At 39.2% G+C, this 72089-nt stretch overlaps 1 protein-coding gene across 1 annotated transcript; it reads right to left on the minus strand.

Moving 5' to 3' along the window:
* Positions 1-3745: 3745 nt before the first annotated feature.
* On the minus strand, positions 3746-60357 carry CD2AP (CD2 associated protein). Its single transcript, XM_031066712.1, has 18 exons — positions 60333-60357; positions 58461-58621; positions 42702-42855; positions 39097-39197; positions 34986-35106; positions 32057-32241; positions 28593-28701; positions 25828-25919; positions 24172-24276; positions 21796-21832; positions 21370-21432; positions 17912-18071; positions 15956-16098; positions 9720-9835; positions 8822-8908; positions 8041-8225; positions 7251-7314; positions 3746-6080 (listed from the first exon to the last, which is right to left on the minus strand). Exons 1-18 carry the CDS (start codon positions 60355-60357, stop codon positions 6039-6041), a joined length of 1950 nt encoding a protein of 649 aa, XP_030922572.1. The 3' UTR covers positions 3746-6038.
* Positions 60358-72089: the final 11732 nt, after the last annotated feature.

A 72089-nucleotide genomic window follows, 5' to 3' on the forward strand; every position in this document is an offset into this window, starting at 1 on the left:
CTATTCCAGAGGTTTCTGCTCCAACCACGTACCAGGACACAGGTACATGAGCAGCTGAGGTGTCAATACCCTCTCATGTGAAAAGGACTTTCTAGTAAGGGGACACTTCCATACCCAGCTCAGGAGATTGTCACCAGCAATCCTCCTTCTCCAGTTCATTCCAAAGCCCTCCACAGAAGGAAAAGAGCAAGGAGAGACTGGATGGGCAGTGGTTACAAGAGAGCAAAGAGTCTGTTAAAACAGAAAAAAAAAAAAAAAAAAAAAAAAAAAAAAAAAAAAAAAAAAAAATAATCCCTGTTGGTTAATGTCCACAGCCTTATGTTCAAATTCCTTACTCTGACCCTTGTTGGTGTAAAATTGAAGTATCTTGTAAAACTCTATAGAACCATCTTCCTTTCCTCTACCCCAAGCATATTAATGCAGATTTTAACTACTGACAGGATGCACTGCACTGCAGTCTGGCCCCACATGGACACGGCAAACAGAGGGATCTGTCCAAGCAATGACAACTACGGGAGTTAAACCCCCCCACAATGCTGGACCCAAAGTCTCTGTCCAAAGAGTCCTTCATCACCTGCAGTCACCTCTCTCCCCTGTCCACTGCTCCAGAAAACAAACTACAGCTAAGTTTACAGGGAAAAGTGTCCTGCACAAAAAAAAAAATATAAGCACACTTTTTACAAAATTAAGATTTGTACTGACCTTGCAATCATTTGCTAGAGAAATATATTTTCCCGAACACTACAAACTTGCAACTTCAACACTTATCACAAGTATTAAACTCATTATTACAGAACCTAATCTATTGGTTTTAGGGCTTGAATGGCCACGTGGCTTGATTAAAACTCAATAAACCACCATAACATGATAACCTGCCATTGCTACCAAGCAAGTTAAGGCTGCAGCAGGAGGCTTAATATTCACATGGTCATCCAAGGATAAAAAGTAAAGCTCTTAATTCTTCAGTGTCAGTTGTATTTTTAAAGGAATCATAGTTGGAAAATGTAGCTCTAAGCAAAACAAGCTCTAAGAGGAGAGTAATCTTTATATGTAGCCATAAGAAAACTTCAAATTTTCTTAAAAGTAATAACTGATTAGAGACCAATTACAAAACTACAAGAAGAAAACCACCAGAGGTTAATTAAAATATCTAATATCACAGATGTAAAGACAACATAAAACTAAGGAAAGAAGTGCAAAGTAAAGACAGCCTTAGCAATTAAATGCATTTTAGATTATGAATGAACCAATTTCACAGACCACTGGTAGTTCTCCAGGAGCTCTGCAATAATGATGTTCTGTGGAAGTACTCACCGTTTTCAGAAGTCTGGGGAATACTGTGAGCAAAGTTAACCCAGCCAGAGATCCCCAAGGTCTCAGATGTGACTCTCTAACCACTCATCTGCTGCCATCCTGCCCCAGTCTCAGTCTCACTCAGCCCTGCCTGGGTGCCCCAACGCATTTGGAGTTTTCCCATGAAGAAATAATGCTGGGCAGCAGCTGCTGCTTTTCTTGCCTGACTGGAATAAGGCTGAGGAACCTGCAGATGAAGGTATTGCACTGCAAAATGACAAAACACCTTACAAACACACCCACAAATCTGCCAGATTGCCACCTCTGCCAGGAGTCCACAGGGATGAGTCACACCTGTGGGGTTGGTGCCCTTCCTCCGCCTGCAGGCAGCAGCTTCTGCTCTCCTGTATTTCATAGAATCATGGAATGGTTTGGGTTGGAAGAAACCATAAAAGCCATTCAGTTCCAGCCCCCTGCTATGGGCAGGGACACCTTCCACTGTCACAGGGTGCTTTAAGTCCCCTCCAATCTGTTCTTGAATGCTTCCAGGGTTGGGGCATCCACAGCTTCTCTGAACAACAATCTCTTAGACTTCAAAACATTAATGATCAAAATCGGGTCAAGTTAATGCATTATCCTTCGTAAATGCAAGAGCACACTACTGACAGCACCTTGTGAAGCTAAAAAGCTCAATGGGCAAATAATAACCTTTTTTTCTGGGCTATCCCATCATAAATGGTGACAGTTATCTGCGGAACCTTTTGCCATGGTCACTGCTGGCTCTCTAAATACCACCTCGGCTCCAAGAGCCAGATTTCCAATAGCCAGAAATGTACAGCAAGTAGTTTATCACTACAGAAGAGCAATTCCTAACACTCCTTCACACAGGGCTGACTTGGAAGAGTTCTGGTCACTAATTTTTGTTCCTACGTTCCTGCTCCTTTCAGGAGCTTATGGGGTTTCCTGTCATTTTGTCTGCTGTCACAACTCCAGCCAGTCCTCAGTCACAGCATGTCTCCAGTTTTAACCTAAAGACAGGTATTATTTACTGTTCTGCTTTGATACAGCCAGCCTCACATCAGGATCAAGTAGGAATTTAGCCAGGCACAATCAAGCACAGCCAACAGAACCCACCTGGGAAGGTGAAATTACTCGTACTTGATATAATACAGACAGAGATCAATTAGAAAAATAAAGTAAGAAAGGCTAAAAACCAAATCATGTCAAGGTATGGACAGGTTTCAGAAGGCTTCTTGCCTGTGTCTTGGAGCTGTGCTTCTACACACTCCCTGAACCTTTACTGTGAAGGCAAAACTGAATGGCCCTTGATTCTCAACACCTCCTCAACATCAAGAGTTCTGTGAAGGACACAAAGACCAGCATCCTGCAGCCCTCAGACACCCACACACTTCTCCCAGAAGGAAGCTGTGTCAATCTGGGCTCCCAGGGGGCTTGGAAAGAGATTGAAACCACGATTCCCAGCAAAGAGGCACTCCAAACCCTGACCCGAGCAGCATCAGTCTGATGCTTTACAAGCGGGTTGGGGTTGTTTGCATTCCTCAGGCACATGCAGGGAGGGGTTTGTCTTCTCAGCTCTTGCAAAATCCAATTACCCAAGATCTGCAACCAGCTGTGCTCATCACCTGCTTTCTCAGAGATCAGAAACATCTCAGGTAACTTTTAGAGCAGCCAAAAGGCAGCTGTGTGAACCTGGGTTTACCATTTCCTTTGGAAAGAGGTAAAAACAGACTTGTGCTATCTTAATGAATACAAGGTATTTATTTAAAAGTTCAACAGATACTTTGCTATACAATTCAAACCTTGCACTAATCCCAGGTTTCCATCAGAAATTCACTTCCATGAATATTAATGAAAAAAAAATCATCTTTGTGGAAAAAAATTAAGTAAGTACACCTGTAATTTTGCTTTTTTAAACTATACCTTCTGTACTACCAGAAGATTTTTAGAGAATCTTAAAATTAAATGAAAACCTGGCAGTTTAAAATGCCCTTCTGCTGTTTCATTCTTTATGTGCCTTTTCCCTCTTCCATATCCCTATTAAACATGCCATACCCTCAGTTTTCAGTTCTTCACTATATACTTAAGGGATTCAAACATGCATTTATCCATGTTACTGACTTGCAATAGGGATCTTAAATAAAGCCTCTGAAGATGCACAGTAAGGTCAGTTCAATGTGGGCCAGGAGGAAAAAATGGAGGGAATGAAGAGATCCTGAAAAGTTAAAAATTCCCAGTTACATTTGAAAAGGAAAACAGAGCTTTCCAACTGTGAGGATCCTAAACCACCCTGATAGTCAGGAGCCAGAGCATGCCAGTGAGATAATGGAAATCTGAAAACTTTAAAGGGGTCTATTATAAATACTTTGCTTCCACCCCCCACACTCCTCCTTGAAAAGAATTTAAGGGCATACAAAACAATCCTGGACAGAACTGAGCAGATGCCTGAAGAGGTTTTTATACTCATTTTATTTGCTGAGTTTGGAGAGCATGCATCATTTTACAGCACCGGTAGACAAGTCAGTGAAGCACACTGCTCTTAGGAACTTGTACTGTGGAATGTCTCAAAACCATTACCCTCTCCCCCTCCACTCCAGTATGTAACACTAGCTGAAGACAAGACAGACACACATCAGGGCAACTTCCTTATGGCTACAAATACTCATAGCAGCGACTTTTAAAGGAGGGTTTATTAAATCAAGTCATTGCACTTGGGTCATTTATTGCTATAGCGAACAAAGGCCATTAAATAACAAACACCTCTCATTTGTGGCTTTAGCTGATTGTCTTGTTCTGTTCATCCTCTGCAAGCTCACGCACAGGCACAATTTCTGCAGAGCAACCCCTTCCAAAATTTGTTTCATGCTCCAATCACAGTGAAGAGCTTGTATAACAAAACTAGGTCCTCCATTAGGCTCAATTCTTGTTTTTCATCACCTGCTCTACAGGCATGAATTCCAGGCAAGAGTTTAGTGTCTGATGACAGCACATGATTCCTCAATTCATTTGTGATGCACTTGGGCAATACAAGGTTAAAAGCATTAAGAGCAAATCAGCTTACTACCAATTGGACTAGCAAATATTACTCCATATCTGCATAGTGTATTGATCAGATTTCAATGAGATTTCATGAACTATTTGAATCAGTAGTGGACAAACATTCCCCAGTTAACTTTTCGACATTTGTATTTGATGACACAAACTGTAGAAGAATCCCATGGTGTGGGATTACTCTCAAGAAGTAATACTTCCATGTCACTTCATGAAGTGATACACTGAATAATTACTTTATTTATGACTACTCCCATGAAGAGAAGCTGAATTACTTTCTTTTATTGGTGAAGTTGCCAAACTATGAGGTATGTTTTTGATTTTTAAGTTATAGCAGACCTAAAGGAGATGAGCTGATTAACAGAACTAATGAATTTGACTGGCTTGCTAAAGCTGTATGTTTTTAAATTCTTTAATCACACAAACACAGCAATAAATACCATTGCCTCCCATCACTTTGCATATTGTTTGTGTATTGTTCTGGTGCAAGTTTTGAGCCCAGGGGTTAAAGATAATGGTAATCCACAAGATCTCAACTTCTTTTCCATAAAGTAAAGACACCATCTTGGACACCAGCACAATGATGTCAAAGCAATTGTTCCAATCACTTATTAAAATACAAAGATGTTACTAAGTTTAGAGGTACGCAATATACTGAGAAAGTTTATGGCATAAATATATAAATATTGAGAGCTTTTGAGAGTATCAAAGTTCCAAAGGGATTTATTTGGAGATCTATTATAAACAAAACCTGACGATTGTAAAAACAAATCAAGATGCATACTTGAACCACTAGAAAGACTGATGACTTCAGAAACACAGAAGTATAGATGCTGTGACTTAAGATTTACTCTTTCATGCTCTACACTGTAATATTTTAGGCACAACAGGTTGAGTTGAAACTGGACCCTCGCTTTGTTTCTGTATTCCTAGCATTTTGTGGTTTAACAGTTAATTTTGTCATGATTCCACAATTAAGTCTTAAATCCCTTTTTAATCCAATAGTGCAAGTGACAAACCGTTCTGCTGAACTACTGAAATTAGATCATTCAATCTTTCTACAATGCATAGGAGTTTCACCTGCTTCATTGCACTAACAAATTCCTATCTCATTATTCATACTATGCTGTTCATAAGTTGAGTATTCTCACTGCAGACAGGCACAACAGCATAACCCTGGGTAAGACTGCCAAAATTATACAAATATTATATATTCCCTTTTGCATGTAGGGGAAAAGTAGTGACTACAATTACAATACAGTCATTCCATCCCTTCCAACAGACTATTTTACAGATTAGTTGCAAAGACAGATCACCCTATTTGTAGTATAGATCTCTTTAAAAATTAAGCTACAGGTATTCAATAAAAATCTATTAAGAATTCCCTCTCCTTTCTATACAGATTCAGTAGTATTTTCAAGCAAACCAAAAAAATAAGGTCTGCAATTCCAGCACAGTAAGAAATAAGGCCTCTTTTATATTGGCAAAAAAATTACACCATTATTCTTTTTTGTTTTCTTATCTCTCTGAATATAAGACTATATTCCTTTTTTATTATATTTTTTCTTTAAGACTGTAGAACACCAGAGCATCCATTATAATGAAATAAGAGTCAGTTCTCCTTGTGTTCAGCTTTGAATTCCTGGCGAGTTAAAAACATTGAGTCCATAGCTGTCTCATGTAGACATCACTGCTTTCTTCAATTTTTCTATTTCAAGCTGAAAAAACAAACATTTTGAAAAGCAAGTCATTATTAAAGTAGCTATAAAATCTTCAGAGCTTCCACCAAAGTTATAACCTTTACATTTCAAAGACACTTAAGTATTACACCATAGAAGCACTTGACAGTACAGTATTTAAAGTTGACTTTGTACCACCATATAGCTAAAAGAACAGGAATTTAAAAGAATTAAAAATTTCACTACAGTTCCGGTATAATCTTTTTAAAATTAAAAAAAAAAAAATCTTATTGATAAATCCATTTATCTGGATGAACTCTCTCTGAAAAAAGAAGTCAAAGCTGAGTTATGCAATCACCTGACAGGTCCCCATGTAATGCTGCACCATCACCTAAGAGTAGCTTCCTAGAACAGCCTTTTATGCAGAACACTGCCTGGATTAATTTGTATTTCTTGACATGGACTTAGAGGACACCTGGAGTTACATCCTCTTCATCTCTACTGCATATTTAAGGCACCTTGATTGCTTTAGAGTCACATTAAAGAGAGACTCACCAAAAGTTTCTCTCATGTGTTTCAAGTAGCTTTGTAGCCAGCAAGACATACTATTTCACAAATAACATGCCCTTTTGTACCAGACTGAAATAATGTCCTACAATGAGCTCATCCTATTAACTACCTAATGGCATCATACTGCACTGCAGGTAGCGCTCTTCATCACTAAATTGAGGAGTGGCATTCATTCATCAGGAATTTTTTCAGATGCATTCTGTTCTTTTGGCAAATCATCCATACTTAATATTTAAACAATTCATCAAAAATTCAGAGAAGTTTACTTTTGTTTTTCTTTTGATTACTTAAATTAAATAGGTCTTTCAATCTTATAAATGCAAAGTATTAACTGTGTCTCCTGGAACTTGTCCAGTTGGACATATTTCTAGAAAAGAGCAGAACCCAACAGCATTAAACTGAACTGCCACCCCAACCCCCACACTGATTGTTACAAATAATATTCCAGAAAAAGAAAGCTGAACTTGGATCTTCTCTATGCATCCAAATGCCTCATGAGGCATTCATTCAATCGCAAAATAAAACAGCAACACAAAAAGAGACTGAACAGGTTTGTTAAGACTTTCCTGTGACATCAAATCCCAGAACAAAGCCTACACACCCTGAACTCCCCATGCCCTCCCAAAGTGGTAACATTACCTCCAGATTGCTTCGCAACAGCTTCTCTTCTTCCAAATCCTTCTTTAGTTTTTCCAGTTCTCTCCTAAAAGTAGTTAAGATGGGAACAGAAGTGAGAAGGGGGGAAAAGAAACTTCACATTACTGAGGACAGGATGCAGAGGTCTTGTTTAAATTTTACAAGTGGGATTCACAAAACAAGGCACATGCCCACCAGTGGATTGTTACTCACATTTGTTGGACCACAAGTTTCCACCATCACTCAACACTTCTTATCTACTGCTTTTCACCTCTCCCTAATTTTTTAATCCCAATTTTAAGGAAGCTACTTAAATGTTTGTGCTGTTAATTTAATATTTAAAGTTGAATTCAAGCTAAAATAACCTAAAATAACACAGCCACTTCTACACAGAGAATAAATTACTTAGAATACAAGTCATGTCAATACTGCAAGTACTTGTGCGCAGTGTTACACAAGGTCTGCACCATGTACTTATGTCATTACCACAAAAAAATTAAGTACTTTTCCTTACAAAGAAAGCACAAACTGTTTAAGAAATACTTTCAAAAACATGTAATGGATGCAGGAGTGCAAAGTAATGGATGCAGGAGTACAAATTCCAAAACTACTCTGACATCAAATTTGTACGTATTCAGGACATTTAGTAAGATTAATTTAAATAGAAAATACCTGAATTTATGTATTAATATGTTATTAGCATAGGATACCTTTCTTAATTTAAAGTTTGGCATTAATGACATTTATAAGATGTCTATATAACCCCTTGCAGATTGACAAAGGAAACATTTACCCATGCTCTTTCTTCAGGGCGTCTACTAAACCCATTAAATCATTAATCTGAGTCCTGAGTTCTTCCACAGAAATTTTTTCCTCATATGTTTCTCCTTTCAGTTGGAGGTCTCCAGGTAAAAAGTCGAGTATGACCGAGCTTGGTCTCTGAGATGAAGGTGGAATCAGTGGGCTGAATGCAGATGGCTAAAAAATAAATTGGCAGAAAGGTAAGAAGTGAAATCTTTATGAACTGAATGCTTACAGCACACAGGTTGTACCAGGATGGGAGCTAAATGTGCATAAGTTCCTTTAATTTTCTACCTAAAAGGTAAAAAAAAAAGTCCAGTTTGAATGGATTACTGGAGTATATGAGATAGTTACTTTATACAGCTCTTAATTAAGGATTTACCTGAGAGCCCTGTAGTCACTAAAAAAAAAGTACTTACACTTCAGTCCTCTTAAAAAAAAAAGTGATTTAATGGATTCCACTGGATCATTAAAAAACTTTTGTGCGATCTGCTGAGCTGCTGTTATTCTGTCTGTCAAGAGATTGAAGGCTGAGCAGATATGGAACTTATTTGGGAAATACCACCTGATACAGCAGTTCTCATCAGAACCCATGCACCTTGTAAGTATAAATGAACTTCAGTACTAAATTTTGTACTATGACTGAGCTCACTTGTACTCAACTACAAGCACTGGCATTCAGATGGTTTCATGAACCTGTACTGGAAATGCAAACAGGATGAACAGAACAACAAGCTGCCTGGTACTCCTCTGGCTCCTTGGTAGCATCATACCTTCTTTGTTTCAACTGGCTTTGGTTTGGCACTTTCCTCTTCTTTCTGCACCTTCAAAATTTTTTCTGGACCCACTTTTGGACTTGCCTGGTAAACCATTCAAAAGGAATGAAAAAGTTTTCAGATTTAAAAACAACAAAAATTAAAAGTAAATTTAAAAAAAAAAGAATTTCATGCATTTCTAAAAATGCAATAGTAAAGGGGAAAACCAGGTACCAAAAGTTAAATTGCTACACTATCAAACTTTTCTGTCCCTGACAGTCAGAACTTTCCTTCCCCACATTGAGCTGAACTTAAATCAAACACAGGAATCTTGGGCAGGATTTTCAAGCATATTTGCAATACTTAAGTCTATGACACTTTTGGGAGCCTGTAGGTGTTTCCACAAAACACAAATGGGCAGTAACTGTAGATGGTAACCGGCATAACTATGCAACATCCAGTGAGAAAAACTGATTTCAAGAACTCTGCACCACCTGCTTCTCATTATCTGCCAACCTCACATCAGCACTAAGATCACAATCCCCCTGTTACAGCAGCATTAAATTACAAATTTATACTGGCCAATTGTCAAAGTCACTACAGACAGTTTCAGAGGTGTGTGTATGTACAACACCTATTGCACCATCAGCGAGGCCAGAAGAGCTGAGCATTTCCTGCAGCAAAACCCATGGAACAGAAACACTCCTTCAGCTGCAACACAGTTTCAGTTGTTTCTCTTACATTCACTTCCCTGCTGGGAATGGATCTCCCTGCACACAAAACCTACAGGAACTGAACCCCTGCAGCATTTTGTCCTTTAGGTAAATGGCTCAAAAGACTGTTCCCCAGTGTAGTCCTGTTTCCTGGGAAGCCAGTTTTTAGTTCCCTACCAGGAGAACACCCCCAAAATACTCACAGGACTACTGCTATTGAAACGGGAAGGCAGCCTCCTACCAGGCATCTTGGGCCGGTTCGCAGTCGGGTGTGACAGATTATCTGAGGTAGCTATGACATCATCAAAGCTTAACAGATCTACAAAAAGAGGAAAACAGAGACCACCATCAAGACCAGAAAGTTTTGCTCAGTTCTTTTTATCACTTTTTTTTAACTTGAGACATAAAAAAAGAATTATCAGAATTCTTGGTGTTTTGAAGATTTTCAGCATATACAACACATGAGGTATCTGAAACAACTGCATGACTTTGACATATCTGGGAAACTGTATTTTCCCCCTTGAAAAAAAATAAGAGTTAATTCAACTAGGACTTAAATTCAAGTTAATTTGTGTGAACAGAAGAAATGCTCTAGCAATGTGGCAGGATCTGCAGAGAATATGCTTATTACTTTTTCTAAGAACTGCCATATTCAGCTGCTTGAGAGTGTATTTTCTTGTCACTGAACTTGCATGAAAAGCATGAAAATGCAAGTTTAGTGACTAAGACAAAAATAAAAACAAAATGGTAAATTACATACTAGTGTACTCCACACATTGGTGAAAGCTAACAAGACATTAACTGCACCTATGTCTGTGCAGGGTAGTTTTTTTCATATTCAGTATCTAAAGATAATACACAACTTCATAAAGACTTTAATAAAACACTTCAAAACTCCAATCTTGTACTTTATTCAATCACACAGATCCCTTTGCTCATTAGGCTCTTCATGCTCACACCTCTAGGAAAACTCTCAGATCAGCAGAAATGCTTCACATCCTCTGGGAACAGGTAACTTCAGGAAAAAAGTTGATAACAGGAAGAACTGACCACAACTAGTCTTAGTAATGTAAGTGTTTCACCTAAGTAACAACAGGACTTGGCCTTTTCTCCATAAAAATAAATATACTTACCTGGCAACAGATGTTCAGTGAGATTGAGTGGTGGTTTTTATTTAAGCATTGACATAAGATTACAGTTATTATATATCATTTACAGCCCAAATTCATCACTTATTCTATAGACTGTAACTAAAATGCCACACAGTATTTACTACAGGCATCATAAAAAACATTCAAGATTTTGGGTTTAATTTTTTTTCATGACCTCTGATTCTTACTTGACATTATGATTTAGCAAATAGAGCCTATGATATCTCTTTTCCTGCATTCCCATTAAAGATCAGATAAGAAAAAAGCCTTGGGTACACTGAGCCAGACCGTTCATACCCCTTCAGTGTCTAGATGTCTTAAAATCATCTGATTAACCCAAGTTTTACTCACACATTGTCAAAGCTATTTTATACCTGTATGTACTAAGTAGGTACTAAGTTTTCCACTGAATGTTTTAATTGATTTTAATCTGTTCTCTGCATTAATATCCTTGAAGGCCTTAGAACATTCAGCTCCTTCGGACAGCCCTGACCAGACCTACTTCATCACCCATTCCTAAATAGCATTGTTACCAATCAGTTTTGCTGCTTTTTACTTCTATTCAAGAGAATGTCAAGACAGTCTTTTGTAAACATGCAATCACACCTGCAGTTAAACAAGCAGGGGAGAAAAAAAAAAAGAAAGAAGAAACAGAAGAGTGATGAATGGCAAGCGGCTGACGGAAAAGAGGACGAGGGAGAAATAAATGAAAAGGGATTTCTGTTCCAGTCTGTGCCAATAAAATATTTCCTTTAATACACTGCAAGCAACTGTGACCATGGGGTCACTGCATGGTCTTTACTCAATTCTCAGTAATCCCAGAGCACAAAGCTGTCAGAATCACAGAGGGGTTTGGGCTGGAATGGAACTTAAGATCACCCCATCTGAGCCCCTGCCATGGGCAGGGACACCTTCCACTAGACCAGGCTGCCAAAGGGCAAATTAGGATTTATGTTAGTTAAGTATCATTAAAAAGGTAAGAAGAAAAACTTTTATGCCTTTTCCCCCTCATCTCACGAATTTCTGATTTTAAATGATCCTTCTTTCATCATTCCACAGAAATGACAAATCATTTTGCAAGAAATTTAAGTAAGAATTATAAACTTAGTTGCTATTATGATTGTAATGCCAGTCCTGTCTCCACGAACAGTAAACATCAGGCATAATAAAAATATTAAAAATATATTAAGAAAATTGTAAAGTTAAATAAAAAATCACAATATTTGACAAGGCTTGAAGACTGCTAGAGTCCTGAACAGTGTACTATTTAAATATAGATAGTAGATAGTGGGATGATACAAAAGCCAAGGACTTTTTCCGTATTTCTACCATCTTCTAAAGGAATTTGTTACACCTGAGAGAATTGTTCAACATTAAGATTTTGCCAGCAGATTCCAGTCAGAGGGAATTCTGACTCTACTTGAATTTTTGTTTTTACTTCTTCAATTTATTGCTTTGGTATAAGGAAGAAATTAAAACACAGGTTGGTGGATATTGGGGTTTGGGCTTTTTGGTGGTGGTGGTGGTAGGTTGATTGGTTTTACTGCGGGCTTAGAGGGTTTATTTGATTGTTTTTCTTTTTAAACAGCATTTTAAATTATTTTAGAGAAAATTTAACCAATAAAGCAGTAAACCAATAGAGATACTGATGAAATCCATTGAAAGTTCACAGTCTACACCCATGTCAATCAATAAAATGATTTATCAAATAGGATTCTTACAGACAGCCTGTCAACAATTGTTAAAGGAAATCCCATCATAGTGCCAAAAGAGCAATACCACACATCTGGTGATAATCTAGGTCAAAAAAAGGAGTTTCTGGCTGAGCAAGAGCACCTTTCTAAGAAGATTAACTAAGCCTAAAGTTACATAGCAAGGACTATTAGAAATATCTCTTCTACAAGCTTACCATGGATCCGCCACAGAGCTGTTAGGAGCTTTAACAGGCACAAATAATGAGAGGTTTTGTTAAGATTTGTGAATGTTTCAAGTGTATTCATAGCAGCTTGTCTTAAAAAGCCTTCATAAAAAGAAGCAAAGCTGAAGGGTGGCTGAAGAAATCATGGTTCCACCATCTCATGTGGCTGGGGTTTAATACCCATTATACAAGTGAAATGCATCCAATATTTTAGAAGAACTCACATTAATCTGTGGAGTAAAAAGATGCCATCCTTTCTCATATTACTCATCTTGCTGAGATTTCCCCCCCAAAAATTCAGGGCACAGCTATAAGCTATAAAATATTTAAGTGCCCAGAAGCTTCATGACTGTGTTCTTTGTGTGTACAGAATGATAAAGCCATTCAACCTACATACGCCAGACATGCTAAAGGTCCTGAACACATTTCACTACAAACAAACACAAAGTTTGGCGTATCAACAGCTCAACTATAAATTTTTTCTTACTTTTAGTCCCCACCAGTTCCTAAAGGAAAAGCCTACTTAAAGTAACTTCTTTAACAGCTAAGAAAAACAGGCATTCAAATAAACAAAAAAAAGTGCATTTTTTAATAGAAACCCCAAAATTTTAGTACCAATAATTGCAACTGAAAACCACGTTCACGATGTTAGGAAGAGGATGTGTATGAAATAAAGCATTTGGATTTCCTTAGAGATTGTTATCTTACCAAAATGGAGAAGGGTAGGGTAATTTCCTGACACGTAAGAAGGGAAACATGGCAAACAGGATAGGAAACAAAATCTGGAAAGAAAAGTCAAGGAGAGGAACGTCTAGAAAAAGATTCTGAACAAAAAAATTATTTTACAAAGCAGGAAGAAACATTTGTAGAAGAAACAGAATTGCTTTACATGTTCAGCATGCCAGCATTATAGCTTTAGTCTTTTACAGTACTTGATTCTAATCAAACAGAGAAACATTTATGCAATTTTTCAATTAAAACTTCAAGAGGAGTTATTTCAATGTGATCCATGTTTCTAAATGGTTCTGATTATTTGTCCTTATCTGACAGTTGGTGACAATTTTGGCATGGGGTGGGTTGGTTTTTTCATAACAGAATATTTACACCTTCTTACACTGAACTGAAAGTGGCTCAATCTAAACTTCACTTCATGGTCAAACTATGTTGCAAAAAACCAGGACCCATATTAAAAAAAAAAAAAAGTTCCTAAAAATTCATCAGTTCATCTACCCCATGATCATAATCTGAAGGCGGGGGGGAAGAAATAAAAAATAAAGACTCTGGTAAAGCAGTTGCCAGCCCCAGCCATCCATTTTCCCTCACTTTTTTTAATACCTATTCTAGTTATTGTAAGGTTAAACAGTCTTGGAAGTTATATAAGGACCCAACATCTTTTTTTTTTTTTTTTTTTTAACATAGACTTGGCTGCACAGGGTATTATGTCTTTAGCAGCACAGTATATAGAGAATTAGAGCATGAGATTCATTACATTTTACTGGCAGGAGTTTGGATCAGTCCCTTTTCACAAGAGCAGTAGGACTGATTTATGCAGATTGTTTTAAGCAATGTCAGTTTGACCAAACAGAGGATTTCTGAAACTTTCCTTCAACTGCAGCTCCTTGACCCTTCTCAGTGCTGCAGCCCCACATGAACTGCCTGAACCTCCTCTGCTTGCTGTGCACCAAACACAACTGAACTGAACACTGTGTACCCCTGTGCCCTGCCTAGGTATTAAAATCTTTAAGTTTTTACAGGCTTCTGGAGAAATTACATTAGGAAAAAATTTTTTTTTTTTTTTAATCAATCTGTGTAAAGTTATTCTTTTTCTATCGCAGAATATTCTGAGTTGCAGTATATACATGAACAGTGGACAACACAGGTACTATGTTGCCACTCTGGTTATTAAAGATTTCAAGGTAACTGAATGTAAAGGAAAAAAAGATATTCCAGCTGTTTTCATAGGGTGTTTTTCCTGAGTTCAAATGATACTATGCTATACAGTAACACATCAAACACAACCCTAGAGATAATCATAGAATTTATTATACTAATTAGAAAGCTGATAATCATAGAATGGCTTGGGTTGGAAGGGAACTTCAAGATCTTCCCCTTCCACTATTCCAGGCTGCTCCAAGCTCTATCCAACCTGACCTTGGACTCTTCCAGGGATGGGGCAGCCACAACTTCTCTGAGCAACCTGTGCCAGGGCCTTACCACCCTCATATTAAAGAATTTTTTTCTACTATCTAACCTGAGTAGCATAACTTCCGTATTAGAGACATACATGAATTAACCTTTCCTCATATAAAGCATTTACACTTAAAAAGCATATTTTAACATGCTCAATGAAAAAAAAGTCAGGAGTATTCTTTTCCATTCCTTAACTGCTTCAGTTCTTTCAATGCATTATTTTTGTCTTCCAGATGAATTTATTATACTTTGGACAAACTATTCTACAACTAGAATATTGCAATTTGCCTTAAAAATAAACATATTTATACTATTTTAAAATTTATTATTACTGAAATCTTTTCTGAGACAAAAAGTTGCATTTGAGATATGCAAGATGAACACTGCAAGTATAATTCACTACAGCTTTTTCTGAAGTGGTTAATAATAAAATATAAATAATTTAAGAGTTTAGAAAAATATGCCCACAGCAGCTGATCTCTGCCTAAGTGACACACAGAGGTCTGGTATCAGTTGCACTGTCAGTCTAAGGCTAATGGTATCAATAGAGTAGTTCAGAGGTTCTGATCATTAAATTTGGGTGCTTTAACCACTACCAAGGGTTTTACTGAATATATTTAGAATTAAGGAGATGCCAGGTTTGGCTCAAGGTGTTTTAAGCAAAGCCATAAGCATGTATTCAAATGTCCAATGCTCCATGCTTTTTTAAGGTCCCAATTTAAGGTATGATAAAGTCAAAATCTAGAATAGCTCTGATCTAAATCACAGAAGGCCAAAGGTAATGGCATTACCAAGAATTCTGAAGTTAGCTAGAAAAGCAGTTATCTGAATTGCAAAAGCAGAACAAACTGAACCAGCCATTAAGAAAACAACTTCATAAAAACTCAAGATGAAAGTGGCAGCAAAAAAAGCAAGCTTTCAAATTAGAAGGACAAACCATTGTCTCCCTTCCTACCCACTGTTCCAACCCAGAGCTCAGCAGCTACCTGCAAATACCCTGCTGACATCTGCTCATCCCCTTCTGACTCTTACCTTCAGCTGCCTCCAGCACTTCTAAAAAAATACACAGGCATAAATGTACTCAGTGGCATTTTGAGTAAATCACTCAAAAAGCTTATTCCAACCCTGTAAAACACAGCAATCCAAACAGAAAGGTCCAAAAGAATATTTCTTTTCTTACCTGATTCTTTAGAGCTCTTTACCACAAGTGAATCTACCTCTACTGATTTTGGTCTGAGTGGCAATGGTTCAGAGTCTAACTTTGGTTTTGCTACTGGCTCAACTTCAGATTTCGGTCGAAGAGTAACAACTTCTCCATTAGTTCTGTGGTAAGAAAAAAAAAAAACAAAACCTGCCTAGTCAAGAGATGAAATAGATTAAAAGAGAAGAATACCAAGAATTAGAAGCAAACTGAAAAATTATGGTAGATTTTATCTCTTTCTAAAGCCTTGTTTTAAAATCAAGGCTTCTGTAGATCAATCCTACTCCTATGAAAACCAATTTTTCTGTTCCATCTCTTGCAGAGTTGCCAGATGTGCACAAAACCCATGTGAAAATAATCCAGAACTTTTAGGACACACTTTGGCATTTCAGTTCAAAATATTACACTTTAAACAACAGGTGAGCTGAATAATATTTTCACTAATACCTCTTGAAATAATTCAGAAATTGACCCCTTGACATGAAAGAAATCTTCCTATACAGGAAAAAGGGCTGACAAGAACAAGGTATTTCTTGCTGGATATGAAAAAGCCACCTTGTAGCTTTTGTTCTACTATGCATTCCTTCCATATCTGCTCATATCAATTCACAGACAACAAAAACGCCAAGAACAACAATGAAAAAAATCCAAAGTAGTGCAACCCCCACCAAAATAAATAAAAAATAATAGGAAACATTTTCCTTTACATTTCTTACCATCACAAACCCATGCTGACCAGGCCTGATTATCTGGTTGGCCTGTACATGCCATATATAAACTGTGCCCCTTTCATTAATTCACCTCCCAAAGCCTGTAATTTTTATTGCAGTAGAAAAAGAGACAGCAGCCTGATCTTCCTAAAACAATGCTAAAAATTTTCAGACATTTAAATATCTCCAAGATTTAAAGGTTTCAATTATTAAAGGCCCACAGCTTACTACAGACCCTTATTTAACTGCACATGTGCAGCCCTTTAGAACAATAATTATTTTCTAAGCTGCAAAAGAATCTGACTTGTGGTTTTAAAAAAAAAATCTTTACTTGAGAAAGCCTCCAAAATACCAAGTGAATATAACACAATTCTATACTGAAAAGTTATTTAAGGTGCAAGCTCTTTGATGTAGCAGCTTTATTTGCACAAGGCCAATGTAACACAACATCACTTTATCATGGTTCTTTCAAGCCAACATCCCAAAGGGACAGTTACCAGTCAGCTGTTGGTTTACACTTCTGGGTAAAGGCCTAGCAACTGCTGCAGTGGAGACAGAAAGGAAAATTCTATGTGTGGGAGACTGTATGGATGCAAAATTAGCTTTAGTGAAAGTCTCAGACTCATGAGGAAAAATAAATTAAGTCCATCTAAAAGAAGTATTTGTACCTATTTATCCAGTACCTCAAGTGAGAAGGCTCAAGAGTAGAGAATCTGAATGTGGTTCTGTAATAAGTGCTTCCTTCCCCAGGAGTAGACAGGAGCCACAGTGAGTACCTTTAGCACAGGTACCTGTGCTCAATTCTTCCCTTCCATCTATCTTACCCTATACAAAGTGCTCAAGCCTTTAACACTGAGGCAGCTCAAATTTTCAGGGTTTTTTTCAACACAATAATAATTCTCAAGGGCCATGCCCACATTCTTTTACTCCACCCTGTTACTGTAACTACAGCAGCCATCAGATCAGCAATTTCATCGGTGTCATGGTCAATTATGCTCTAATGCTGACTCTGAGATGGATTCAATGTCTCAAATTATTTCAAAGGCCTAAATTCACATCGATAAAGACTTGGAGAAGTAAGACAATGGTAGGTATAAGGCAAAACTTATCCTTGCATCCTTTTCACTCTTAAAGCACACATTTCTTCCCAACTCATCCATGAGGGAAGATCAAACAACAAATCAAACTGAATATACTTGGTGCCAGCAGTTTCAGTCATACTGACTTGGATGCAGATGATGGCAAACCAGGTTTGTCTGGACGTTTTGGGTGCAAAAGCCCTGCTCTCAGTAGGCTGTTGGTCTTGCTTGGAGGAATGGGCTTCTTGGGTGGTACTTGAGGAGCTTGTGGCTTCAAAGGCTTCTGATCCAAAGCTCCTTTTTCATCTGACAAAGGAAGTCACATTTTAAAAACTCATGTTGTCTAGAATTCTTACACTGCTAATCAATTAGAAAGCACCTGCTGTCAGAAATGCCTTCTCTGAAGATCAAAATAAAAAATACATATGCAAGTGTCTTCAATGACACCTTATCAAAACACACAAACTACTTACCTGAGCTCAAAAAGATTTATCTTACAGTAAGATAAATCTTCCTACTGACATGAAACAGTAGTAATAAATTATGGATTCACATTATTGCACTGCAAACGACAGCTAAGAACCAAAAATCTATGTACTGCTTTGTATTTTCTACAAATTCATTTGATTTTCTTTTAAAGAGGTAGGGGTTTTTATTTTGTTGTAACTAGGCATTTTACACACACAAACAGCATAATTTATCTATGGAAGAACGGGAGGAGAGAAATGAATTTTTATCTGAATAGGTGAATTTATTTTATCTAAAGTCTGCCTTTCTACAAAGAGATGGAAATTAGGTATGACTAATACTAAAAAAAAAAATTATTTGTTTAATGACTACATGACCTAACTGAATCCTGCCCAGAGGAGCTGGCATACAACATACAGGACACAGAAAAATTCAAGCTGCTTTATAAGCAATAGTTGAATAGGTTTGAACCCATGTGTCCTAACTCTATCCTGCTGGATAGCCAGAGCAAACCTACTCTTCCCTGTAAAACCATGCCACAGTTCAGTATATACAAAGTAGTGAATATTCTAAAAAATAATTGTTAGGTTACAGCAAAGGGTTACAGTTCTTTACAGTTACTGCCATTATAGGGCAGTAAATCAGTAAACTGGGATGGAGAAAGTGACCTTCAGCTTTGATTCTCCCCATCCTCCCCTTCTGCAATTTGCTTTTAACCAAGTATTGATCTAGTGTGAATTGTTTATATATGCTATGGACCTGGGAGCAGGGCTGGGTATTTGCTTCAGCTCCATGCCAGCAAAGTGCCTGAACTGCCAGGTCTAGGACTGATTTCCTTTGGACAAGTCCTGCAGCCACTGAGCATCCCTCCAACCCCAAAACAGGAAGAAGCCAATGTTCTTTCACAGGAGTATTGGGAAGCAAACAGATCCTAGAGACACTTCTGCCAAATGCATTGCTCAGGGGCAGAACTGTCTTCCTGCTTTGGGACAGGAGAAATGTCCCAAAGGAGGGACAGGAGAGAGAAATAAGCAAAAACAAACTGGCTGCCATCTCCCTGCAGTGTCTCAGCATGGAGCTAAGAGCACAGGATGCTGAAGCAGTGGAAGGATTTGCCACACAGTGGGGCTGCCTGCCCTGTGAAAGCAGCACATCAGCAGCAGCAGCCACTCCTGCCTCCCCACCCAACACACAACACTGCCAGTTTAAACACCCAACACCAGCCAGCACTAACTGCAGATCTATCGGCTTTATTGAAGCTGTGCTGAGCACAAGTTGAGAATTTGCTTTTAAGAGAGTTCATAAACAGGGCAGAAAAAAATGCTGTCATCAAACACTATTCCTGAACTCTCATGTGCCAGTTCTCCCTTCTAATACTCCCACTCAGATTCTGGGTGGCATAGGCATAAAAAATGCCTATAGCTAAGTGGAATAAGTTAATACCAAAGGCCAAGGTTCACCATGAACACAGAAACTGGGCATTTCTGCTGGACAAAATTACATGTCTTTTTTGGATTTTGCTCCTCAATGGAAAAGTTTGTTGGCTAAAAATGAACAGTTTAGTAATGGAAATAAAAGATACAAATCTGAAGACATTTACACTGGGAAAAAATTTCTACATGACACCACTAAGTGTCTTTCACTATAAATACAGAAATACTCACAGAAACTCTACTCTTCATTTTTGATAAATTTTTGATTGCAATTAAAGACAGATTAGTCTCCCAACAGGCATAAAAAATGACATGGTTTGATAGCTTCTGATTAGACCTGCTCAATTATTTTTTTTTCTGAGAACTAGTTACAGAACAATTTCATACTTAATGGGTTCAATTACTAATATTAACAGAGCTATTTTTCCACAAATACAAATGCACTAATAAATGGGCATATCTTCCAGTAAAACACTAGTGCTATCCAAAAAAGTAATACTTGTGACCTGATCTGCAATTGAATCCTTAACAAATTTTTCCTCCTTCATCTCCTGTAGCTGAGTAAAGAAGAGTTCTTTACCTTATGTAATTTTGTAAAAGCTTTCATATTCCTATGTTTTTTGGATGGTGCCACTCAGTATTTTTTCCTACTTTCCTCCACGAACACTTGAGCTTAACTATATTAACACTATAGTCCAAACAGAACCAGTTTAAAATTAAACTGGTTTCAGTTTAGAAGAATTTAAAAATAGCCAGGTGATCAACACCACTGGAATCATACAGTTGATCTTAATTCACACCTGAAGACACTGCTCCAACAGAAAAATTACTGTTTGCTCACACACAGAACAAACAGAACTGACTTCAACAAGTGTTTTTCATATTCAATACCTGAGAGGGTGCCTTGTTAAAATGGGGGTTATAAACACTGCCCAAGGAAGCCAAGAAACCCATCAGGAGCCACACTGGTAGAAATGCTGGTCAGTCACAGTTCTCCATTCACAGGACAGAGTGGTTTTGTAATTTGGTTAAGCTGCAGGATTTCTTCTGCAAGGCCCAACCAACACATTTGTTAAGCTTCTCACTTTTAAACACAATCAAACATTTTCACTTGGCAAGTTTTTTCAAACATGGAAAGAAGCCTTTTAGAATCTGTTTGGGTGACAACAGTAGCTTTGCCTCTGGAAAAAGGCATCCTTTAAATTTTAAGAATAAAGTAGTAAATGTCTCCAAATTCAGTGGAACTTGAAAATATGGAATATATCAAGAATTAACAGGATAAGAAATCTCCATTTCTGAGACTGTAGCATCTATCTAAGGAGTCTTGTATCTGTCCTGTCTAGCTCTTTCAAAATACTTTTGACTAGACTGATTTTTGCAGCAGTTGACCTTTGCCTTTCTAATAACTTACTACTGCTGCTCAAAACTGCAGCCACTACAGTCACAGAACTACACCTTCAGAAATTTAATAGTAACTATGTTACTGGGCAATACAATAACCAATCTTCAGAATGTCATGTAATAACAAGAAATAAAGATTTTAATAGAGTTTAGCAGTTACTCTAACTGCTCCAAAGACATTTTTGTAACATCCAGACATGGCAACTTCAGTAGATGGTTATCAAGGGAGTTTGTATGATGGCTCCTGAACAGAGACCCTATTGCCAGAGCAGCCAAGTCACTATGAAGAAAACTGTCCTTACCTTTTTCTTCTGGCCTCAAAGAAAGGAATTTCTTCTCTCCAGCTGGCAATTCAGATCTTGAAGCTGAATGCAAATGCAAACCACAGACATTTTTCAAAGAGCTTTAATTATCTTGGTCACTAACTAAAAATAAGACTAATGCCAAGTTGTGTCTTCTCTTTTGCAAGGACTGTAACACCGTTTATAAACACTCACTTGAGCCCAGAAAATGGTAAGCCATTGTTAAAATGTTTCCAAAGTAGGCTCCAGCATAATTTTAAAAATATACAGCAATAGCAAAATATATAAAGTATGAAAAGTTAGCTCAAGATGTGACTATGGCTGCATTACTAAGAAATAAAAAACTACTTCTAAATTTTCTTTTGAAGTCATACACTGCTTCTGCAATTTAGTATTTTCTCAAACTATCAGACATGTAGTACATACCTGGACTTTTAACTGGAGGTGGAGGTTTCTTTGGCTTCTGCAAAATGAAGGGGAAAAAACCAAAGTCAAACAAGCAAGCAAGCAGATATTCTCTGTATCCAAGACAGCCTCGTTTGTGTTTTGTTTTGCATACTGTAACGTGGAGCTTGTTTACCAGCTGATTTCAAAGTATTTCACAAAGGAGGCAGTCAATTCAGACAGGAAACACAAAGACCTGGAACAATTCCTCTGATATCTCCCAGACAACCAATTATAAAAATTCAGGAACAAAATTCAGGTCTGTTGAAATTAAATCAGTGCTTCAGCAATGTGCATAAACAGAGGGGAAAAAACCCTAAATCCAGTAATTTCATCTTCTGTAGTCCAAAGAATTACTCTGATCACACTCATTTTGATTTCAATATGTAAAACCCAATCTTAGTACAATGCCAGTTTAAAAGAGTAACCAGGTAATTTTTTGAACCAAAAATGTTCACTTCCACTAAAAACAGATTTCTGAATTGAGTATCAGAGGAATGGCTTCCATTAATTGACTTTTAAATTACAAGTGTAAGAAAAAACTAATAGATGCTGGCAGCATTTGTCTCAAAGACTGCAGTTACATCAAAAACACTGATTTGAGTTCCCTTACCATTAGATTTAAGTGGGAGAGATGGACAAACTATCCCAGCCATCAAAAATGTACAAAATATCCAAAATATCACAATGCAACAGTTTGTACATTGAAATTACTATTTTGAAACAGTTATTCATCACTTTCTGATACACCTGGAAGCAGAATCTCTGTCCTGCTTAAAGGAAACTGGCACCTCCCAGGAGAGATCCCAACCACTCATCCTTGGAAAGTGATTCATTAAATTGCTTTAGAAGAGGGGCCTTTCTGGTTGTACTAAGGACAAGATTCCCTGATAAAATGATACAAAAGCCTACAAAACCACTTGTTCTTCACACAGGCACTGCTGAAACCATACAGACCCTGTGTAACACACCCCCTCCAAAAACACCCTGTACTGGGAATTTTTCAAACATTTGCTATGGATGGATTTCACTTCTGTGCCCCTACAGCTATTGAATAAGCTCTCTTTATTGCAACAAGATTTTATTCTAACATGTAAAATGTAATTAAGCAAGCAGGAGAACCCATATTCAATTTCTTTCTCTGGTTTCAGAGGACACAAAAGCGAGTGTACCTAAGTAACAAGATTCTATTTTCTTTCTTCCCAAGAAAGTAACTACATTATCCAGCTGTGCAGCATTGCTGTCTGTACCAAAAACAATTAAACAGAGTTCAGCATCAACTTGCCATTACACAGTTCTGCTCTGTGTTTTCATGAAGTCAGTATCAAATAGCTGATTATCATCACCAGCCATCCAATGCCTTGAACCTGAAAGCTGCTCAGTGCAAGGTGAATCTCTGTGCTGAGACACTGCACACAAAGCAGAATAAAGGATCAAAGCAGGGAAATGCTGTTTAGGGTAAAAGAATGGTTTTCCCGCCCTCTCTGTAGGAAACAACTCTGTATAGTGAAACAGCAACCCCACCTACCCTCTCTTCTTGTATTTTATGGTGTTTATGCCACCCTTGCACAGCTGAGAATCCATCTGTAAAGAAAATTCTGACTGGGGGTAGGTAGGTTTCTGTGTATGTGAGGCAATTCAGGATAAATGATAAATTAATAACTCCTGATCTGGAGCTGAATCCATTCCACCTGGGGCTGATGTACATTTGGGAATTAAAACAACCATCTTTGCTACACAAATGTGACAGAACCAAAACATCATGCTAATCTCAACAAAAAAACTCCATTGTAAAATGAGGACCAAAATTATAAGATCATTGAGAACCACATGAAAACATGAATTTCTACAGGTTAGTACACAAGATGGTGAAAAAATATTTCTAAATCCTACCCAAAAAATATCCTTCACATACTGCAGCCTACTGCAAGTTTTGACATGGAAAAATCCCAATCACACCCAGAAGGGTCACTCAGCATTTTGTAATTACAGTTACTTAAGGACTTGAGATGGAAAAAACCAACAGCTTATCTCCTTCCTAAACAGTAAGGGTTTAATTTAGTAATCAGTAACATGTAACACCATGCTTTCAGAACTACATCCTTTTCTAAATGACCTGATCATCCTCATTAATTAGAGTTTATCTCAAAAAACATGCCTCACTTTAGTATTTATGGACAAGTTAAACACAAAGATTAATCTTTTCATCTTTCTTCTTTTATACAACTAGGTCAAGATAAAGTTAAAACTGCCACAATTGTAATATTTTAAGCAGCATAATGTGCTGTGACCTCTTTTATTCTCTGCATTTTCATTAATAGTTTTTTGTGATATTAAACAATAGGTGTAAGAACTTACAGGGAAGTCTTTATCTGACTCTTGTATTTGAACAGCAAAGTTATCTGGGAAGACTCCTTCTTTACCATTGAGCTCTCCTCTCCACCAGCCCGGCTCTCCAGTGTCCTAAAACAAACAACAGGTCATTTCAACCAGTATTTACCTCTTCCCCAGAACAGATACAGTTACACAACACCTTCTTCCCTTTTACTCACAACAAAGTAATTGTTTGTCTGAAACCGGCCAACTTAACAAGGGGAAATAGCTACAGATCAGATCAGGTTTGGTCAGTTTTTGCTTGTTTTCTAAAATGCAGGATGAAATTATATTACATCATATAAGATAAGGGTGTAAGGATAAGATCTGCAAAGGGAAGGAAAGTACATAAACCCAGTTAAGACCTAACACACAACATTTGATCTTCTCAGCTTCCTTGACCAGCAAGTTATTCAGTAAATACTCCAAATGTTATTGGCATGATGCACAATTCTACTAAATAAAAGTGATTCTGATGTGATGGATCAGCTCCACTGGTCTGAAAAGGATGAAGAAGCAGAAGAATATACCCCCTGAGAGAAAAAATAACCACACTATGAGAAAATACAGTACTGGATAATTAATTCAGTGGCAGAGAACTCCATTACATGATGTTACTGGATGAAGGCCTCTGTCCATAACAGAAAGTATGATGTTATACTTTACCAGCATAAATAACAGCTTTCCCCTATGCCTCAGATCCAAAAAAATCACAGAAACCTACAATGGTTTGGGTTGAAGGGACCTGAAGGATCACCCAGTTCAAACCTCCTGCCATGGGCAGGGATGTCACTCAGTCTGGACAACTCTTCTTAGCTCCACTTCGAACCAGTGTGTGCTTGGGACAAATTGGTTTAAAAAGACAGAGAGGCAAAAGATTGAGTAGAGATGGGGCAAGGGTTGCTGTGTTTACAAAAGGGCTTCCACAACTACTCATTTCCACTGTATTTATGATCAATGATGCTCATAATAGCAATCACTTAATTCCATAGAATTAAAATTTTAATAAAGAAAAATGTGTTAAGTCTTCTTCAGCAATTGAGCAAACGTTGAAGATTAAACTTTCCACTTTTTTAGGGAAGTCATTATTTCTTAATATAGGCAAGCATATAAACTAACAAAAGACTGCAGAATAGTGCAGGAAAATTAATTATGGGTAGGTTTATTTTTTGTTTAGAACCATCTCTGCACATCAAAATGATCAATCAAAAAGGTGCTTTCAGAATTCAACACAAATGAGAACATTCAACTAAATAATCACATTTCTCTTACAGACAGAAAGTATCACTAATTTCTGTCAGGTTATTCTGAATCCCCAGGGAACAAGAACTGTTTCTGAAGGTAAAGGGGCTGTTTGAAAGCTTTTCCCATTTCCTCACTGAAAAGGCATTTGGTACTGAGTGTACACTGATCCCACTGGCATTTGAGGACCCCAAGATAACTCCCACTCTGGAACAATCTTTGAAGTCATCTGTATCTCCATCAACTGCAGAAGCAAAGAGTTGACTCTCACATGAGAGAAATCAGTCTACAGGAATATCTGCTCCAGCAGACCCTCCTGCTTCTCAATTCATACACAACCTCCCTGTACAAAATTCACCAAAGCCACACACAGGGCCAGAGCAGACCCAACTTTCTTACCTTACTGATTATTTGAATGATCTCGCCTTCTTTAAAGCTAAGTTCATCATTTGAGCCATCATAGGAAAATATTGTCCTGCAATATTCCTTGGCTGGAACAGAGGAGCACAATTAATCTGGATACCGTGGGTAGCAACATTCCTTATAATAGCTCACTTATGCTGGCTGAGAGCTGAGAAATTCACACTATAATCACACTTTCCTTCTAGACCAGCCACCTGAGACTGATTTATGAATATTCAGTGAAAGGAAAAATAAGATTATATAGTTATTGAGCAAAGGAAATAGATCTTTGAGAAGGTAGAAGTATAAGCCCCAAAGCCTTTTTTTTCACAACTTAATTCAAGCACTCTGATTTCAGAGGGAGAAAAGAGGCATTAAAAGTGTAACAGTTAAAATTGTAACACCACATCTACCCCCCCCAATAGCATTTATATATTCAATTCTGAGCTACTTTACACAAAAATGATTTCAAGCTTATTAGAGTTTTTATGTATTTTCTCAAAATTGATCTAAATTTCAAATTTGCAGTCCTAATTAAATACAGGCAGCTATTTTCAAGTGACATCCTTTATTAACATGTAGAGCTACAGAAATTTCAGGCAGCAGACTTCAGAAATTGCGCAGTGAAACCAAGTAACTAAAGCAAAGGCATTCCTTGGCTAAGCACCTGAAACCAGAGCTCATCTGAGCCATCAACTCTCGGCCACAGCCTCTTCTGCAAAAGCAGAAAGAATAATTCTTTTCTTTCCATTTGGAATAGTTCAAAACTAATCCATTTTAAATTGTGGTAAAAATTGAAAAGGCAAGAGGATTTGTTTTCCTTTCCCACACTGGCACAAAAACAACCATGAGAAAGGCCAAAATACATAAACATAGACTTTTTAACCCCAGCACATTTTAACAATTTAGCAGCTAACAAGGTTGCATTTCTGTATCTGACACACTAAGAAAGAGGAAGCAAACAGAAAGGACTCTTCAGCTGCTGCCATAACCTATCAGGTGTTTGGCACTGACAGCACAATGAGCAGCTGCTTCACCCTCCAGTCAAAGCAGCACACCATGAAGTCACAGAATCATCTGCAATTCTTAATGATAGCTTTTGCTGGGTGGCAAGAGAATAAATCAGTTGCAGTCAAACCTTTTTGCTGTTGTTGTGTTTTGTTTAATCAAGATACAAATCTTTAGTTTAAAAATGCACAAATTGTATTCACAAAGAAAAAGGAGTAATAACCACTATGTTAAAATGCCAAAGTATGCCACGCTTAAAGAGATAATATATATAGATTTTGTATCCTAACATAACTGGGGGAAAGAGGGATCAAATTGTGATTATTTTACTTTTTAAAGAAAATATTTTTATATGCTTGCACCGGAGGCCAAAACAAACTTCCAAAACCAGAAGAGTCTCACTGCAAAATAAGCCAACCTAGCCTAAACATTTCAGAGATCTGCGTTTATCTGCTAAGAGATGAACACAGTTTATTTTAAAACCTGATCTCTCAAAACTGAGGATGAGACACATCAACTACATTATGGTCTATATTTAAATATATTTATAAGGAAGAAAAACAATCAGTCTTCCTAAAGATGTTCTCATCTGGTGTCTATAGGTATTACCTACTGATGTTCTCCTACAGCTTCTATTACTGTCATATTTAAGTTCCTCTCTGATATATTTGCTTCTCTGGGAAAGAGACTCACCATGGCTACAGATTAGATCAACTTCCATGCTTTTAGCATGAGATGCACCTGAAACTATTAAAGGAGCTAATACTGAATGCTTTGGGTGTCCAGCATTGAATGTTGGGATTTTTTTCTAGGCAGAGTTGAGTTAATTTTTATGCATATTTTTAGACAAGTCAAATTTCACAATGCTCAGGGCTGCACATTGTCTTGCTGGTTCTTAGAGCAATAGCACTGGAAGGGTTTAAAAGCAAGATGTTGCAGTTTTCTTATTTCTGCAAATTATGCATTCCATAGAAAACAACACACCAAAATAAGGTACTTCCACATAAAACAAAAATATACTTAAAATTACAATACAGAAGTTGACAAAATGTCTGCTCTGGAACCGGGGAAATGAGCAGTCTACACATCACATAATCAAAGTTAATTTTTCATAGGGATTGGCACTCCCACAAGATGTTTTGGGTTGACTTAAAAATATCTCTCTTGATAAAACTGTGCAATTTGGCAGCTAAATGAAGTCATAAATTCTTAAGAGATAAAAAAGAAAAAAAAAAAAAAACAGCATAAACAGAATCACAATGGAACAGGATTATGAAGGGAAGAGACCTCAACATAACCTAAGCACCAACTTTCAGATGCATGCTGCCACCTCCACAGAAAATCCTGAGCCTACAAAGGAACTTGTGTAACCTGGGGACAGAAATTGTGCTGGGAGACTGTTCCATGGAAATAGGTCTCCAGCATCCCATCAGAATCAAACCAGGCAGAAAGTAAACAACATGTCAACAGAAAATTAATGCAAAATGACTGTTGCAATAAAAGTTCCTATCTCAGCCTTATTTTGTTCTGGGAGATAACCCTACAAATGTGGGGTTTTTTTTCTAAAGAAATGTAAGCAAAAATTAGTTTAGACTATTTTGCACTTGCATAACTCCTCAAGGGTACAGAACATTACACAAAACTTCAGTACATGCAGACATTTTAGATTTTAACACCAAAAAAACAAATTGATAACTAAATAGTTCATAAGAAAGGACTACCACATAACAGATGTAAATATCCATCAGCCTTACCTTTTGGTTTACTTTCAGCTTCTGGTTTTATTACTTCAGGTGTGTTTTCAGTTTTTGTTGTACTGGGAAAATGAATTAACTTTGTTCCAGGAGGATGGTTAGGTAATGGCTATATTAAGGAAAAAGAACTTTGTTAACAAAAATTCTTTCGAGTTTTGCTATCAGGCTACGGAAGATACTGGATTTTTCATTAGCTGAGATGATGAAAATTACCATCTCCAAGAGATTTAATGAGTTTTCCCACTAAGTACTTAGCTTATTGTATTTACTTCATTACAGACACGGCAATTAGAGTTTGTCTACTGGTCAAAGAGCACAGCTTTCAAACTGGAAGCTGATCTCAGGATATGGCCAAACATACTTTAGCAATTGTACTTCAGCAGTTCCAGGTGTTAACTCCCATTAGCCTGAATATTGCCTCCTCCAGTACATACAGAAGCAGTTATTTAACAGCTCTGCTCACAGTAACTCTCTGGCCATGCTTACTCTGCAGTGGAATAAGGCAGGGATACTCAGCAGCCATACAGCACTTCAGACAAGCAGTTTTGAACTACTCAGACAAATGAAAGAGAACATGAAAACCCTGTCCCAGCTTCCCTTCACTCGCAGCAGTTTGTACAGAACAGTTCAAGTGTCACTAGAGATTTCTCCTACGTGAAAAAACAAAGAGGCATTGCCACAAGTTTCAGAGTTTAATATCTAACTAAAATAAATTACAGAATATTTAATTTTTCCCCTCAGAAACTTACTGAGCTGCCAGGCAGATTCTGACAGCTTCAGCTGCATCCACCTCTTCACACCCAGAGCTACACAGAATATGACCTTACAGTCAGTACTCACCTGAGCAGCCTTAACAGCATTACTGATATGAAAAGTCCCACTGCCTTTAGTTACTCTGCTCATTTTCATCTACAGTTCAACTTTGCAGATCTTCTACTGTCAGAGAAACTGGATTTACTCTCCTTAGAGCCAGACAATGCCTGTAAGCTGATGTTTGGTGCCTCTGACATACCATAGAAGAAGGCAAGGTCATTTGGGATGTTCCTGCAGTACCTATGCAATTTAACTCTCTCCAGAATGGTATATGAAGGAAGCACTAAAATAACCCTCCTCTGAGATCAAACACCTCCAACATGGAAATAGTTCTCTGCATTTCCCCCTTCCAATGTAAGATGCAATTAGGAATAAGAGAGGAAGTTTAGGCCGACAGGGTATAAATAGCCTGAGCCCATGTGGGATGTTGGGAGAGCTGGAAGGATCTCCTGCAGCAGTATATACACTCTTGGGCCCTTCAGATCCATCAATGCTCAGCCTTCCTGTGCTGAACAGCTTGAATTTTCCAAGGGAAAATAGACCTCTCCTCTACACAGCTTTCTTTTATTTTTCTTACTGTCTTAAAAGACTGACAGTGCTCTCCAAGCATTTCATCAGCTAACGCCAAAGCAAGTTAAGCACAAACCCAAGGAAGCCATCTATTTTTACAAGAGCTTCATGAGAATTATCTCCCTTGGGCTCTCCATGCTGTTCTGTAAGTCTGTCCACCTTTGGGATGACTTTGGCAACAAGTGGAATATTAAGTGCTAAACTAAATTGTTCATTTCTCTGACATTAAGCTATGCAAAACTGTTTTCTCACTTCATTTCCTCTCTTGATGAGAAATGATCTACCAGACAGTTCCAGACAGGCCAACCAAAACTGCACAGCATATGTCACTGCATATATACAGTCAAATAGAACAATTCAAAAGGTCTGAGCAGACTTCCTATTAACTGCACAAGTTTGGAAAGGCTCTTGATATTCCCAAGTGACAAGGCAGACAGTAGGGAGGCATCTTTTTGAATGATCAATCTCATGACAAGAAAGCAAACTGGAAGCTAGGACCTGAAAACCTACTCTAACAGCATTCACATGAACATCACAGTAGTGATCACAGCCTGCCACATCAAGGGACAAAGGGAAGGAATGAGGAGAATTCATGTGACTTCACAGAATCATGGAGAAGTTTGAGCTGGAAGGGACCTTCAGTGACCATCCAACTCCAACTCCCTACCATGAGCATGGACACCGCCCACAGAACCAGGCTGCTCAAAGCCCCATCCAGTCTGGCCTTGAACAATCCCAAAGATGTGGTTAACCATAACTTGTGTGGACAACCTGTTCCAGCACCCCACCTCCCTCACCATGAAGAGCATCTTCCTCATCTCCTCTCTTTTCTTCCTAAGTCTCCCCTCTTTTAATTCAAACCATTGCCCCTTGTCCTCTCATTACAGACCTCAGTAAAAAGTCTCTCTCCATCTATATATATCCATCTATGTATTGAAAGGTTGCAGTAAGGTCTGCCACAGACCTTTTCTAAACAACACCTTCTTTAGGAAGCAACATTCCCTGAGCTTTAAACAGAAGGCAACACACTTGCAACTTTTCCAAATCATCTGATGCTCTGACCAGACCAGAAACAAGCACTACACACACCATGCCATTGCTCTGAGCATCGCTACTAAAGAAAAACACAGTCTCTAATCCTCCCTCCTCCCAGGGACTCACCTCACTTTCTGCCCTACATCAATACAATTATTACCATGGCAGAGGAAAACAAATCACTCACCACAACAGCATTAATGACCATAACCCACAAACAAAAATTGAAATAGACAAAGGTTTTAAAAGCTTTCTTTATCACCTAAGTCAAAACTGGACTATCTCAGCTGCCTTTAATTTACCAAAAGCTGAAAATTCATATATAAGCTCTTGATATAAAAAAAGCTCAAGTTAAAGGACTGAGCATTGTTGCTGTGCTTCCAAGGAGTATGAGCACTCTTGAGTTCAGATCAAAATAAAATTAAAACAAAGAATAAAAGGGCTCCTTTTCCCACTCAACCATAAAAAATGGGGAAAAGAAAATGCAAAATCCTAGAACTGCATTTCTGTGTAAGGCTTATAGGCTTACACAACCAGTAATTTATGAAGCTTGGCAGCACTCACTGAAGGTAATGGCAGCTGACACCTAGAAGAGCAGTCTCAACATCTACCAAAACTTGAGAAAAAAACCCAAATAAGCCAAAACAAAAAGAAATGCCAAAACATTCCTCGTTTTAAAAAACAAATTTAAGTCTACCAATATAAGTTAATCTTCTCCTAGACTATACATAAAGTCTGTTACAAGGTGAACCAGAGGGACCTCACACTGCAGATGTGATTGAGATGCCACTGCGTCTTTCACCACATGGCTCTGAAAAGAGAATTTATGTATCAGCTTGGTTTTTAGTCTCTAATGATTTAAATACCAAGACATTTGAATAGACCTTTTGGAATCAATGTTAAATACAACTTACTGTGAAACATATTCAAGGAGATTTGTTTTGTTTTATAGGCAAGCGCCCTATGAGAGGGTAATGGTCAGATTCCACATCTCCTAAATTATTGTTACAGGAAATCTCAAAAGAACAACATGTACCACTACAAACCTTATCTTGCTTTTTATCTTCTGATTCATTACTGGATAATCTTGTTTTAAGTTTCACTGAGCCTTCCTTAAAGATATCTCCAAACCCAACACCTCGGATTTTCTTTGGCTGTGCTGGTCCCAAAGCAGGTTCACTCCCATTTCCTGGAGAGGTCACAGGTGAGGTAGGACTATTGAAAACAGGCTCTGAAAATAAAATAAGAAAGGGAAAACTATTTTAAAAGCTGAAATTATTTATTTGCTCTTCTGGGAAAAAAGCGGAAGCAGCACAGCTTTGTGCACTGCTCCTGATAAAGAGCTTTTCAAGGAACACCGCTGTACCTGTAATACCTCACATTTGTTCTCATTTCATATTTAATGTAAGACCAACTTAAATCACACCAGTTTTGTCCTGATTACTCTGGCAACTAAGTCAACAGCTCACTAATATTCTTGCTATTTCAATTATCACTCAGGCTCCACAGCCTGTTAACATCAGTGTTTTCCATTAGTTTTATGAAACACTGCTTATGCACTCTCTGAAAATGGCATTTTAGTCCAACATTTAAAAGCTTCTCATTTGAACAGCTACAACCACAGAAAGCAATAATCAATAAAGGTCCATAATGAATCCAAACATGTTTCAACTGTCACAGGAAAACAGTGTATTTCAGTGGCAGAGTGATGCCTCTCAAGGAACCAGAGAGACATTTTCCTACTGCTCAAAATGCTCCAAGCATTCAAACCAGATACAGTTGTTGGAAATTAATCACTGCTGGATAATTCAACTATTTACAATTCTTTTAATCTTTCCCTTTTAAGGGACAGCATTTATCCACCCCCCAGAAATGTATTTCAGAGAATAACTTAATTTTGTTGCTAAGAGTTTTGCAACTTTTTTTAAGAAGTTTTTAAATTATGGTTAGATCTGTTAAAGTCCACAAATTAGTATACATAGTCAAGCAACTTTTGCATGCAGAATTCCAGGAGACAGCCATGTGAAAGCAGACAGCTTTTATAAACCAAAGTCAAAATGGCCTCCATGTCTTTTACTCTTTGGGTCAAGTTCTTTTCAGCCCATGCAGGCCTGTGAACAGCAATAAAGATTAAAGCCTCTTCCTCCTATCATTAATTTAAGATATTTTGATGGTACCGTGAAGCTAAGCTCTCTTGACTTCAGTCGCTCACCTTTTGTCTACTCAGATGCTCTTTATTTAGTTATATCCCCCTCATATCTCATAGGACAGCTAAACATCCCTTTGGTGGGCAAAGTCCAGGCTGCACCTTTGAATGACCACAAGTAAGTGAAAGGAAGTTACTGTTTCCCAAGAGTGAGGAGGGAAGCAAAAGGTACTCCAGACCCTGACTGTGAAAGTACTGAGCATTAAATACAACCCTGGGGGATGAGGGGCTGAACACACCAACTTGTTAGGTACTGACAGGAAATACAATTACTTCAAATTACTGTGCAGTGTCACTGATCTCAGAATTCAGGAAATAAGATCAACATATACCCATTTGTAAATTCACTGCACCAGACCCCACTAAACTGAGAGGACTTGACCTCCAAGGAAACAGCCACTGAGCTATCTGGGACTGCTCAAGTCAAACTTTTATTTTACTACTACTGTGATTTCCACAATTTCCAAAAAAAAAATTCCAAGCCAGGCTCTTCCCTATATCTGAGCAAGACCTTGTTTGAAGCAATCAGTACTGGACACCATGTAAATGAGGGTGCGCATTACCACAAGGTAAACAAAAACAACCTGTTTTTCTCGAATGTTAGACCACTGTCTTTTAAAAATCAATTAACACCTGCTATGATGTTCCCAAAAAACATTCCTGTTTCAGCAATACCATATCACAAGTCCCCTTCAAATTGATCTTCACAGATTTAAATGTTTCTAAAGTGCATTTTCAAGGGAACAGAGTAATTGCCTGTAAAGCACAGACCTGATCTGTTCAGCCACAGAGCATCTGCTTCTGCCCCAGCTATACAGTCATGGCCAGAAAAAGACAGCCAAATGTAAATCCTGCCTTAAAAACATCTTACTGTTAGATGAAAACATAATCTAAGGCCTAAGAAGTGGGATCTGTCACGGTCATATTTACTGAAAAATCCCTTCACCAGGATTTCTTCTTCTGGCAAGCTGAGAAGCCTCATAAAAGAATGAAAACAATAATTATCTGACTGCTGTTCCTGTGTTTGGAATGTGGTCTGGACATTGTTTACCAACAGGTGCATGTTTGATTGGTTTCCTGTGAATTGTTTTTACTTAATGACCAATCACCATCAGCTGTGCTGGACTCTGAGGAGTCAGTCACGAGTTTTTCATTATCATTCTTGTTAAGCCTTCTGTCTGTATCCTTTCTCTTTCTTTGGTATAGTTTTAGTATAGCATTCTTTAATATAATATAATACCGTAAAATAATAAATCGGCCTTCTGAGAACATGGAGTCAGATTCCTCATCTCTCACCTCATCCTGGGGACCTCACAAACTCAACAGGGATCTCCTTCCTTGGACTTATTTTAAGTTGAGGCTCTCCACACTGTTTTGATTCCCAAATGACTTGGTTAAACACTTGAATTTTCTGTTTTAGAGAGCTCATGTCTGTGAGAATAAGACTGAAAAAAGCTATTAAACAAAAGATTAATTTTATATCCAAGTAAAAAAAATATCAACTTTGAATATGATAAAATTTCTAGTGATAAAGTGTATACCACAGATTTGCAAGATTAAGACTTTGACTGCCATTTTATTATGAGTGAAAATGGGAGCAGACCTGTATCCTCATATTCAGCATTAACACTTTCTGGAAAGAAATGGGAACATCATTCTTAGGAAGATTGAATTCTTTACAACTTTGTTGTACTTTAACCATAATACCCCATATTATACCAGAAATCAAAAATTACTTTGCTAAAAGTTTGCAACAAACAGAACACTACCTGTGTCATCCAGAGCATCCTGTGTTTCGCCATCATCCATGGATTCCAATTCTTTCACAAAGTTTGAAGGAAACATCCCTGCCTTGCCATTTAGCATTCCACTCCACCATCCCTCTTCTACCTGTATAGAAATATTTTGCACATTACCAATGGAGCAAAAGGAAATTCCTTTCAATTCCATACAAACTCCACAACCAGCTTTGGGGAAAGTTCAAATTATCACGATTTCTTTATACAGAAACCTACCAAACATGTAGAAGTATTAGACAAAAAGAAGAGGAAGAAAACAATTTAATGTTACTAGTATCACTACAGCAATCATCCTAACAGGAGATTAGGCCCATTCCAGTTAATCCCGAAAAGCAGAAAAATGTTCATCAACTTTCTCAAAACAGACTAAGAGGCATTGCACATTTAACATAACAAAGAAGTATTAAACTGTTAATGAAATGCAGATGAAACTTTGAGTCTGTGTGTCCATGGAAATTTTTATGTGCTCTTGCTGTCTTTTCCTCTGTCTTGTCCAGTTTCCACCAATCCTGCTCCAACTGGCCTCATATCCACAGGGCAGCTTCACACAACTTTGACCAAAAGATGAGTTTGAAAGATTAAATTTCTACAGATTATGTAGGGTAGAACACAGAAAGGTCCTTAAGGACATCAGAGAAATAGAAAATTAAGCTCTCCACTCCATCTAGAAGAAGGCTGAACAACACAGCCTGGCCCTACATACACCACAGGGGCAGGGACCTGCCCCAACCTCACCAAGTCCACAAGGATTTTGTGGAGTTACACCACACTCCTAAGTCTAGCAACATATTGGAAAGTTTATCAGGAATACCACACATGGTCTAAAGCAGAACAAGTAAAAGCAGGGCAGGAAGAGGTGATGGGGTAAAATGATACCAAAGGACTAAAAATTGTGCCCTTTGAATTTATGAACAGTTTTTAAAATGTCATAAATGAATTCAGTTTATTTACCTAATGAGCACTAGTTAAAAACTATAATGGAGATAAATTTTCAGAATCTTTTACTTAGGTTGCCCTGTTTTGAGGCTGGAAAGCTGTTTTTAAGAAAGGAAAGCAAGAGGAAAAGAAAAAAGCCAACCAAGCAGCAGCTGGTTGCATTATCTTTTTATAGCCTGGCTTTTTAGGTCACTATGCCTGACACACAGGCACAGTTTTTAAATGCCAGTCCACCTCCAGGCAAGCAGAGCCCAAGGAGAACCTGGCAGCTGCAGACACAGGCAATGAAAAGAGCACTGTTGTTTTTAAAGGCATCCTGGTGCGAAAATACAGCTTTGTTGTGGATGGTTCAAACTCAGAGACTGGGCCTCTGAAAAAATCTTAAGCACAGATTTCTGACAAGTGCTGCCCAGGCCCTGGCACCTCAGGTTTGATGGAACACATAACAGAAAATTAAAATATAAATGCCTTGACTCACCCACGCCACTCACTCAGGAGCCATGAGAAAGGGACTTTTAATGGTTACAATACAGAAAGTGACCTGAGCATCCATTTATTCTTCTGCCAAGAGATGTGGTCAGCAAAGCACTTTACAGCAAAGCAAAGTGATGCCAACTCAGAGGCACACAGGAACAAACCCAAAATTTCCTGGGCACACTCACTCAGCCTCCTCACCATACTGCCTTTATATAAACCCCTGACTAGACACAAACTGCATTGCCAGAAAAGGTTTCTTTCATCAACATTATGACACAGGCTAAAGAAGCTCTCCATGTTTTGGTGGAGAACATCTGCACATCTGTTAGCAGCAGCAACACAGATGACAATTTCTTAACCCTTCTCCTCCATTCCAAAATATTATCATATGATCCAATTTCCACAAGAGGGAGATACAGCTCTGGTACACACACCAGAACTTTTTTTTCAGCATGAATCCCATCAACTTATTTGTACAAAAAACGCAGACTTGCAAAGAAAAAATGGGGAAGAAGGCTGAAATAAGCAGCTTTACCAATCTGTTGTGTTTTTCTTTTTTTTTTTCTAAAAATTTCCGTAATGATGTTATATGACATTTTATTTTGCTTGAAAAAAAACAGCATGCAAATAGTACAGCTATAATACTACAAAAATAAATCTGCTATTTAGTGCTGCTCCTGACAGGACAGAGGGAAAGATATAAAGGAGAAACAAAGGTTTTAGAGCAATGACAGTCACCATGTGCACTCTGTGCATGTTCTTCATGAGTAAAACCCATGTGACTTTCTAGAAACAAAAAGCGCTGTGGATTCAGCCAGCACATTGCACAATTTTCTTCCCAAAAAGTTACTTCTGCTCTCTTCAATATCAACCATTTAATTTCTGAACCCATTTGCCTTCACCTTTGATTTCATGATCAGTGGTGTCATGTATATCAACTCAATTTACAAAAAGCACTCAAGGGCTAAATATTTAATTATTCTCAAGTAACTGATAGAGCCAATCCCCCTCACAGAGCTGATTTTACCTTATTCTCTCCACAGAAAGAGGTGACCAAACAATTTTTCCTTGAAGTAAAAGTTAAAAGTCATCTGCATGCACAGAAACAACACCTTTTACATATAAACATAAAGAAGCAAACTATCTCACAGTAGGGAGGACAAATTACTAAGACAAGTTATCCCAGCATATTGCACAACCCATGGACAGTATTTTCTACCATTCTTTACATTTCTGGTCCCATCAGTACAGTTTCATGAAGCAGACAGACATAGTCTACACCTGTCAGGTCTTTTCTACATCACCATGAAAAGAGTGTACCAACGGTTCTGTGACCATACTAAGCTGCATTATTTTTCTATCAGGAAGCATTTCCCTAAAAATTTGTCAAACAAGTAGCAAAGACTGGGTACTACAAAAACATATTTTCAAATCATTAAAAAAGGAATTAGCATGGCAACTAACAGAAAAAAATCTAAATAATAAAATATAATCCACACTTCCTTAAGAAACCAGATGAGGAAACGCCGATTTTTTTATTCTGTTTGGCTACTTGGCCATCTCTGGTACATGACACCACATACCCCTCTGAAAATAATTCCAGATGCCAACACATGCAAGCAAAGAGTTGCTTCCACAATAGTTCACTGCATGTGCTCTCTCATGAATGCTTACACTGGACCATCCAGCCACAGCTGCCAGTGCAGGCACCATCCACAAATTAAACTGCTGAGGTTACCCAGGAACACTCCTCAAAAAACACCCACACACAAAGGCATTTATGAAACTGTGAGTTTAGAGAGCAGGTTTTGCAAGTCACCTGCTCTGTTTACTCTCAGATATTAAATTCTGGAAGTATTAGTGCAAATGCATCTAAGGACATAGTTTTTTCCTTGCTGAGAAAATGGAAGAGCCCTTCCTGGCAACTGCCAGGTTAGCACTCTCTTCCAAAGAGGGTCATGCACATGAAAAACACAGTCTCATAAAGCTACTTAAAAAGCACCACCAACAACACATGGCTAGAAAGAAAGCTTCACTCTCCCTCCTCAGAGCCTCAGGGAGGAAGAGATGGCACCAGGGAAGGTCAGAGCCTGCTGTGCATAAGTTTCCCACTGAGTTCTAAAAATGTTCCTTCCACAATCACTCTGATCTTTCCCACAGCTTCCCTGACAGATTTCACATTTGAAAGAGACACTCCTCTGACACATACAAGCTTCTCACCACTGCTACTGCATGGAACAGACACCAAGGAAGCACATGGGTAAGAAAAGATAAGAAACCACCACTCCAATTCAATGGGTTTACAAGAGAACTTGAAAATGACAAATCAAGTCAAATAACATTTTTCACCTGTACCAATTTGGAGTATGTCTGCCTAAAACCAAGGATCACACAGACAGGGCCAAAGAACTGTAAAACCCTTTCAAAAAATGAATCTGTGTAATAGATCACAATTTATTACTGTGATGATAAAATATTTCTCTAAACATCTAGCATTCATAGTTTTAGTATTAGATCCTGAGAGAAAAAACTCCAGAATTATTAATTTTAGCTGCAAAAACACTACTTCCCATGCTATTTTCCCCGACATGCTTGCAATACAAATAATCAGCCAAAAAAGTGGTTTGACTCTCAGCATATGAATAGCCAGCTCTGTAGAACAGCTTACCTCATCAATGATGTCAATCACATCCCCCAGCTTGAGCTCCAGCTCATCCTCATTCTGTGGGATGTAGTCGAAGAGCACTTTGCACTGCCGCTTCTTGGACCCTGATCCAAGGGAAACACCAGAAGTAAGAACACTCATAAAGGAGAGCCATCCTTTCCTACACCCTGCTCCTGAAGACCCAGAAACCATTCCAAATAGCTATGTAGCTTTTGATCCTGATTTTGTGGTTTGCTCGGGTCACCTTAGGCTAGGGAGCCATGGTTCTGATAAACGAACACTATACCAATTACCAACCTGCTATAAAAAGCATGTTGACACAAGCAAGTCAGGTAAATCCCCACTACAGTGATTTCTCAAGCTATTTCCCAACCAAAATTTGCAGGAATGGCAATCACTGCCAGTTAGTATCTACTTGGAAGAAAATGTGCAAGTTTGAGCTTCCAGTCCTTAAGTAATCCTGAAAGCAGGAACAACTTTTGTTATGCACCAGACTGGAGAGCTCACAGACCTTCTGGCCTCTAACAAGAACCTTGCTAACCACAGCTCTGAGGTAATGCCAACATTTGCTGGGCTCATATTTAAAAATCTGAACTCATTTTTATCTGTGAATTAAAAAAACCCCTACCTTTTCTCAGTGGCATCTAGTAATGGCATCTAGTAATTCAAACTGTCAATTAGCAGTCCTCGACAAAGGCAAGATTAAAATCAAGTGCAGTTTTTAGCTGTTTGCCCCATACCATTAAAGCACTGCAGACATTAAAAAGGCAAAATGACATCCTGAGAGGGGAGAGCACTGAAGTGGCTTCTGAGAACTCAAGCCCTGCAGCCACAGTGGTGTGAACCCACACTGCCTAATTACTCTGCACATATCCTGAAGCGCTACTCCTGCTAAACCCAGACAGTTTATGCACTTCTCCTTCAAACAAGAGGCCATGCCTTCAGACCTTTCCCACAACAGAGCAGCCAGCATGCTTTTGAAAACAATTATCATCTTGAGCTATGACCCATGCATGCTCCCTATCCTCCTCAAAAACAATCTGCCACAGTTTAAATGAAAATATCAATCAAAAGCTTGAGGTGGTAAAGCCTAAGCTTACAGGAGCTGTGTGATTTCCATGCTCTCTCTCTTAGACTTTGAACTCCTTCCACACTCAAGCTTCAGCAATTAAGATTAGCTGTGTAAAAACATTTCAAAACACAGACACTGCCTCCAAGATTGATCCTTGTCTTTTAACAGCACTGTTCAAAGTCCAGAGCAAGGCATTCAGAAAACCACACCCAGCATTCTCAGTACAAAACAGGCCAGGCATCAAGCATCTAAAATTTCTGAGAGAGGCCTCACCAAATCAAGAATTTTCTACATGCTGGTATATGATCTATGCAAGAAACAAATAAACCAGAAGTATGAAGCTTTATGAGTTATTTCTAGTAACACATAATTGCCCACATAATATACCCTGCTTTTACCTCCACTGGAACTCATGCATGAGCCCAGAGGGATTGTTCAGTTCAGAGTAATTGCAATAAATGGTTCAATAGCCTTTACTGCCTCCTGCAGTGCTTTCAAGGCTTCTGTTTGGTAGGAGATTAACTGATACCAAAAAAAGGCAAATTTAAAAGTCACTGTCATTTGGCATAAATCTGATCACAGTGTTCCTTTTCATACTGCAATTATATCTAAATGGGAGTGGGAGGGAACCCATGGATGCATTTCACATCCAGAAACCTCCCTCTCCTCTGAGGTCTGTTTCCAGCAACACAATTTAGGAAGTACTGCCTCCCATTTTTGAAAATCCCTAGAATAACCCAGGAAAGGAACCTGTCCTCTCAGAGAACAGAACTCCAGCTTCACGTGCTGCTGCAGGACTGCTGGGCTGGCAGCCTGCAGGCAATTCTGTGCCTTCCCAAAACAACTTGTCTGGCTTCAGGTTTTGTTTGTTTTGTATAGGGTAAACCAAATTTAGCTCTTTGTTGCTGTTACACAGCACAACTTCTGTATTTTCTTTCTGCTAAACACAGGCAGACATCTAACTGATAGGAATTCTGCCTGCAGCTTACCACCCACCTGACACAAAAATACCTGAATTCAGGGAGAGCTCCATGAAAGAAACTTAACTCTGTTTTTAACATTGTAAACCTCATTTCAGCAAGTGAAAAGCCAGAAACACACAGACAACTTAGCTCTAGAAAGCAAGTGATTGCCCAGGCACATAGCAAACAGGATCTGCAGGAGCTGTTCAAACAGTCTTCCAGGAAAAAAAGAACAGCAAGTGAAAGGTAAAGGCACAGACTGTCACTGCAGCAGGTAAACAGCTGTGTGCCTAAAGGGAAGCGCTTGAACACCATTTTCTCCAGAAGGATGAGAGTAGCCAGAGCCCTGCAAAGAAACCAAGCTGTACCTTCTACCCTGGCCACAGCCACCAGCATGAGGATGTGACATGGAAAATATGGGAACATTCCAGGGTTAAGGTGACCAGAACAATAGCTGACAGCTGAACTGGTATGAGATCACGTTCACAGAATCCTACAGTATCTCCAGGTGGAAGGACCCATAAGAGCCTGGCTGTATTTATCTAGGGCCAGCATTAATCTTTCAGGTTATATTTTTTCCAAAGTCTGCTGTGTAAACACCCAACAGGCACCTACACGCTTTTGCCAACATGCAAACACAGATCAGAGTCACTAAAAAGTGATTTTAAACCCTTAGTTTCCTGGAACAAAGTCTCAAAAAATTTGTAAAGGTGGTGGTGGTCCTGTTCCAGGGTTTCAAACAACAACTAGTGGAATATAAGCAAAACCACAAAGCATAAACATGCCAGAACCAGTAAGTTCTGAACTTTATTAAAAAGCAAGCTTAAATCATAAATGCCTTCAAAACCTTTTAAGACAGAGGAAGCCACAGTAATTTAAAGGAGTATCTTACAAGAGATTGGTATGACCAAATACAAATCACAAGCCCAATTGCTGGATGCAGGGAATGGTAAGTTTTCTGCTCTAGGTTTCAGTCACCTTGATATAAAAACTGGCATTATAACAAAAAAATCACAGATACAGAAGCACCAGTGCTACACTCCTGCCATCCTGTTTGTTAGAACAAAAGGAAAACTACTATTTTTTGTTAATACCACAAACTGCACCTTGTTTCATACCAGAAGCAAGCCTATCAGGAAGAATCTGAACTATACAGCCCTTCCTTGTCAAAGCCCTGAATTTGTAGCAAAACTTGATGTTTTCATGTTTCAACTTTTCTTTTAAAATGACCACAGGAAAATTTTTTATTATCATGAACAGGCTTGCAGCTCTCCATTCACATACCTGATAATCCAAACAGAGTTCACATGAAGTTACAGAGCTCTCTAACACCTGGAAGGAGTCTAAATCCTGGTCACAGGAAAATTCATCCCTATTACTGGTGTTAAAAGCTACATTTAAGCTTTCTGCCCATACATACAGGAGCAAAATTTGTCTTTGAATCAGTTTTTCCTCCTATGTTACTAGTTTTCCACATAACCTTAAAACTAAGTCATGCATTAAATAATTCATGTTTATTTTTAAAATGCACGTCAGCAGCATGCACAACTGAAGGAATTGGAAAGACCACGTACTCTTCTTGAAGCCTTTGGACGGGGGATGAGGCTGAAATCCTCCTGCTGGAAGCCCATAGCTGCTCATTCGCTGCACAAGACTGGCTACATTGCCAGATTTCTCCCTCCTGAGTGGCACAGCATCATCCTTGGGCTCTACATCCTTCTTAACTTCCTGAAACAAGAGATTCAAAAGACTCAGAGGCCACTCAAATCACCCAAGAGGTCAGTGGTTTTAAACAGGTGCACCTTAGACTGACACATTTCAGGTACTTACCGTTTGAGGTATAATGACATATTATATTCAAAAATCATGGCCTTCATCCTACAACTAAACATACCCAAGACTGTAATAAATTTGACCTTTCCATACAATTGTGTTAGTAAACAGGTAATGCACCAAGAAAAATCATAAAAAGGGGCAGCATTTTAACCATCTACTCTAAATCTCAAAAAGGAGCTTTGAATCCAGAAGTCTCATATTACAACTTTTATGAAACACCTCATATTTGAAAACATTTTTAAGAATATAAATATTACTTGAATGACAGACCATAGGGTAGGGTACTAAAATATTTTCACACATAAAGCTGTATGAAAAGACTGAAAAGCCTATAAACATGAAAGCACCAGTTCTTGACAAAAAGGCCAAGCAGCAAGTCACTCTACTGCATCAGCTCATTTAATGGGAATCCACTGGAGAACAGATACTCTGAAAGAAGGAAATCATCACTTTGCACAAGAACAAACCCATTAAGTCGGATCAATGGCCCATCTATTGCAGAACACAGCTTCCAGCAGCCAAAATCCCACATGCTCTTTAGACCTCCCGCAGCTCAGATCCTCCCATGTTCCCAGAGCATCCATAAGGGTTCCATCAGGGAGATGGATCACCTCCTCTCCCTCCTGTGCCTGCAGCTGGAGCTGTTGAATCCCCTTCCTAACCCATGGTCCTGTCTGCTCCACAGCTCTCCTGGGGATGCAAACACCCATAAGTACTTGCAGCTTTTTGTGATCCACTTCACAACAATTCCTGTATCCACCATCAGTAGCCGCTGGTTAACAACTCCCGGAGTTATTGCAGCTGTAGCTGCAATAAAATATTTAATACTTGAAAACAGAATTGGCAAGGCATATATATACACTTACTCTTGTCATATGAACTCTTGAACATGAGCTTCAAGACCATAAATTGCCCATACACTGATAAAATGCCAAAAATATGAGAAACATATTCCCCAGGACCTGTCTGTCTGGTGCTTTTTGGACTATTACAGCCCAGCTTTCTTACTTGTAGCTGTCCAGCTGGAAAACTCAGCAGGTCTGAACATCCACTGATGCTTTCAAACGTACTGTGAACCTCAAGTTAAACAGACCAAAGCATCTTTCAATTTCTCAAAAGAACAGAGCAAGACTACAGACAGCAGGATTTTTCCCCCCACTCATCTACATTACATAAAAAAGGCTTTTTAGAAAACAGTCGAGAGTAGTTCCTGCTGTTACTCTCCTTCCTCCACAGTGACTTCTGCCCTGGAGATCTTAGCTCTGCTGAGATCCATGCCATCTTCCAAGTTCAAAAAACCCCAAAACAAACTAAAAACCAACTCCTCTTGAATAGCACAGTATCCTACCTCCCATTTGAGTAGACATTTCACATTTCAAAGATTTTGTCATTCTTCCGGCCTACAGCTGTTTTTTGGCCCATTACTTAGAAGTCTGATAAAACCATAAGCAATTAAATTTGGCTACAGCTGAAAAGTTTGTCACCTCCAAAATGCCTTTCTAGCTGCCTTGCTGACAAGGCCATTCTGCTCATCTTAAAAACATACTGGTACATGAAAATCTGCCTAGAGTGCTTCTGCCTGCCCCTGGATTTTAATTTTTTTTTTCTTTTTGCTATGCAATTTATACAGGCTCTGAAATCTCCAAGCTGCACCAGGAACTAGTACTTCCCCAGGTTTCTCAATTTTAACACTTTCCAGTGAGGACTCAGCTCGAGGGTCCTTCCCAAGGTCAGCACTTCGCAAAAGACTTCAGAAGCAGCTGCTTCAATTGCTTTGTAAAAAGCACATAGATGCAAAAAGGAAGTGGGCAAGCTCCACACAGGCAGTTTGGTCAAACCACGACTTTTTTAAAAAATTTATTTACTAGATGAAAAAAGAACAAAAACCAACACACACACCGCTTCCAAATGCTAGAAAATATTGTGAGATAAGCACCACCTTAATCAGTAATTTGAATTAAACAGACAATATATTTTTAAGTCCAGCATCAAAGGCAGGAAAATAATGGATAGGTTACAAATAAAAGGAAATTATTTCAGACAAAAGCAGTGCCCTCTACAAAAGACCAAAGACCCAAAACCAAAAAGAGGAATGCTTGAGCAACTTTCTTGCCAGACGTGAGTGTCCACCTGAAGTAGTGACAGGTAGAAAGTATGGTGGGTCTAACACAAGACAATGGCAAATTTTAGCAGGAAGTACAGTGCAATTACATAAAAAAAAAGAGGATCTAAAATAATTCTGTGTATAGTCATTACACACAGAAAATCTTGTTGCCTGATTCAAAGGCTGAAGATTTACTGATGAAGGCTTTCCTCAGCAGACATCAAAAAGAACAATCAGACAGTGGGAGAGGCCGGCAGCACCAGGTACTCTCTGTACCTTCCTACCACAGCCAAGATAGGAAAGCTGGGAACACTTCAATACACAATTAAGAGAAATCAGCCTAATCCAGGAAACACAAAGCAAAGAGGATGTAAGGAGAAGTTCAAGCTGACTGTGATAAAAACAGGAGCAGAGACTGCAAATCTGTCAGATTTACAAGGAGCAGACGTGGGTATGGGACTGGTACCAGCCAGGTACCAGCCAGGTACCAGTCAGAGTCGACTGTGACGTTTTAATTTGTGTATCAGAAAACAGCACTGGAGCATCACATGGAGCTGTTTGCCGCAAGGAGAGAAGAAACAACCACATAAGAGAGTTCTGCCACAGCAGCCAGGCATAAATCTAGTTTTGACAAAGGACTATAGAAGGTGTCAGTAAGCAATGACTAAATGGGCCAGGAACTGTTTTTTTCATATTTAACCCAATACCCTTCGTAACATTCTTGTAAAGCAAGAATATTTTTTTGTTCTCGTTGTTAGAGAAGAACTGCAACATTAATTATCCTTCCTTGGGGCATAATAAGCCATACTAAAATTAAACCAAACTGAAACAAATTCAGGAGTCCCAGGTCTCCACACCTGCATGTGGTCCACTACACCACAACTCTGTAGTTCACATCAGTCTTCTAACAGCACGGAAGTGCTCTGAAATTCATTTTCAAAAGCACGCATCAGGATCTTCCGACATACACACCCATCACTCCTGCCAGCATCTTCATCCTGGATCCTTATGACTCCTTTCACAAAGGAAGTAATTTCTACACAAGGATCTCTCAAAACTGACAGTTATTGATGCAAACATTAATTCATGCCCTATTAATAACATTAATATGAGTTTGCAATTCTTACATCTCTTCCAAACAGCTTGCTTGAACTTCAGTGTTGGAAAATGACACTGCCAACAGGTCCTACCTCTGAGGTACCACAATACTCAACCGGAACATGCCCAAGACTCCTGTCCATGGGTTTCACAAGGCCGTTTTCTTTCTTTGTTTTTGGTGGGTTTTAAGTCAGCCTTGTTTACACAAATTATCAGAGAGAGTCTGTGTTGTGACAATACCAACAAAAAGCTCCAGGACCCTTCATCTTGTTCCGAGGTGAGGCCAATGCCAGCAAAACCAAAATGGAAATATGACATTAACTGCAGCTGGAAATTTTAATATTTTTATTCTGCCAGTCCAATTGCAGTTCAAGGCTTGTCAGTGTTTCCATGAGCAGCGCAGATTTTAAGCATTTATGACTTGGCAGTACAAGGTCAATACAGACTGCCTCTTGGCGTGAAACACACTCCACTGGGAAGCAACCACCCACTTGCTCTGTTGTGAACCATAGCAGTAGAAATAAAGGTTTGAAGTTCTCATAATCTCCACTAAATATGTATTTCACAACACTTACTGCAGCCTGATAGGCAAAAAACAAGTATATAAATTTAACTAGCCAAACAAAAAAAAGTGGTTTTTGCTTTAATTGCATCTGTCACGGTTTAATAATCCCTCAAGGAAACGTGTATGTTTACAAATAAAAATCTCAAAATCCTCTAAGTGCAGCAATATGTGATGCAAGAACTATTCTTTATATGCAGACAGAAATGCAACACATGTAAATGCATGCACAGCCTCACGATGCTGTTAAAACAAGCGGGCACTCCTGACCTACTTCCGAGGCGAGCAGGAGCAGCCTCCCCTCCAGCACTGCCCGCCCACCACAGCTCCAGCGGGGACAGCTGGATCCTCCCCACTTCCCTCGCCAGAAGCAAAGAGCTCTCAAATCAGGCAGGCAGTGGAGATGCAGAAAGCAGGTCAGAGCATCTGAAAGGCCAAGAGTTAAAAATACAAAGTCTATTCCTGAATTATAGGGCACAGAGAAGTTCATTATCCAGCAAATCTAAATCCTTAGCTAGATTCTTCAAGCATCAATATTAAGGCATCAGCTGCCATCTCCTCCTATATATGCCATTATACAAGGAACAATCATCTTCAGACTTCTTTTATTAATTCCACCGTAACATCACTTTGTGCAAAAATAATGTGCATTACTCTTAGTGGCTGAGTACATTTTAAAGCAAGATCTCAAGCAGCAGATAATGGTCTCAATCTCTAAAGGGGCTGAGATAAAGAATACACAAAGATATGTCTGAGCCTACACATACAATTATCTCATCTCTTTTCTTCTCCATCAGAACAGCAATGAAGAACCCATGGACTGACAAATTAAGCCCATGACTCACATTTTACTGAGCAGAAAATAAGTAAGTCAGATTTGAACTTGTCATTTTAGGGGAGAGGGAGGAATTGGAAGCAAGCAATAGTTCTGTTTATACAAGTTCACAGCCTGCAAAATCCCATTCCTGAAAAAAACCACATAGAAATGTGACTGTACATAAATATATATCAAAATCTGTAAGCTGCCTACAGGGGAGAGATTGTCATCTGTAACCTGTTCAAGAGCAATGAAACCTCAGTTCCTGGAGCACAAAAATCTTCACATAACTAATTATTTAGGCACCACATTTCCAGTTTTAGTAACGGCAACAGACAGACAGGCACAGGGCAGCCTTCAAAGCTCCAGTCACTTAAACCTTAGATATCCCACATCCTTTCATTTTGCCTGTGTCTCTTCCTTGAGTAGAAAACATGATTTCTCAACCTCAATGTTGGTGCCCACAGGCAAAATATTTAATAAAGGCAACAAAAGAAAGATGAGTAATGTGCAGCTATTCCTACCTGTCTCATTACTTTACCTGAGCTAAAGGGAAACATAAGAAAATCCATGGACCAAAATAGCTGAGAAGCTGCTGAGCTCCTTCCCTGGAGCATTCCGGAGATCAGAGCAGGTTCCTCCTCCCAGGAGAGGAGTTTGGCTGGGAGAGGTGAGAGGCTGCCCCTGACCTCCAGAGAACTAAACATTATTCTTGAAAATAAAAACAAATCACCTAAAGATGAAAGCAGCTACCATCTGAACAATAGACAAGATTGATAACCTTTTTTTTTTTGCAAGACAACTTCCTCCTGGAGAGTGTAACAGGTGTCATGGGTTGATTTTTGGGGGCTTAATTTATGGTTGAAGTAGGGAATGTTTAACAGTGAATTGCTGGGTTTAAGTGGTGACCCTCCATCATGCTTAACCAACAGAGGCAGCAGCATCACTCTCTGCCTTTGTCTCTTCACAGTCTGACTTGTTGCTTCCTATTAAACCACACCCACATCACATAACACAGCTTAACAAATTACCAATATTTTTACATGTGTTATAATCTATGATAAATATAGATCTTTTAATCATACTGTCTCCTTGTGTGGGATGAAAACAATCATCAATCAGGCAAGCCATCACTTCTTTCTCACAACATGCAACATGTGGAGTAAGTGGGATCTCCAGGAAGCATAAAAAATTAACTGAACTGCTGCAGATTTACAGACTAAAACCTGAGTAATCAAATAATTGTGGTACTTGAAGGTCAAGACCAGAGAAAAAACTGAACTTTCTACATAAGGAACATTCTATAGAGGTAATGTAGAAGTAGGCTCAAAGTTTCAGATTTTGATACAGATTAGAAAAATACATGCATATAGTTTTTATATATACAAATAATTCAATTTTTCATGGAGATTTGTATATGTATAAACTTTGCACCAAGCAAGTGTCAAAACAGAATCTGACATGAAGTCTTGTTAATATTGGCAAAATACAAAAGAGACCTCAAACAAAACCTGAAAGCCCAGATGCAGCACAGCTCAGCAGTCAGCTCACCAGGTCTACCAACAGCAGAGCAAGGAATCCTAAATTAACAGCAGTAACTAGAGGATGCACAGATCTTTACATCAATGTTTCCCAATCATTTAATTAAGAAAAGAGTTCATTTTAAAATACTTCTGAAAAGAATACCTTAAGAATATTTTATGGTGTTGTCATGTTCATAGCCAGATAAAACCATTTTAAAATGCTGATTGCATTTCTTCTCTATTATATTTGCTAATACATATATATGAAAATTTAATTATATTTCTTGTAATTGTTTTATAGAATAACAGTTAATGTCCTGTCAACCACCAGCCACAAAATAGTGCTTCAGATCAATGAAAGCAAGAATCACACGTGACAGAAGGCAAGACAGAGCTCCAGCTCCCACAGCCCATGTGTTTTATCTGCTTCCCCACACGGGACGGCTGGAAGACATTTCTTTCCCTTCTCCCAGTTAATTGCCTCTCCTGCTGGTCCAGAGAAATGTGGGATCCAGTGTGGGATCCACTACAGGTTCACTCTGATGTTCAACTCAGAACATCCCTAGTTCCTTCTCACCATCATCCTGTCTTTCTGACTCCACTCTGTTGCACCCAGTTTTCTTCTTTTCTGCATCCTTTTTCCAAGGCACCATCTCTTTGCATTCCCTATAAAACCTTCAGCATTTCACTCGTGGCCACAAGTTAAAACACTGACACATCCACATCCCTCCACAAGTCTTGCCCAGGGCACAAAGTTAAATGCTTAAGAGATTGCCAAATAAGGGCTAAAAATACAAATCTGGAGTCTCAGTGGATATTAGAAAAGGTTTAAAGATTAGGCATTACCAGAGATTGATACATAAACTAACAGTTTTAACTGAAAATGCATCTCTCTGCTCCTGTTTTGAAAGCATCTATGTAACATGCTTATCACCATCAGTTTCCAAGAATTCAAAAGCTTATTACAACAAGTCCAGAGCTAATGATTTCACATACATACACCAAAATATATTTTTGCAAAGTGAAGAGCATCAAAAAAGCTTGTTAAACCTAGAAAATATTTACCACAATAAGCTTTCAGATCAGCTCATAATATTGAATAAAGCCAGTGTTCAAAGAAGACATACATTTAAAAGCACTACAGTAGAGAACACCTAACTTCCCCCTCCAAAATGACGAGCGGCCAAACAAAAAATCCCCAATTTATGCAAATATTAAGAGATGACAGGACAGAGATGAGCTACCCTTCTGCAGGTTTAAGCTTCAAGTTCACACTTAAATTACTTCATTCCCCCTCATATAAAGCAAAACAACCGATTTAACATTAATTGTGTTGGGTGTACACACACATTGATTTATGAGACATATGGCAAAGGACTACAATTACATGGCTGGAATGTGCAGTCAGAGCCTCTTGGGATGTAACAAACATTACAGCAAACAGTAACTGACCTCTTTGGTCTTATTACATATACTAATTCCAGAGTGCATATTTATAGCTGTATTTTAGACTTCTGTACACAGGGAAAGTCTAAACTTAAAAGTCATGTTCCTGGACAAGCCCACTCAGTCTCTGCTGCCTGAGAAATACTTTGTGCAGTTTACTCAGTGATGGTTGCAAACACCTCCTGATGAAGCACACCCTGTTTGCAGCCTCTAGGCAGGGAATGGTTGCTTTGCTCCCGTGCTTGGAGAGAAAGCTATAAAATTACACATGAACGAAGTGTAACAACTAAATAAGGATGGACAAAGGAGCAGACTGCTTCACGTGATTACATGAATAAGGACATGTATAAACCTGCTGCTCCTTCCACACAAACCATCATGCTCAATCAGAGCAGCCTTGGAGTATCCAGGAGTGTGCCGTTACCACAGAGCATCATCACAAACTGATGTGGCATTTAGGAAAGCAAGAGGCACACGTACAAGCAACAAACTTGGATAACTCAAATCAGAGGGAATGATTAGCATATTAAGCAGTATTCACACAGGTCATTAATCACATTAATTACACTTTATCTTGCTGTCATTCAGAACAGCACCTTAAGTTCCCTAAAGTTCCATATCAGTGCTGCCACTGAGCCAAAACTTAGAAGCTTTTTCCATTTCTCTCATGCTCTTGACACAGTATCAACATATAAATATTCCATATTTGAAAAGATACTAAATATTACAAGAATCACCAGTGTTTTCCCTATTCTGTGTTCCTGAAGACTTCACAACACCACAGATTTTTATTCTTACAATAAAACAATAGTTTGTGAATGCAAAGTGAAATCTTTTTCTCAGGTGATTTTTTCAACATCTTAAAGCATACGTCATCTTGGACAAGGAAAGAGGCACATCATTTCAACAAATTTCCTGCAGTTAAATAGCTCACTTTTGAGGAAAGCATTTGTGACACTTCAGATCTAACAGTCCATCAAGATAAATATTTCAAATAGTCAACTCACTTGCATGCTCTTTCTTACTAAACAAGACACTTATATTGCCTTGGAATATGAAATAATTCACACATCCCCAACCAACACCAACAAAGGAAATTCCTGTGTGGATGTGGTGACAGCTGAAAAGACAACCTGACACACAGGTGCCCACAAATGGCTGTGTGGGCAGAGCTGTGTCAGCAACAGCAGCTCTACAGTGCTAAATCAAACACACCTCCAGACTTCCCCTCTTCATGACAGAGACAGTCACATCACAAAGGGACTTCACAGGGTTGGGACCCAACTGGTCTGAACCCAGGCAGTCAATCCAGTGATTCAATCGGAAAATCACAGGAGTAGGAATAAATTATGGTGAGCTCTGAAAGACAGTGAAAATGCTGACATATCTGTACCACTTGTTATAGCTGTCAATGTTTTCAGCTGATTTAATTTTCTTTACTGTTGTTTTTAGAAACAATAGTTTCCACATCCTAAGCAAGGCTCACCCAAGCCAATTATCAACATTCCAGTTGGAAAAAAATTGTTTTCTTGTTTATTCCGGCCAAAACAGCTGGATAGCAGAGACTTGTCTCTCACTCTACAAGTACAGGAATCATTATCACCATTCTCACAAATCCCAGGCATGTGCCAATGGATAGGATTAGCAGGTGCAGGATTTGCTCAGGCAAATCCACAAGGTACCCCCTGAAATAACACTCTCCTCCGGTGGCCCTATTTCTCCCAAAAGCCTGAAGAAAAATCAGCAGGAACAATGGGTTGACATCATAGTACTGGCAACAGGTGTTAAAGCACCAGCCTGAGTGCTCAGCTTCACTCCTTGCCTGAAGACAAAGAGCCCAGCGTTTCTCTCATATACTCAGCACTGAAACTGAAATTACTTAATATGGCTTTCAATCTTGCATGTAATCTTTGTTTCTGAGAAACAAGAACTGCCAGCTCTGAAGCAAACATCACCTTCTTACCAGCAGGTCTGCCTACTCTGCCTGGGAAGCAGTGCTGCTCTGAGCACTCTGTCACATCCCTGCACAACCCATTGCTAGTGGTGACAGTTTCTTCAAAACAATAATAAAGCAAAGAAAAAGGCTGTATAAACTGCAATTGTAATTTGACCAAGAGGATTGATAAATTGCTGTATATCTTGCTTTCTCCAAGCCCTACTTGGATGCAAAGATTTTGGACAGAATACTTTAAGGAGCAGATGCCAACATTTTGGAAACAGGTATTTTATTTTAGACCTTAAATACATCCTATTTATTTCAAACTAAATATGGCTTAACCTATACCCATTGCTTAAAAAGTTTATTTATTCATCTGCTTTTTTAACTGATGTTACTACACTTTTTAATCATGCCCAGATTAGAACTAATCTAGAAGAGTCTGTCTTGTCTGCGATCCCTCCCAACTCCATGAGTCCTGTTTCAAGTTCTGGGTGAGGTCAATTTTTAAAAAGGAATTAAGGAAGATGCTATGCTTGAAGGAGCTTTCAGCGAAAACTCTCACTGGCTCAGAGCACACTTGTGTTTAACAGCATCCCAACAGTGATAATACAGGACAGAGGCAGCAAACACAGGCTTAAGAAGGTAGGTCAGCTGTGCTACTCTAAATTGTTCATCTAGGGGTGATGAAAAGGGAAGAAAAGAGGCTTTGGCTGTGTTTTGTTTCCGCAAACACACAGCCCAGGAAGTTGAATATAAAGAATCAACTAAAAACAAATCATCCTTTTAGAAAGGAACTCTTTCTGCAAGCAAAGTAGTTGTCTGCAATCTCCAAGCATCTCCCTATACTACAGAAGGGGACATGAGCTAAACCAACCCCAAGTAATTTTATTACACAAACAATCCTAAGACCAAGAATTTACACCATATACTACATAAACTCTCAAAATCAAATTGCAAGCATAATTTTTAAATTCATGCTGTCTCCATTCACTACCCTGAAACACAAAGTCTGTTTACAACATTTGATGTTAAAAACATATGGAAAATAAAACAAGCTTACCACTTCCAAGGACATATTTGCTCGAACACGCCCAGTGTTGCAGATTTTTTTTATTTAGGGGGAGGAAGAAAAATGTCACAGCGAGCAAAGTTCACGTGTTAACCTGGAGAGGATCCAGGCTCGGTGCTAGAGCAGCAGCAGCTGCTCACACCTGTGCAGGCAGGAGGCTGTTCCTGCACCAGCTCCAAGGCTGAGGGGCTGCATGGCCCAAACTCGCTCAGAGCAGTGCCCAGCTCACTCACCAGAACGTCCCCAGAGCCCGCTGGCAAACTTCTCTGCCTTAACCGATGAGAGCTACTGATTAATCTATGCACTGCTCCTCCCTCACCCGAGTTACTGCCGTGAGCTTATGATCAAACTGGTTTTACTACCATGTAAAGCCTATTACTCACAATACAACTATTTACAAAACTAAGATAGCAATAAATGAAATAAAACAAGGAACTTCAGTTCTTAAAAAAAACTTCTCAGCTACGTAGAGACAAAAACCTTAAGAAAATAAGCAGAAGGATGAATACGAAATCATCACTTTCAGTTATCAACACAACAGGTGTCTGGAGAGTGAACAGAATTACTCAAATAAATCAACAAAAACGAATCTTAGTCCATCTTGTCAAAGTAAATGCAAAAAAGGAGTTAAGACTCATTGGGCCAGAGAAAAGAGGGAGGTCTGGGGAATTTCCTGAAGGAGAGGAGGCCTGGACTCTTAATCTTTACTTTCAGAGAACTGAAAGTAAAGTCTATATAAAGTCTAAAAGCAAACAGAGGTAAAACCCAACCCAAAATCAAAAAGTCTTCCACATTCCACACACATTAATATCTCAAAAAACCTCACACATTTAATCTAGCAGCATTACTACAGTTCTCTACATCACATTGGAAACAAACGAATGTGTGCACATTTTTCACCATGATGGATTTTAGAAAGGAAAAGCTGCTCTCAAAGAAAACAATAAAAGTCTGCAAGGTTCCATTGCTAAATCCTTTCAGGAATTTATGAAGTTGTTTATTTTAAATTGCCCATACAGGAAGAAGCAGATAAATGGCAATAACAATGTCAGAAACAAGAACTCTATTTCAACCCCACTCAAAGAGGATATGCACTCAGTTTAACCAGGAATTTCAGACTAGGTTTTGTTAATAACACTGGAAATGCGTGCACTCCAAAACCCAGCTCTGCAATACAGGCAGAACATCTTTAAGAAGCTGCAGCACTGAAAAGTGAATTCAAGGAAATGAGCTTCACAAGTAGGCAGTGTAATTTTTTGCTTGCACTTTTTTTTAACCTGCTTGTATTTAACTGTACATTTACCACCATCTCCTGGTTTTAGGACTGCTTTGGACATCCCACACACAGAGTTCACAGCCAACTTTTACAACACCTCCCACTCCCCACCCCACTCAGTGGCACTGCACAGTGGTATCTGAGGAGGTTTCAGAAGCTTTATAGGGCTCCCTTCAATTGAGACTACCAGTTCTCTTTCTTTTAAAGTAAAATGATACAAGTCAGCACCAACACCTGCACCTTTTGGGATAGACCATCTCAGACTGCTCATTAACCCAAGCAAATGATGGGCTCACAGAAAACATTCTGGTCCCAGCTGGCACCAGGAACCAGACATAACCAAGCTCTGGTCATTCTCCAGGATCTCCCCATCAATATGGAAAATGCTTGGGTAGAAGCCATAAAAACCCAACCAAAAAGTTACCAGATGATGTCATAAGGTACCAAGCATCAACATTACATCAGTATCCACAAGAAGCTTCCATCAATTCCCTTCTCCACAGGAGTGCTTCAAAGTCACATAGTGCTTAGCACACCCACACTGTACAACAAATTAACCCAATTAAAAATACAGTCTCAGCTTCCTCTGCTGCACTTCTGACAGCAAAGACCCAACTGCGTGAAACAAGCCTACCATCACAATTTAAAATTATTTTGCATATTTAGAAGACTTGAGAAATAAAAGGAAGACAATCAAAAATCTATTTCCTGCTTTAACAACCCAAGATGAAGCTGACAGCACTTAGTCATACTTCAGACAGAAAAGATGCATTTGTCAAAGCATGAGAAGTGGCATAAAATGGCAGTAAATCCTATGTATGGGCAGAGCCCATAAGGAGGGAACAGAAGGGGACTGATCTGCTTTAGCAGTGAGGATACAGTCTGAATCTGGGGCATCCAACATATTCAGGCAGCATGCAGCAATAATCCTCCTGTCCACATTTCGCTTGTCCTTCTAACAGGCAAGAAGCAGCCTTGCACTGCCCAGCAGCCAAGGACAGTTTGCAGCTGGCACCAAGGCAACAAGCTCTTTTCCTGCCCTCACACAGGATGAAGAAGAGATAAACTAACAAAATTAGCAGAAACAAACTAGCTTGAATTAGAACCTTCTTCCCAATTCTCTTCCAGTTGATGAAAATCAAAGGCTTTTATTTCTTAAAAAAAAAATAATTTATCTTGTCTAATAACATCTAACATTTGAAAAAGAAAACATGTTTGTCTTTACCCAGTTTAATCTGTCATATTTATTATGTTTTTAATTTTACACGGGAAGGCAAATCTGGTGGGTAACACATGCACTTTCAGCTTCAAATTTTAATATTTTCCAGATCAGCACAAATTAAAATTAACCATCCATGGAGAGGCTATATCCTGGCCACAGTTCAATTTTTAACAAACCAGTGTGTATATATATGTCACCAATAAGCCACAAATTTTACCACATAATGCATTCAGGCCAGATCCTCATTTAATGCATGAAATTACACTCATAACAGGAGAGTAAGATGATCCTTTCAGGAAGTGATGAATATTTAAGTAGAGCCCGAGAATTTTGCAACCAAATATGTAAAACTTAGTGCAACCCTTAGTACTGCTCACAGAAATTTGTGCTCTCTGGTCACATTTCTGTCCTCTTTCAGACTTTTGTGCTCCTTCCCTTTCATGTGGGTCATGAGAAGTCAGCAATACTCATTTCTTGTCAGCATCCTCACAGTTCTTACCACTCCCAATGGTGGTGGCTGCTCTCAGCAGCAAACCAATAAATCCATCTCTCCAGGGACTTTCCTCATCCATAGGGCCAAAGTCCAGCCCTGCTTGAGCTCATTTCCACCCCCTCCAGCAGGCCACCCACGCCTTGCAGGTGTTAACAGCACGCCAGGCCAAGAAGGGGCATTTGAGTTTAGCTGCTGAAGCTTGGTACTTGCAGCAGTCTGGTCACAGAAATATCCCATAGATCCTGCAGCATGATCCAACAACCCACCACAGCAGCAAATGAGCATGGTTTGAGAGGAGGCACAACAAACAAACAACAACAACAACGCACCACCAAAACACTTTTTTGCAACAGCTTTCCCAGAAATATTCTCTCAAACTATCCTTACCTGTAAATTAACTTTTACAAAGAAACTGTAATTAAATTGACCATGAAGCAAACACCCAACTGTCAGCTTCCTAACAATTAATGCTTTCCCATGATCTCACCACTGCACAACAGCCTTCCAGCCCAAACATATCATCTTGAAGAAAAGTTCCCAAGATCAGCCTCATAACTGCACTCAGCTCCAGCACCAAGAAGGCAAGTTACCCCTGTTGTCATGAAACAAAAGTGATCATTTTCTTCTACACAACTTCCCTTCTGCTTCTCCAAACCCCTACACCTTCTGGAACACTGACTGTCCTCTGTAATTCAGGACATCCGACCATGCCATGGACATATGAACAGCTGGAAAGTTAAAAATACCTGCAGCTGAGATGTCAGGATGAAAATAATTTTAAACAAAGTTTATAAAAGCCACAGCTGCAGAAGGGCAAGAAAAGACACAACAAGCATGGTAATTAACACAGAAACATGTCACATCTGACCCAGGACAAGTTGCTGACACACAGAGCAGCAAAGAGCCAAGGCTGATGCTTTCTCCCGACACAGCACTTGAGAGCTAATTAAGAACATCAGCACAGTGATCATCAAACACCACTTGAGGTCAAATTACTATTTATACAGGACTCAAAACCCAAAAATTACTTTGAACTAAACTACCAACAACTTGAAAATGTTAGACAAGTGAAAAGCATTTGTACAAACTTTCCAGTGGTAGGAGACCCTCTCTGAGAACAACTGGATTGTTCCCATCAGTTTTAAAAGGAAAATCTTAAAACCCCTCACAGTAAATCAGAAAATAATAATTTTACTTTTTCAATTTTTCAGAAAAATTGTCAAATTTAAAGTAAGTGTAAAGAAGTGTTTATAGCACTGGACCAATATCCCCTTGGGTTTTTGCAACATGAAAGTATCATAGTAAGATACAATGGACAATTCTGGTTTGCAAGGAATTAATTTCACTTCAAAAGGGGCAGGAATACCTACATTCACTTGGACTATATGGAAGTGTTACACCAAGGAGTTTGTAGAGTCACAAAAAAGGCAGTGCCAGCAGCAGAGTCCAAGGTAAAACAGAACTGCCCCTTCAAATAAAGCAGCTCGATCCAGGCTGAAGAATCCACATCAGCACAGCCTGAGGATGCAGTTTTTCATTACAGAGGAGCTGTGACCCCACTTTGCCAACTCTCTCACGGCTGGATGTCTTCTGCAAGGGTAGGTTTAGGGGTTTTTTATATTCTTGTTTTTTTAATCAGTTCATCACAATAAAGCAGGTAACCATGGCTACAGACGACTTGGTTGAAGTCAGAGTGACACAGAACACATAATGCAAGGATACAGGCCAAAATAAATGCTAAAGTAAGAACAGACAGCAGAAGTTAATTTTAAAAAATCTTCAAAAGCATATTAAAAAAATGTTAGCACCTTGAATGTCTTCCCATTACAAAAAAAAAAAAACCAAAAACATCCTGTTACAAATACAACTTCTGTGTATTCCAGCTATTTCAGTAACAGTGACCCAGCCACACCATCACAGTAAAATCAAGGCAATGCAGAAAACTCACCTTCACAAAATTGTCAGGGAACATGCCCCTTCTGCCATTTAACTCCCCTTCCAGCCATCCTTCTTCCTCTAGTTTTTTCACATTCCTGATGATTTCCCCAACTCGGATTGTTAACTCATCATCGTGCACTGCATCATAGTCATATTCCACAATGTAGTCCACTAAAAAGAAAAAAAAACACGCACAATGAATACAACCCAGACTGGGAAATGCAACTTGAAAACCATGCATGTTCAAAAGGAAAACCTAACAATGAACGCTAACAACAAGCATTTCCCTTCACAGCAATGCTCATTTGTGAACTGTGACATTCCCACGTATTTTTGAGAGGGAGAAACAATTGGATAGTCACCTATTAGAATAAAGTAAATTTAGGAAGAGGACACCAGGTCATATTTTTGTGGTGGTGGGTAGGTTTTTGTTGATGACTGGTGAAGGAATTGCTGGCAATGTTTTTTTTTCCCCACCAAGTTCCAGCTGAAGATTTACCAATTATGAATCACTGCCCACAGGGCAAGTGCTTCTGACTCAGCGCCCATTTGGGGCCAAGAATCAGATGCTGTGTGTATGGTACATACTTGCAATGCTTTGTTAATCCTCATACTTGAGCCTGCTACTATGTTTGCAAAAAACTAATTGCTGTGCATGCAGAAGTTTTGCAGGTTTGATCCAAGAAATTCAATACAGCCAGAAGGTGTATGATTGCCAATATCATACAACCTAAATTGCAAATATGTAAAAAAGGACCCTCCTTCAGAGTCATTTGGTTTGTGTGAAGTAGAATAAGCAAGTGAGCTTTATTTTTGATACAACTAAGTTTACTCAGAGGAGCACAGCAATGTATTCACACACTTGTCCATCTGTTGCACAAGATCCATGAGAGTTGCTCACTGGCAGCTTGAGGCTTGTTTGGCAGTAAAGACCCATTTGTTCATCAAGAAATTCTGTTCATGCCTGAAATTTCCACAAACCTGCAGCAATCAAATAATCTTCCCTCTCACTCAAATTCAGTCAAATATCCAGGCACTGCCAAATGTTAAAACACTGTCCTCAATGAAACCTCCCTCTCCTCTGCAGATCACAATGCACAAGAGCACAAGGTTAAAACACAGAAATTCTGAAAGGTTGTGGAAGTTTTTTTTCCCAGGTTAATCTATTTTATCAGTGCATAATAATACCCAACAATTAATTAAAAAATGAAGGAATCAAATAGGAAGAAGCATTATTTCCTTGTTATTGAACTTAAGGCTGCATTAAACCAATGTGTAATTCTGATCTGTGGGCAGTTTTAATTACAAGTGCAGCTGCAGTGATTGCAATTAAGCCTTTATCCCTCTGCTGCCTATGGGCAGCCAGAAAACCCTTAGTAAAACACCAAACTATATGATGGTGTCATGAATGCAAGAGATGCTTGAATGATATGTCAGGCAAACTATTTTCTGAATGCACCCTTTAACAAAGGAACCAGTAGATATCAACATGAAGATTTAATTTTGCCAGAGTTAATTTGAAGACTTTTGAAGACTTAATTTTTAAACTTTCTTCCTTTAACGAAAAACAGTCATTTTCTTCCTTATGAACAGAAGTCATCACCAGAGTTATCTGCCTATGATATGCACCTGGAACTTCTAGCACATCTTTCTGTACTGTAGATATTTATCTTTGCCAAATGTACTCTTTATGCTTGTTTCAAAGCATCATATTCCCCCATTACTGCCTGCAGCAAGCAGAGTAGTTCTGTCTTGCTTCTGCACACAATTGTCTCTTGAGTGGCTGACAAAATATTGCCAAACACACAGGAAATTCTGACAGTCACAAATCGTAAAGACAATAGCCATTCATCACCTAAGAGTCTGCAAATGAAAACATCACCTTCCAACCAACGCAACTCAGCCATTCTGGAAACCTATAAATGTAGAAAAATGTAAGAAATATCCATGTCACATATTTCTCTCATGATACACTGTTTTGAAGCACACTAGCAGACAGCATATCCTATAGAACAGCTTTACAAAGCTAAACATGGGAAATGGATCACAACAGAGTGTCAGTCATGGCAAATGCTCACAGCAGCAACTTGAACAGCCAAACACCTGGTCCTTTTTCCACAGCAGCAGTACATAATCACACCCACACTGTGTCAACATGAACCAATTCTATTGAAAGTTTATTTATTCCCTTGGAAGAACGTTCCTGTATCTGTGTTTGAAATGCACAGAACATTCATTTGGTCACCTTTCCAGACTACAAAACACTTACTTGGTCAGGCCAACAACAAATAGAGAACCTGAAAAACCTCCCAGTCATCATCCATATGTCTTTATGTTCCAAAGACAAACAGCAGTAAACAATCATCAGCTTCTTACACTTGAAACTGAGGCGCTGAATTTCCTCCTGTATTTGTGAGTGATACCCAAAACCACCCTTGCTCTCATGGATACATAGAGAAAACAGGTATGAATACTGTTGCCTTGTCTGTGGAAGTGGAAGGGACCATGGGGAATGTTAAAATAGTTTCATCCCATAGATTTTTTTCATATGATGGCAGAGGATCAGCAAGGAGCTACACATCCCATGTCTTGCTTCCATATGGTCCTCAAGAACACTTACAAGTTTTGCTTTTCAATACCAGCAGGTAGCACTAGTTGAATCACCTGGGTGATGGGCAAGAAACCTCTGTACTGCTGAAACAATCCCGATTAAATAAATCTCTGAAAAATACTAGAGTATTATATTTACCCAAGTAAAAACAGAGTCCAGCAATGACAGAAAATGTTTTTAAGGAATCACAACTCCCAATAATAACACTAACTAGAAATTACATTTGTTCACTGATTATAATTAATGCTTGTACTAGTTCTGAATGCTTCAGGTTCTCACTTCTAAAAGTTTTACTCAAGAACAGATACGTTGCAATCAGTCAGCAGTAAGGTGGATTCCAGCAGTATAAGCTGGTCAAAACTGTTTTTAAAAATTCCCAACTGGTAGAAGGTGCAGAACCCCTCAGCAACACAAGCTATCAAACCCCCCTATCTTATCTGCCCTCTGCTTTTTACACTGCTTTCTCCTTTTGAAACCTCACTCAAATCAATTATCTGGAGCTTAAAGTCCATAACGATCAAGTCTCAAATGAAAAATAGTCTTAGGCTTAAGCAGGAACACTGTGAGGTTTACTGTGCTTTTCTAGCACATCCAGAAACACTAAAGTTCACCTGAGAGAGGGAGACAACTTTCTCCTGAGTTTTCACAGTATCTGCATACAAGGAAAGGCTGAAAGAACTGGGAAAAGGCTCAAGGATATCTCATCGATCAGGGTGTGGAAAAGACCAAGCAGTGCCCAATGAAAACACAAGAGGCAGTGGGACAAAATGAAAACAAACAAATGCCACTTAAACATATATAAACACAGTCATCCGATGACAGCTTTCTGACATACTCAGGAAACCTTCCAGATGGTGTTTTTTGAAGGTTCTGACCTATTTTCAGGGGCAACTGAGTGATTAAAATCAACAGAGCTACAAAAAAAATTGACTGGATATATTTGGAGGAAGATGGCTCTGTGGGAGGGGTCTGCTCAGCTCGTGCTTTTTAATAAGATAATAACCTCACTAACAAAACAAGAGTGAAACAATTAGGTTGGACATTAGGAAGAAATTCTTCATAAAAGGGTGAAAAGAATGCTCATATATTGGAACGGCCAGCCCAGGGAGATGTTTAAGGGAAGACTGAATGTGGCACTTAGTGGTCTGGATGGTGTTTGGTCATAGGTTGGATTCCATGATCTCAGAGGTCTTTTCCAACCTGGCTGATTCTGTGATAAAACACACCAAACCCATCAAAGTCAGTCACCCCAGTCAGCAGCAGCTACAGACTACATTATTCCCCACAGCACAAAGTGTCCTACCCAACACCTCTGACAAAACAGCTCCCACTGTCAGCCAAGACAGCAACACTGCCTGCACCAGGCATTCAGCCACTGCTGGCACAGTTGGACTCCCCACTTGTCCAAATCTTACACAACGAGCTCTTCTGCCAGCCACATCCCAGTGCCAAGGCAGAGGCCCAGTCTCCCAAAAAGCATGGCCACATTATACCCATCTTCTCTGATTTTAAACAAAGGACGCCTTCAGCTACTCAGACACTTTCTGAAGTTGCCTATAAGAGGTAACTAAGTCCCTCTGGTAGCCCTAAAATAGAAATCAAAACACAAATCAAGGAAGAGTGGAAAATATATCAAAATTCTGGCATGCCTGTGTCTTCAATAGAAATAGGCACTCATCCAGCAAAGAGCACAATTTTACATTCTTGGTACTTTGTTTAGGGTATTACAATGTTGTCAGAACCCAGTGACTTTTCTGTAGTAGACAAAAAAAAGATAAACCAGATTTAAAATAAATTCCATTAAAAACACACTTTAATAGCTTATACATTTTTTTTTAAAAAGAGGGGAGAGGGATTAATCAGATGACTGAAATCCTTGTATAAACTGGGAAGCCTTGCTGAAACCTGCTGCAGGCCTGGAGGGACAGAGTCCAATGTGAAGCAGCAAGAATTGCTGTGGTGCTCCATGAAGGTCTCTTCAGGCAGGTTTCAGGCCAGTTCAAAGTCATTTATTGGAACAACAACCCTGGAAAGTCATGTGACCTCCAGAAGTACCTTGCCAGCAGAACTGCAGTTATGTTAGAAACAGTTCTGCTTTTCCAATTTATCAAAAGACACAGTTGCTAAAAACTTCATTAGTACTGTTATTTCCACTTGTACATTTATCACGTAAAACCTGCCAAGTTTTGTCTCTTATAAAACAAAGCCTAACAATTTTGTTATTATGTATGAATAGAGTTACAAAGATATTTTATTTTATAGTAGACCAAATTTAGACTAAAGACAAAAGACCACAGAGGACACAATCTTACCCTTTTCACTACCACACTCTTCTTCACAACTCTTTCAAAATTAGGTGCTGAATTTAAGGAGAATGATCTTTCCAACTGCTTTCCCACAAAAATGCTTCTACCATTTATGAGCTACAGGAATTCCAGCTGGTTTAATACCAATATAATAGTATATGTTCAGCCACCGAAGACAGACCTTAACACTGAAAAAGTAGCTCAGGTGTTTAAATGCTGAACAATGAAAACACTTCCATAAGTGTCAAACATAAGACGTGGTTACAAGAATATTTTCTTTCCACTTCAATACCATATAATTTCCTGTCACCCTGACCTGAGTCACTGATGACAACCCAGATGCTTAAATAGAAAGGCCTGACAGACTTCCCATTACCTTTAAAATTCTAGCTCCTGATCTCAAAACTGTGAGTTTTGTCTACAAAGCTCTCCTGTAAAGACACATGCACAAGGTGAGCACCAGGGTTTGGGAACCAAAGACAAATCCCTCCTGGCCAAGAGCACCCGCTGCTCTGCAGCCAGGTTTCCTCCAGGCTCTGCATCTGCTTCACACTCCTGATTACAAATGACCAGAATGACCGGTTCCCCCAAGATCCAGGTATTCCTTTGGGGTACAGATGTAGATTTGCTCTCCCTCAATCTGAGGAGGGGAGCGCCTCACATTTCCCACTATCAGGGAAACCACTCTGAGCACTAGTCTTGTGCAAAAGTCCTTCCCTTCACACCCCAATAACCATCCAACTGAGAAACACCTGAGGGACTGAACCTTGAACAGATGCAAACATTCAGTATTTCCTACCTCCCTTCTCATGGTGCCCAATAAAGCTACATCACCAACAGAGAGTGGGGAAACCCACAGAGCTGTACTTCCAAGACAGCTTAACCCAAGGATGTTGTGATCCCCTGCTTTCTTCTGTGTGCATTCAGTGGTCCCTTCCCCTGCTCTCTGCTTAAATTAGTAGTTATTTATAATACTGGGGAATCAGATAAAGAAAATAGTTCAAGAGAAAGCTTGTAGTGACAACTTTCTGCAAGTTTATCTCCTTAAGACGTCTCACTGCAGGGTCAGACATAGGACTGCTTCAAACCCACTTTAGATCAACCTCTACATCCCTGTTACATCCCAGATCAGGAGCACCCTGCTCAGTGAAGCTCCAAACCGCCCTCATTTGTGGTGGCTCAGTTCAGTGTGGAACAATCTCACAAAGTAATCTGGAATTGTCACTGAAACTAAACCCAGGAACACACTTAATGCACATTAATCTTTAACAGGCCTTGTGTTCATGGGACAAGACTAAAACTACAATGATATAAAAATGTCCAAAACTTGAAATCTGAATATGGTCCCTCACGTGAGCAATTTCCCCCTACAGATCCACTCAACTTGCCCCTCACCACTTGCTGCTTTGCTCAAAGCCAATATCTGCCATGAAATCACATCCTAACATAACACATCATTGATAAAAGGCCACTGGATTCCTGTCAGCTCTGATGGTAAGGATGCAGTTCCATGCTATTAAGAAACTGAACAATTGTAATTAGCTAATGGAGACCAGGGAGTCCACACATATTTAACTGTACAGTCACCAGTTTTGAGCCACACCACACAGAAGAGCAGACATTTCACTGAGCTGAGCCATGCAGAGCCATCACACTCACGTTCCACGTGCAGGACTTACAAACACTTGCATCACAAGGGCTACTGCAAGCATTGAGCATCACCAATGAGATGTTTTACCTTCACAGGAGCTCAGGAGGCCGGGTGTCTCCTGTACAGCCCCTGGAGTGGCAGTGACACATGGCAGTGACACATGGCAGAGCCATTTCTACCTGTGCCTCCTCCCCAGGGAGCCACACCAGTTGTGCCAGCTCCAGTCCAGATAAACAGCTTTATACCAAAGCAGTCACACCTCCTCCTGCTCCTGAAGCTTTGATCCCATGTGCCAGCCAAGCAAACTCTGCTGCCACAAGGAAGGGATGTGGCAGAGGAGGTTCTCTGCAGTTTAAGACAATGCTGACCTCATTTATTCAAATATTGACTTATGGTCTTATTTTAAGCAAAATGCCCAGAGCCATGAGAATTCTTTCATTAGTTTATAATAATACAACACAATGCCAATAGAATAGAAATATTTTCATGCTGTTTTATGTACATTTTCTTTTAAGCATACACAATTCCCAAATAGCTGTAAGCTAATTATTCCAGTCATGGATTATTTAAAAGACAGAGAACCTGAATCTGTACAATTTATTAGTTCAGGTTGCTGGGCAAACAAACAATCCTTTCAAGCAGGATACCTCCAATACATACAAACACACAGTGTTGGACCCAAGCTGATTCTACATAATACCAGCTCAGCTATGTCCACCCAGTCTCTGGAAGCACCACAAACACCGTGCTGTCACCCTGTGGGGACTCAGTTTGGATACAACAGGATTTGCTCTGTTTAAAGTAACTTCATGTTGAAGTGAGTATGAGCCTTCACTCTCTCTTCAACGCACCCCATCTCAGAAGGCTCAGCAGTTCAAAACAGCATTAGATGAGCGAGGGCAGTCAGACACTGCTGCACTCAGGCTAAATTCCCAACAAACCCCTTTCTGCTTCCTCAGCACATGGGCTGACCAGCCAGAACGGCTGGATATGTGATGGTTTACAAGACCTGTTAAAAACTTAGTAAGTACTCTCTAATGCTTACACTGAGTATATTTTAAACTGCTATAAAGATAGCTTTTAGGAAAAAAAATAATTAAGTCAGAATAAACACACACCACAGAGAAAACCAGCAACAACAAGCAAACCAAAAAATGGCAACAAAGCAACTTTGAAACTTAGTATCTCCTATCTCATGTGAGTCTTTGCTTCCCCACACTTGAGCATCAACAGCCCAGCTACTGTCAGCTTCCCACGTCAAGTCCTTTGAGCTAAAGGGAAAAAAAACTACCATTGCAAGAGAGGAAGGAACAAGCTGGCACAAAGGCACTTCTGCTATTTTCCTATTTGGTCTCACCACATTTTCTCCTTTCTAGTGATACCTACCTTATTGCATCCTTTCAGTATATACTTTTTCCCAAGGTCTGTACTGACAGGACTAGAGGCACTGGTTTTAAACTGACAGAGGAGAAATTCAGACTAGACTTCAGGAAGGAAATCCTGCTGTTGAGGGTGGTGAGACAGCACCTGGAGCTGGCTGGGGATTGTACTGTCTGAGAGTTTGTGATTTGGATGTCAGCGGCATTGCAGTGAGAAGGTATTTTTGGGAGAAGCGTTTAGTGGCTGAAACTAATTTCAGTTTGGCCAACTTTTGCAGAATTTCCTGTCAGCTGTAAAGGTAAAATCAAAAGTGTAAGTAAGAAACTTCAGTGAGGTATATGAGAGATCTCATGGATTATAAGAAATCTGTGAAAGTTACAGGATGTCTCTGAAAAAGAACATGCTAATGGCAGGGATTTGTTAATTTATTTTTATGTTTTATAACAAAAAACATCATAAAATACGTTTGTGCCTGAATCACAGGATAGCTTAGATGACCTTTAAAGAACATCCATGGGCAGGGACACCTGCCACCAGACCTGGTTGCTGCAAGCCCCATCCAGCCTGGCCTTGAACACTTCCAGAGATGAAACATCTGCAGCTTCTCTGAGCAGTCTCTGCCAGTGTCTCAAGTCTGTGACACGGCAACTTTATTCAAAGTTTCTTTTTCCTTTTCTTTCTATCCACCCTGCAGTATCTGCTATTTTTCCTTACTTATTTTGTAACTTGGTCTGTGCTGCATTACCCAGTTCTAGCTTTCTGCTTAAAGAAACAATTCCTCTACATCCATAGCTTGCCTAAGAAAAAGGAAAATAAAAACAAAAATAGCAGTCTACCCTTGAGACAGTCTAAAGCCAGGAGACTTGAGTCTGTCAGCACAGAACTCGTCCATCTGGAAGCCGCCCTGGATCCGCCTGGCATTTTTAGATTGGGTAAGGCAATGGTGCATTCTCCAAGATATGACTCACCATGCATTTTTAATAAAAAGTTTGTGTTGAATTTTACAGCCCAGTAAGAATGCCTGAAATAATCAGGAAAATGAACAGTTGAAAACTGTTTAAAATGCAGGCTTTTCTTCCCAAATTATTTCAACTAATGAGAAACTCATTGCATTCTAACAGCAACCACCTCAAACATCAGTTTCTTGTGCCGGCTCGGGTGCAATTAGCAAGAGACTTTGGGAAGGAAACTAAACAGTATAGCAGAAACTCTGCCCAGCAGCCTGCTCTGAAAGACACAAACCACATATGCCTCATTTTCCCACTCCAGGCTCCTGTAATCTTCTGGAGTGCATTATAGTGCTTAACACTGTATAAGATAAAACACGACTGGAAATTGAATGTTTGTCAATTTTCACTTACCTAAAGCAAATTGTCTTCACACATACCCTCATAGTTTTACAACTGTGTGCTGTAGATAAGTCACCACTGACAACCACATGGGAAGAAAACTGTTTTAGGGATACCTCACTCCAGATTTATCAACTCTAGAAGTACCCCATCATATCTCCTCCAACATTATCAGAAATGTTTACTTGTCTTAAACTCAGTCATAAATTTAATAAATGTTACAACTGTGGATTTAATTTAACCCCCACTTCTATGAGCAGCATTGCTGGGCTCTTCCCTTTACAGCACAAGACATGAAATGGGAAGTATTAGAATAAAACCTCAACTACCTCCAGGTATTTAATACTTTATAAGGATAGAGGAGGTCAAAACATTTTGCCTGGGAAGTGACATGAAGCAGAAAGTGATGGTTTGTGCTGCATGTTATTTCCTTCAGCCAGAGCAAGAAACCAGCCCAGAAATGAGAGGTGACACCTGCAGGAAAGGCAGCAAATGTCTCCACGAGCGGAAGTGAAAAAATGCTACCAATTCACATTGAAGAGAAAACCAGGTATCTTTAAGGGCACAGGGGAACGTATTTAAAAAAAACCACACCACATTTTCTGAAGCCATGACTCAGACATTGTTCCATATATAGATTTATGCCTCTTCCTCTGTTCCTTCCCTTAAGTTAATTTTATAACATCTATTTGGCAAAACATTCAAGGTGAGTCACGAAACACCAAATTACAAGTTCTGCTAAAACAAAGCCATGCCAAAAAGCACTGAAGAACAAAAGAATCGTACCTCATCTATATTTTGTTCAAATCCAAAGGACCAAATAAGCAGGGAAAGTATCTTAAGGTCAACACCGTATTTATGTGTGTTCCCTTAAAGCCTTCACTAGATAATTAGCTCACAAAAATAAGTTTGAAGCTGTTGCTTATCTGAGAACTCTTTTTACAAAGTCATTCCCCTGAAAAATAAAAAATTGTATTTGAAGTTTCCTTTCTTCTGTCAGGATTCCACACTACTATAAAAGCTTCACCTTCTCCTGCAGATTTTTTTTTCCAGGAGTCTCCTAGCCAAAAAGGACATCATGATCATAGCCCCAGGTTATGAATTCAAGAGTTATGAAAACAAGAAAATCTCTGAAAGCCTTTTGGGTTTAAATGAAAACTCCTTTTACGCTCTATAGAAATGCAGAAACGCTTTGACAGACAGCCTACAATTTGGAACATCTCTAATTCTGAATGACAATTAGTACTTGTGCAAACATGGCAAGAATCTGGCTTTGAAATGAATTTACAGGAACTTAAAAGCATTATTTGGAGCATGCACAAAGTGTTCCCTTCATCTGTAAAAACAGACATGATGCAAGAGTCTGAATGGTCCCAGATTGGAATTTTGCAAAAACCACAAAATATGCTTAGTATTACAACAGGAACAAGTGTTTGTATCTGACTCCATGCTGTCAGGGCACACTAATTGTGACATAAAGTTCATTTACTTTTTATTGTGGACATTTTAGTCAAGACAATAAACTGAACATCTGATGAAAAAGCACAGAAAGAAATCTCTATGAAATGGATTTCACAAAAGCCAGTCAAAACAGCAAATGCTCAAGGGCATCCTACAATCTCAATCAGACAGTTTTAAAGGAGGCAAAATTGTTTCATTAGGTCAACGATGTTCTAAAAGTTCAGACAGTAAGTCCTTCAAATATCTATTTCCATATGTATTTAGAAGGATTTAAGTAATTCTTATTAAGATCATTATTTCAATCTGCATGGTTTGCAATGCTTCCAATCACAGGAAAATAGGGTTTGAAATGACCTCTGGAGTTTACTTATTCCAAACTGGTCAGAGCAAGGTTAATCCCAAAGTCAAATGAGGTTGCTCAAGGCTTTGTCCAGCTAAATTTTAGAAGCCTTGAAAGGATGGAGATAAAACAACCACCTCAAGTGTCTTTTCTGATACTGAATTCTCATAATAATTTTTCCACATTATATTCAGTGGGAATTACCTCTGTCCTAACTTGCAGGCATTGGTTCATAATTTTTCACTGTGCCTCCAAGGAGAGTAGGTTGTTCTCTCCAGGCTACACCTACTTCTTGCACACCATATGCATCAGCCTCCCAACCACCCTCAGCTCTCCAGTTCAGTGGCATTCCCTCTGCATTTGACGGGAGGGAGGAGCAAAACTGGACACAGTATTTTAGAGCCTGCCTGTGAGTGCCAGGCAGTAGGAACAACCACTTCCCAGGACCTGCTGGCTACTGTCCTGCCCATGCTCCCTGGCAGACAGTAAGGTAGTTCATTACTACTTCAGCACACCAATCATCCCCCACCCCATTCACTGGGGAGCTTTTTTAAGTACTTGGTCATAATCTTGAGCATTTGAAGAAATCAGTGTTATGTGAGCATCCCTACCTGCCCATCCTCCTGCTTCACTCCCAATAGTTCTTCCCCTGTACACCCATTTGGCTGAAACATGCCAGAAGAGCAGCATCTCCAAAAGTAAGAGCTGTATATTTTTTATTTTTAGGGTTTTTTGTAGAGTCAGCACTGAAGCACTCAAATCTCAGTCCTTCCAAGGAAAAGACTTCAGGACGGCCCTAACACTTACCCTTCTAACTTGATGGCTAGCTGATCACCAAATATCCAGCTTGGAAGCAACTACAGCATGTGCTGGGTCTCACAGAGTTAATTGATAGTAACACCACCATCGGTATTTGAAGAATTTGAGAAGGGATCAGAGGCCTTACAGGAGTTCATGAAAAGCAGTCTGGGATAGCAGAAAAGCAAGGGATAGCAGTTGCTGCCATCAGGAGACAAAGCACCTGAGGCAAGTTCACAGAAAGCCAACACTCACCTCCACTGTTATCAACACAGTCACTTGAAGGAGTAGTTTGGATTTCAGAAACACAAAGGAAATACTCTTGGTTGTTCCCACATATTCACAAGTACAGGCATAATCCTGGGAACCCAGCTACATACACAAATAAAAAAAAAAGTTAAATCAAGAGAGAAGAGTCAGCAATACAACCTCAGCTTTTTCAAACACCAAGGTCAGGATTTACCACTTCAGTCACTGCTCAGAACTGAAAAACCAGGATACAGCAGTGAACAGCAGAATCCAGCAGCTCTGTGTTGATGGGAAATCAGTCCAGTCTCCTTGCTGCATGGAGATGGCAGGCTGTGCCTTATTGTACTGACACCACGTCTCCTGTTTCATAAACAGCTTTATTTCATCTGCTGTTTATCCAGCCTGAGGCTTTCTGTTACTGGTTATCTACCAGGGCAGGTTTTCTCCTACAACCTACGTATTAGAAGCTATTTACATTACAATCCATACATCTACCTTATAGTTCTCTCTCAGTAAGGATGAAGTGCTAAGACTGAAACAGCAAACTCTTCCCACAAAATAAGCATCCATTAAGGTGATGAGCACATGAAAACAAGAGGAAGCAATTTTATATACTCTTAATTGTGCTTTTACTTGACAACCCCACACTGTTAATTTTTATATATACATCCCTATAGCACACAATGATTTAAAAAATGCCTTCAAGATCTCCTCAACCTGAAAAGGGTGTCAACTAACATCGTTTCCAATTCCCCTACTTCCTGACCCCACATCCTTATTCAGATACTGGTAGGCTGTAAAAGCAGACCCTGTTATACTTAGACTTCTGATAATGTGAATGTGTCAATGTAGTGGTTTTAGTATAATCTTCCCCTTCACAGACACTCTCCTTCCCTGTGCTGAAGGATGAGATGTATTTTCAGTAACCTGCAGGTCAGGCAAAGGAAGCCCTGTATTTGATTTTCAAGAGCAAAACAGCACAGTTCATGATAATTTATCCTTAATTAAAAGGCTACATTCTGTCGTTTGCACTTCTCAAGAAAATCTGCTGCCGCTTTATCTACCATACCCAGGAGAGCATGGGATTAACATATTTGCTTTTATCTTCATGGCTTCAAAAGCCTTGCTCACCTCAGCACTTCCACTGCCCCACTTGCAGCACAGCATCTCATTCCACCTGGCTTCTGAACAGCACCAACTCAGCTGAACACAGCAAGATGTGTTGTTCGGGACACTGAGGTTTCAAACAAACAGCCCATGGCCCACCCTGCAGACACTCATGCAGCTTGTAAATCCTGCTAATTTTGTCAAGTCCTGTACCAAAATCTCTTAACAAAAGAATATTCTTCACTTAACCTCTTTGGAAAGGGAAACAGACAGGCTCTGCTTTTCAGGAACGACTGCTTTAGTCACTTACAGAGACCAGAGTTTGACAGTGACTCCAATCTAAGGGTAAAGCAGCGACCCTGCATGGTCTCTCTCTACTCATTCTCA

The sequence above is a fragment of the Geospiza fortis genome, unplaced genomic scaffold, assembly GCF_000277835.1.
Source record: "Geospiza fortis unplaced genomic scaffold, GeoFor_1.0 scaffold98, whole genome shotgun sequence".
NCBI lineage: Eukaryota > Metazoa > Chordata > Aves > Passeriformes > Thraupidae > Geospiza > Geospiza fortis.

What these genes read in the sequence shown, in the direction of transcription:
- CD2AP (XM_031066712.1), bottom strand. Translation starts at nt 60,357, where the DNA reads ATGGCTGAGTTGCGTTGGTTGGAAG. An exon ending in AAAGAGCTCTAAAGAATCAG is followed by an intron (nt 9,836 to 15,955) that starts GTAAGAAAAGAA and finishes CTCTTTTTGTAG; the next exon opens with ATCTGTTAAGCTTTGATGAT. An exon ending in TGTTGCGAAGCAATCTGGAG is followed by an intron (nt 6,081 to 7,250) that starts GTAATGTTACCA and finishes TTGTTTTTTCAG; the next exon opens with CTTGAAATAGAAAAATTGAA.